Source organism: Pelophylax lessonae (assembly GCF_965119305.1).
Source record: "Pelophylax lessonae genome assembly, chromosome: 4".
NCBI classification, from domain to species: Eukaryota; Metazoa; Chordata; class Amphibia; order Anura; family Ranidae; genus Pelophylax; species Pelophylax lessonae.
In genome coordinates, this window is record NC_138771.1 from 222,745,049 (window position 1) to 222,817,137 (window position 72,089).

General features: G+C 42.5%; 1 protein-coding gene across 1 annotated transcript; it reads right to left on the reverse strand.

The window, feature by feature from the left end:
• Positions 1-8,319: 8,319 nt before the first annotated feature.
• WNT16 (Wnt family member 16) lies at positions 8,320-47,879 on the reverse strand. The gene is made up of 4 exons (XM_082256836.1): positions 47,588-47,879; positions 29,065-29,351; positions 21,643-21,923; positions 8,320-9,004 (listed from the first exon to the last, which is right to left on the reverse strand). Exons 1-4 carry the CDS (start codon positions 47,677-47,679, stop codon positions 8,540-8,542), a joined length of 1,125 nt encoding a protein of 374 aa, XP_082112962.1. The 5' UTR covers positions 47,680-47,879; the 3' UTR covers positions 8,320-8,539.
• Positions 47,880-72,089: the final 24,210 nt, after the last annotated feature.

A 72,089-nucleotide genomic window follows, 5' to 3' on the forward strand; every position in this document is an offset into this window, starting at 1 on the left:
AATGTGCACAAGTGAATCCAGGACAGTGATGACTTATGGAGCTGGGTGTAAACAAACACCAAAAGCTGTTGGATTGAAGTAAGCGTGCATCTGTAGAGGGAAAGGATGGGTTAGGGTAGGTCATGAAAAGGGGCAAAAAGGACAAGTGCACTTTGTTTTAAAATGCCCTTTACTTTGATTGCTCTGATTTTTACAGTGTTCAATAACTGAAGCTCAAGCTTACACAATATACTTCATGAGTCAGTAGTAAATAAAGATAGAAAACAAAAACACATTTCAACTAGTGTATAGAGTGCACCCTTTTTAAATATTTACTCCTTTGGTAAAGATTGTATTCAAAATTGGCAAAAATTGGTTTAAACAGTTAATGAAAAAAATTCTTAAACCATTACAGTTTCCCTTTCAGCACTGTGATTCCTTTACCTAATTCCCAGCCACTCTGTTTTGTATGTTGTTTTGTTCCATAATCTATATTCATTCCTGTCTAGACAGTAATTTTCTGAGGTTTGTATGGTTATGCTGCATAACTGCATACAAATTTGTATCATTTATTCTTTATAATGCATTTAAAGTTTTCTTTTTTCTTAGCTGCTCTTTCTCTAATTCAAAACTGAAATTTGCATGTATTTACTGCACTGAAAGGTTTTACTGCTAAATCAAAGGTAGTTACGGCAGCAGGGCAGTACTATGGGATGTCCAGGCAACAGATCTCAGTGATGTAAACTCATGAATGTTAAATTTCTTCTTCAATATAGCTTGTGGAGGGCCGTCTCCAACAGCTGGGAGCCTGTCCACAATTTAAGCCCATCAAACCTACATAAATGATGAAACTAGTTGCAGTCCTTGAAGCGGATCTTCACTGTAGACCCCATGTGTTTTAAAAAATGAGCAGCTATGTATGTTACGCTTGTGTTACCATTTTGGTTTCATTTTCATTTACGCATTTCTAAATGCAACCAGCACAGAAAACACGTACCGTATATACTCGAGTATAAGCCGAGGCCCCTACTTTTACCACAAAAAGATGGGAAAAATGATTGACTCGAGTATAAGCCTAGGTTGAGAATGCAGGATGGTGGGCATGGTACAGGAGAATGCAGGGTGGCTGGCATGGTACAGGAGAATGCAGTGTGGCTGGCATGGTACAGGAGAATTCAGGGTGGCAAGCATGGTACAGGAGAATGCAGTGTGGCTGGCATGTACAGGAGAATTCAGGGTGGCAAGCATGATACAAGAGGATGCGGGGTTGCGGGCATACTAGTGCGGCTGTGTTTCACTTACCTGTTCCAGAGGCGCCTTCATTTTAAAAATGGCGCCGCCCGGCGCCGACTCGTCATTGCGCACACGCCGCCGCCGCTCGGGAAAGCTGGTATGCGTTTGGCTATTCCCGGCCTGTCCCGAGCGGTGGTGGCGCATGCGCGGTGACATGTATACGCCGGACGGCGCCATTTTTAAATCTTAAACACGTCGGAGTGGCCGGGAACTTTTTTTTTGTGGACTCGAGTATAAGCCAAGGGGGACGTTGTCAGCACAAAAAAATGTGCTGAAAAACTCGGCTTATACTCGAGTATATACGGTACTTTGTTGTGCATTTCAAAAACTCAGAGCAACGCATGCACAGCAACCTGCACAAAAACATACACTTTGCCGCACATTTTGAAAACATGCAGCAACACGCATCATACCATTTGTTTGCATCTGCGCGTTTCCAAAGGGAGGCAACCTGCAGAAAAACGTATGCTTTGGTGAGCGCTTTGAAAACGTGTGACAATGTATGGCTCGCTTGCATTACCATTTGTTTGCACCTGCGTGTTTCTAAGCACACAGCAACCTGCATTAAAAAATGCACGCTTTGACATGCATATCAATAATGCGCAGCAACCAGCGAAGCAAAAAATGTGCTTGGTCATGCGTTTAAAACAAATGGCAATATGTGTCGCATTTTTGTTACCATTCATTCACATCTGCGTATTTCCAAATGCACAGAAACCCATAAGAAAACGCACAGCAAACTTGCATTACTTTTCTTTTGCATCTGCGCGTTTCTGAATGCATGGCAACCTACAAGAAAATGCACAACATGCTTTTCAAAAACGCATGGCAACGCTAATCATAGATGCATTACAATTCGTTCGCATTTTCATGCCCATTTCCAAATGCACCGCAATCTGAAGTAAAATGTATGCTTTTCTGTGCGTTTATAAAATGCGCAGTGCGCTTGCATAACAATTCGTTCACAACATCTGCACGTTTCCAAATGCACAGAAAGCTGCAAGAAGACGCATGCTTTGCCATGTCTTTTGGAAACGTGTAGCAATGTGTGTCATGCTTGTGTTACCATTTAGGCTGCATTGACATCTGCTGTGCATTTCAAACACCTGGCAACGCACGGTATGCTTGGGTTACCGATCTTTCACATCTTCGAGTTTCCGAATGCAGGGCAATCTGCAAGAAAAAGCACGCATTTTCTGTGTGGAGCTGGAAGTCACATGACTTTCATGTGGTGCTGTGTTTACCAGGCCTGTCTATTCATCCCTCCCAGCAGGCTGTGTACTGTATATTATATGGAGGGCTTTCCTTTATTTGAATAATGCTGTGATCTGTGAGGCGGGACTTGGGAGCAGGGGCGTACCTAGAGAATTTGGCACCCGGGGCGGATCCTATATCTGGCACCCCCGGCATGCAGGCAATGAACCGCACATTGACCCGGCGACCAGGCCCCTCCTCCTCTGCAAAAACGGCTCCGATTGACTTGAGGCGCCAGACAGAAATACATGTAACTGGCAGTGGCATACTGCCAGTGGTGTCACTAGGGTTGGTGTCACCTGGTGCAGTAAACCATGGTGTCGCTCCCCCCCAAAAAATTATTTTCCTGTTTTCTGAAAGCGCGCCAAAGATGCAGCATGCAAGACTTTTGGTGCACTTTCAGAAAATGCAGAAAAAAAATCTATAGGACTGCAGTAATAACTGCGAGTAAAATGTAGGAAGACCCCTTTTACATTACACAGCCCCCGTACCCCTGGACCCCTTTACATTACACAGCCCCCTTACCCCTGGACCCCTTTACATTACACAGCCCCCCTATTGGAACCCTTTACATTACACAGCCCCCGTACCCCTGGACCCCTTTACATTACACAGCCCCCCCCCATTGGAACCCTTTACATTACACAGCCCCCCTATTGGAACCCTTTACATTACACAGCCCCGTACCCCTGGACCCCTTTACATTACACAGCCCACACCCCCCTCATGGAAACCTTTATGTTACACAGCTCCCGCCCCCCATAGAACCTTTTCCATTATACAGCCCCGTCCCCCAATAGAACCCCTTACATTACACAGCCCCCATCCCCCATGGAACCCTTCACATTACACAGTCCCTGCCCCCCAAAAGAACCCCTTACATTACACAGCCCCCACCCCCCACCCCCCCATAGAACCCTTTACATTACACAGTTTCCGCACCCCCCCCCAATAGAACCCTTTACATGACATAGCCCTCGCCCCCCCCCCCCCTCAATAGAACCCTTTAAATTATACAGCCCCCCAATAGAACCCCTTTACAATACAAACCCCCCCAATAGAACCCCTCTACAATGCAAACCCCCCAATAGAACCCCTTTACATAAAAACACCCCCAATAGTACCCCTTTACAATGCAGACCCCCAATAGAACCCCTTTACAATACAAACCCCCCAATAGTACCCCTTTACAATACAAACCCCCCCAATAGAACCCTTTACAATACAAACCCCCCCATAGAACCCCTCTAAAATGCAGACCCCCCCAATAGAACCACTTTACAATACAGACCCCCCCCAATAAAACCCCTCTACAATGCAGACCCCCCAATAAAACCCCTCTACAATGCAGACCCCCCAATAAAACCCCTTTAAGATGCAGACCCCCCCAATAAAACCCCTCTACAATGCAGACCCCCCCCCAATAAAACCCCTTTACAATGCAGACCCCCCCCCAATAAAACCCCTCTACAATGCAGACCCCCCCAATAAAACCCCTTTAAGATGCAGACCCCCCCCCCCAATAAAACCCCTCTACAATGCAGACCCCCCATTAAAACCCCTCTACAATGCAGACCCCCCCCAATAAAACCCCTCTACAATGCAGACACCCCCCCCCCCAATAAAATCCCTCTACAATGCAGACACCCCCCCCCCCCAATAAAACCCCTTTACAGTGCAGACAACCCCTCCCCCCCTTCCAATAAAACCCCTCTACAATGCAGACCCCCCCCAATAAAACCCCTCTACAATGCAGACACCCCCCCCCCCCAATAAAATCCCTCTACAATGCAGACACCCCCCCCCCCAATAAAACCCCTTTACAGTGCAGACAACCCCTCCCCCCTTCCAATAAAACCCCTATACAATGCAGACCCCCTCCCCCCCGACTGTCTTTACAATACAATTGTCCCCCCCCCTCGCCCCCTTACCTTATGAGGAGGAGAGCAGAGAGGGAGGAACTGTTCAAAGCAGAGAATGGGAGAGAGGCTCACGAGCCCTGCATACACAGCGGTCAGCGGGAAATGCCGAAGTTTACAGTGCTAGTTAATGAGCCGTGATTGGTTGCTAGGCGGTCCTAGCAACCAATCGCCTTCTCATTATCTAGCAGAGTTAACTTCGGCATTTCCCGCTGTGTATGCAGGGCTCGTGAGCGAAGTGAGTCTCTCTCCCATTCTCTGCTATACAGCTTCTCCTCCTCTGCGCTCCTGTATAAGCGAGCGGCGGAGGCAGTCCGGCGGCCGGCCCCGGGTGTCACCCTGGTGCTCGCTGACACCCCCCTAATGTGTGGCACCCGGGGCGGACCGCCCCCCCCGCCCCCCCTATTGGTACGCCACTGCTTGGGAGGTTTGGACTCTTCCTGTAGGTGTGACTGGGCGGGACTGAATGCTAATTAGGGTGTATTCTATCCCACCCACCATCAGAGCTATGAAGGAAGTTACATCATGTGCAGACTACAGAGGGGTGTGTTCTAGGCTAGAGATGAAGCAGGAAGTGTCTGGAAGGCCCTCAGTCTACATTCAAGAGGTTGTAAACCCATAACATTTTTTTTTTTTGCAACCTGAAAGAGAAACCCATAATGAGCTAGTATGCATTGCATACTAGCTCATTCTGAAATACTTACCTTAGAACGAGCCCCTGCCGTGCCGCCCGCTTACCTCTATGACGGGCGACATGTCCAGTCGCCCATCTTCCGGGATCGCGGCATCCGGCCATCTGATTGGCCGGAGCCGCAGTGACATCACTCCCGCGCACACGCAACGGGCACGGCACGGGGCTCTGAAGGAGCGGCACCAGCGGCCGTTCCTTCAGAGCGCATGCGCCAGTGACGTCACTGGCTGCATGTAAGGTAAATATCTCCTAAATGGTACATGTTTAGGAGATATTTACAGTACCTATAGGTAAGCCTCATCATAGGCTTAACTATAGGTAAAAGTTGCAGAGGAGGGTTTACTTCCTCATTCAGACTATACAGAGTGTCACATGGTACAAAGCCAACACTAAGCCCAGAATAACAGAGGATCTGCAGACAACAGAGCAACATGGTACAGAGGTATAAAATATGCTGGGGGACTGATCACTCCATTCAGTTTAGCTTTAACTTTTTCACAAACTCTTTAATATTTGGAAAAGTTTAAAAAATACACACCATTTTCTATGAAATGATAGTAGACTAAAATGCACTTTATAACACAAAATATTTGTAGATTTGTTAAACAGTTTGAGTGCTATTTGGGCTGAAACGAAAACTGTAGCGCTTTACAAACTCATACTTTCAAAATACAAATAAGTACCATACAAGCTTTTTGGATTCACATCCAGTGCGAAAACTGCATAACTTAAGTATTTACAAAATGTACATATAAAACTAGTAGAAAAGGCATTTTAATACAAATATTCACAATTTACTTAAGAGCTTTTACAGACTGTACAAATATTCATATGAAAATAGAAAATTTAATGTGTAAATACAAAAATGGCTTTGATTGTGGTTTCATGTGTTTCCCGATTGTAATTGCTTTCAATATTTTGCACTTTGGGTAAAGAATTTGAAGTCAACCATAAGGAGACTCTGTCATCAAAGTCTCAATCAAAGATTGCTCTTTTGAAGTAAGTAAATACTCCTCCTGTGTTGGCCATGCTATGGGACATCACTCCATGGTGGAGAAATCGCCTGCTGAAGTTTCTTCATAAACTGCACAAAGGTTCTTCCCACCCACTTGCATTACCACTATGTCTTGTAGGAGTCAGTAGGAGGAAACTCCAACCAGTGATTTCTCATCAATGTATCCTATGCTGACTGTGCAATTGACAGGAGAGGTGAGTATTCGCTTCCTTCTTTACAGGGACAGCTTTGCCTTTGGCGACCATTACTTTAAGCATTAAAGGAAGCTTCAATAAAATATAGTAAGTCATTTGCTGCAATATTGTGAGTGTCTCTGCACACTGCAATAGCGCTTGTACTCTATATGTAGCCATACTGTTGTACTTTTCCATATCAAACTTTGACGAAATCGACCGATATTGACATACAGTAGCACTAAAGGCGCTTTTTCACTGCATGGAACCGAACAGTTCGACTCGCTTTTGTGCTTTTCCACTGTTGGTACCGCATGGTACGGTGTAGGAACGGTTCGGTACGGTACGGCCGCGCTTTTACACTGCATAGAACCGAACCGTTACGGCTCTCAAAAACAGTACCACCTCGATTGTGGTTCCAAGAGGTACCATACCCGGTACCATATCCCACAATCCTTTGCATGCAGTCACTACTAGCCACTGATTGGTCAGAGAATCGTTGTTATCCCACCCATTTAACTTTAGTACTACTTTAGTGGAAAAGCAAACCATACCGTACCGTACCAAACCGTTCCAACACCGTACCATGCGGTACCAGCAGTGGAAAAGCAAACCAGGCCAAGCAGGGCCAAGTAGAGCCGAGCCGGTACTTGCAGTGGAAAAGTGCCATAAGCTGTACTTCTTGATTGACATGAATGGTTATATCCTAAATGCATAATACAGATATGGTCACCATGCTGTGTTCTATCATTGCATAGCCTGAGTAGTGTTTTCGCCTTGTGTATGCAGTAGTTATGGAATAATAGATCTAATACATAACAGGTTCATTAAAAATTAAAAAATCTATTTGTACCATATGTATTAAACAATTTAGGGTATATCTATTCTGCTGTGATTTTCTCATTGTAACAGCTAGCTTTTTGGTCAAACAAATTATGCAATTGAGATACATATTTTTTTAACTTTTGAGCATGGCCAAAATGAAATTGTGGAATCTGATTACTGAATCATGTATGCACACAAATTAGGGCTGGTCCAGTTCTGAATGTTGAAAAACTGTTACAAAGGTAGTGGTAAGGAGTTCTGAAAGGACATCTTTTGCTGCACTACATGGAAGGCGTTAGGGAGTGTACTTTCAAAGCTCACCACATACAACCTCATGACCTGTTTACCTAATCAATCCAATATTCTCCTATTTAGTTATGCACTGATGCTTAGATGGAGTTCTCTCTACATGTATGATGGCACTTTTAGACAAATAAACCTGAGCAAATACTCTATTTTGACCATTTCAGAATTCCACTGGAAAATGGTTCACTGATGCTAGCAATGGATTGGAAGAGTTGAAACCAGCATTTCTGGATAATAAATTGGTAATACCAGCATCAGTGGTGGCAAAACTATAACAATGTGGCAGTTTTTATTACATTTTAATTAGGGCACGATTCATTTAACCATTAGCTGATTTGCTGTGCTCTTAATGTACGCAGATATGGCTTTGTTGTAGGCTGAATCAAGTTTTAGACTTTATGTTTAGACACCTAAAATATGTGTGTGGTGAAGTCCCCAATCAAGGCCAAAAGACTAGTTAGTGCAGTCACTAATGGCCAAAATAGTCAATGAAGTTGTAGGATGAAACCTCTGCTAATGGCCATGATTTTTGATTACTTCTTTTGATCCCTGCTCAAACCAGCTGTGGTTTACAATGTCTTGATTGGCCAGATTTTACCGATCCTTGTCTATGGGCACACTTGGCCACATATAGGGCTATACCTGGAAACTGGGAATTATTACAACCTTGTAGGAAACCAGTTATTTTTTTCTATCTACCAAAATATAAATTGGCTAATGTTACCCACCTGCCAAAACTTCATATCATAGATTTGATGGGATCTTTTCTCTTAACATACATATATCCAATTCCAGGGATATTTAAAAGCCTATGCATATGCATTGCACAACTTACCTGAGCTAAAAACAAAGGGGATTGCAGCAGATCATCTATTGCTACAGTTTTTGCTCCATTAAATTAGACTATTTTCCACTGACCCAAAAGTGCTCAAATTATAGGCCCATTCTATGCTATAATGATTATTTTCAGCTGTGACCAACAAAAGGCAAAGTCACATGGCTGAACTATCTGTCTTTATAGCACATGGGTTTTGTCATTGTATAGCAGATTCTTAAGGCTTTCTCTGAGTTTGTCTCATAATTCTTATTTGCAGGTATGGACATCTGTCATACTCTCACATCGCCTACAGCGCACATAGCAGCACCACACAAATTTACATTCACATCTTTCTACATGTCTAACTACATGTGTGTTATATCCTCTCCCACAGCAGAGTAAATTACAGCCATCCGCTCCCTCAGAAGTACGATTACATTCCCTCCCATGAGTGCCTGAAATGCCCAGTTTCCGGTCTTCCACGCAGTAGTTTGGGGAACGATTGGTATACACAAGGTCCTCTTTTCTAATGGGAATCTTTCGATGGTTCTTCTCTTTCCTTCGAACCTTTCGTTTCAGTCTGTCGGATATCTGGATACTGTTCTCATATTTATCCTTCAAGTAACTGCCAATCTTTTCAAATGAAGACATGGATTTCCAGCATGTTTTTACAGCACAGGACCCAGAGACTCCATGACAGCGACAATCCACTGTCATAAGCTTAGCCACTGCCTAGGAAAGAGATATATGTCTACAATAAGCAGAGTATAATTAAAGGAATATAATAATGTTACAGCAAGATTCCTAATAAGTATACAATGCACATTCTATAGATTTTTTTTATATTGCATACATACATTACTAGATCACAGTTGGGGGATTTACTAAAACTGGAGGGGGCAGCTCTGCACAGAAACCAATCAGCTTCCAGACTTTATTATCAATGCTGAACTGAACAAACTGAAGTGAGAAGCTGATTGGCCACAGTGCACAGCTGCACCAGATTCTGAGTGCTCCAGTTTTCGTAAATCTCCTCCATTGTGTTGTTTATACAACAGTTTGTCAGAAGATATGTTTCGCCCTGAAACATAGTCCCCTTCCACTATAAGTGGGCCGTTTCTCCTGATAGTTATATGGATGATGCACATATGACTTGTATCAGGTAGAGCATTACCCCAGATTATATTAAGAAATTTTGTGTCATTTTATTTGTCAATGTACAATTTGTAAAAACAACACAAGAAATTCCGGCCCTACAAAGTGCTCCTGAATTACCATAAAAGGATGAATCTTTAAATAGAAAAAAAAACTTCTTTGGCTGCTGCTATATTTAGCTCAGGGGATTGATAACATAAAGTCAAATATACATACACATAAGCAGCACTCTTAATAACATAATAATAACAAAAATCTTTTTGCATACAGTATCTGAGGCCCCGTTCACATTGCAGCGACACTACTTCCCGGGGCGACCTCCGAGGTCGCGGCGCGCTGCTTGCCCCACGACCTCGGAGCGGCCGGCACGGACTTCATAACATTGAAGTCTATGCAGGTCGCTCCGGGTCGCCCCAAAGAAGCTCCGGACCCTTTTTCTAAGTCGAAGCGACTTGTGTCGCTCCTATTAGAACGGGTCCGCAGCTTCTCTATGGAAGGCGACCTACGGCGACCTGTCAGGCGACCAGGTCGCCTGACAAGTCGCCTCAGTGTGAACGTGGGCTCACAGAAGTGAGTACACCTCTCACATTTTTGTAAATATTTTATTATATCTTTTCATGTAAAAACACTGAAGAAATGACACTTTGCTACAATGTAAAGTAGGGAGTGAACAGCTTGTAATACAGTGTAAATTTCCTGTTCCCTCAAAATAACTGGCAACAAAAGTGAGTACACCCCCAAATGAAAATGTCCATCGAGTTGACTCGTTAGTGTTACAAGGTCTCAGGTGTGAATGGGGAGCAGGTGTGTTAAATTTGGTGTTATCACTTTCACCCTCTTATACTAGTCACTGGAAGTTCAACATGGCACCTCATGGCAAAGAATTCTCTGAGGATCTGAAAAAAAAGAATTGTTGCTCTACATAAAGATGGCCTTGGCTTTAAGAAGATTGCCAAGACCCTGAAACTGAGCTGCAGCATGGTAGCCAAGACCATACAGTGGTTTAACAGGACAGGTTCCACTCAGAACAAGCCTCATCATGGTCAACCAAAGATATCAACCATTGTATCCAAAGGTCATCTTTTTTTATGGAGAGGCAGAAAGGATATGGAAGCCATCAAGGGAATCCATCATGCAGGGGGAGACCACGGGGCCCACCCCACTTGTACTCCACTCCATGGAACCACGGAGGTTGGAGAGCACCAGCCGGAACCAGACACAGCCAAACCCAAGGCGTGCCTGGGAGAAGGGAAGGAGAGGATGTAGGGCAGTATGTAGGATCCAACAAAAAAAAGTTCTGTAGAGTTCTGTAAAAAATGTTTTACTGTTCTGTAAAAATTTGTCTAAATATTGTCCTAATCTAGATGTCACAGATAACACGGAATAACAATCTAAGTAAAATGGAACTAACCCACAAAGAAATTATTATCTTAAACTCAGGCTTGAAATTTGCAATAAAAAAACTGATTAGTAAATTTGATATATACATAGATGTACAAAAATATATGTAGTGGGTGCTTCACGTCTCCCGCACCAAACCAAGCTGACTGAGGCTCTCATTGAGGGAGTGTCAGTATCTGTGGGGGATTTTTCCCCCTTCTTTCTCCTCATATGACACTGACTCTGTGTTGTTCTGCTCTCTCCCACTGCATCCCCATCCGCAGGGAGTAGGGATCCACTCAGCAGCAATGTACAAAGAATTCTGGGACATGCAGTCCCCACCTGCAGTGGCTCCATAGACTTCTATCAGAACAAAATTACACATCCCAGAATTCTCTTCCAAGAGGAGGAGAAGAGGCATCCATCTTAGCTGGAAGGAGATCAGTCCACATGAGGAAAGGGAAGGGACTGGATGCAAGAACAGGAGAGAGCTGAAATCTTTCAGTCAACCCACCGCTGTGCTTCAGACGGCCAGACTGAATAAAGGGGGATCCCGGGTGCATGTCGAGACACACCTGCATTAGCTGAGTGAAGTGCTCCAGGGTGAGGTGACCAGTCGGGTCATCTGAAGAGACTGTTTGTTCTAGAACATTCGCTCAGGACTTCCATATAGCGTTGGTTAGAGGGCACCTGCCCAAATTCCCCTTAACCACTTAAGCCCCGGAGGATTTGGCTGCTCAAAGACCAGGGCCTATTTTGCGATTCGGCACTGCGTGACTTTAACGGACAATTGCGCGGTCATGCGACGCTGTACCCAAATTAACTTGACGTCCTTTTTTTCCCACAAACAGCTTTCTTTTGGTGGTATTTGATCACCTGTGCGATTTTTACTTTTTGCGCTATAAACAAAAAAAAAACGATAATTTTGAAAAAATAACAATATATTTCACATTTTTTTATATAAAATTCTCAAACAAAAGAGATTAGAGATCCAGGGGTTAAGTGTGTCCCTAGGGGCGTGATTCTAACTGTCAAGGGGCATGGCTTTTGATGTAACCACAGAGACATGCAGTCCTACATAGCAGGATCGTATAGTCTCTGCTGTTACACCAGGGAGAATGACAGGCGGCTTTGTTTACAAAGCCTGTCTTTCTCCCTCTCCAGCGGGAGACCGCGAGTGATGGGCGGACATCGGAGCCACCGGTCACTCGCACGGGGATGTAAGCGAACGAGCGGGGGGCGGAAGCGCGCCTCCGGCGGCGTGAGCTCGCCCCCTATTGGCTCGTGGGCGAGTGACGTACCGGTACATCACTTTGCCCAGGAGGGGCTGACCGCCGCAGTATATGTACTTGCAGCAGTCGGCAAGTGGTTAAGACAGAAAACTAAACCGCTGCTGTTATTCTGCAACACTTGATCAGGGGAACCTGTATTGCTGATACATTCAACTCAACAGTAATAATGCTTGCCTGATTTAAATGAAAATCCCTCACACAATTCAAGATCTCCTTTCATCAAGGAAGATCAGCAAGTGCACCACCTTAAAGCCAGTTAACATCTGAAGGACCCTGTCTACACTTGGGACTCTAGTTACTATATGTGTGGGTTAATTCAGTGCACTGGATAGGGTACTGTTTTCAGGCTGGTTATTTGGGACTGTGATGCTGGGGTGAAGAAGGGAGAGTGCTGACTTAGGAATAAGGTCATTCTTCTGCCCTCCTCCTGCCTGGAACCCATTCTAAGTGGGTTATTATTCACTATTTAAAGTTGTTTGCATATGTGAGTTTATCTCTGCTTTTGGGGTGTTTTTACATAAAGGTGTCCTCCAAAAGCAGACAAAGTTGATTTGAAGTGTCTTTTTTTTTTTCTTAAAAATTACTTTTTCATATTGTGTTGTTATCATATATTCTCATCTTTATAACTCCTTTTTCTCCTCTTTAGGAGACTTTCAGTAAAAGTAATTTTTGTGTTCACTACAACCTGTGTCCATTTTCTTCTGTTTCTACACTCACATTTTCCCAGGCATTTTCAGGGGGTTTTGAGTCTGTTCTTGGGGTTGAGAAGGCAGAGTGAGGTACCAACAATATTCAAGGGGCTCCTGCGGGGGTAGTGCTACAAATATAAGGAAATTTAACCTGAAAAAATATTTTTTGGGACACAGCACTGTAGCATCCATTAGAACTAATGGGAGCATGGAAGGGATCGATAGTGGTTTGTGAAATAAATCTTTTTTCAATCTGGTAAATTTGGCTAACCAACATGTGGAGGTGCTTAAAAATCTGGTGTTAAGGGATTTGGAACAAATAGTCTCTAAGGAAAATGTCAACCCTAGATATATTCAAGAGGGAGTATAACAATTAGAAGAGAGGAGGAATATTATTATTCGCCCAGCAGACAACGGAGTGTGGGGGGGGGGGGGTTTGGTTTAGTGATTTTGGATAAATTATTTTTTCATTCCCAATTAATCAATATTGGAAAGATTTATTGGAACTTGTTAAATATGGTTATAAAAATAGGGTTATAAATAAAAAAGAGATGAAGGGTCTTTTACCCAGTTTTTGTTTCCCGACCATTTATACATTACCAAAAATTCATAAAGGTCCACTTAATCCACCGGCACAACTATTTGTGAACAGTATAGGATCAGTGACAGCAAGATTAGGACAATATTTAGACAATTTTTTGGAGAACAGTGTCATTCGCACTAAAGCGTTCTTGAAGGACACTAAGAATTTTTTGCAGCTGATCAGTAGAGTAGATCTATCTAATAAATTGGACGTGTTTTTGGTAACGGCGGATGTATCGTCCTTATACACTATCATACGGCATGATGATGCATTACTCGCCATCAATTGGATGTTAAGCCAAAGAGATGACATCCTCTTTAATCAAAAAGTTTTTTTGAGGATAGTGTTAGACTTCTGTCTCTAATTATTTTTGGTATAACAGTGATTTTTATTCTCAAAAAAGGGGGATGGCAATGGATGCTAAATTTGCACCCAGTCTAGCTAATTTATTTATGGGAGAGTTGGAGGACAAGACTGTGTTTGGCAAGAAAAGAGATGGCTTATTGTTTTATAAAATGTTCAATAATGATTTATTCTTTATTTGGGAGGGCATGGAAGCATCCTTACAAATTTTTTTTTTATTGAATTAAACACCAATACTAATAACATCAAACTGGATTTTTCTTGGAGTAAGGAACAAATCCACTATTTGGATGTAAGTGTATTCAGACAGGATGATCACCTGGCTACTAAATTTATTTTAAACCCACAGATTGGCATAGCTACCTCTCTCTGCAAAGTGGACATCATCCTTTGTGGCTGCGAAATATTCCCAAAGGCCAATTTATGAGGGTGAGGAGGAATTGTTCATCAGAGACTGATTTCTCCTCACAATCCCAAATAATTAAAGACCGTTTTGTACAAAAGGAGTATGATCCTAAGCAACTTGTTGGGATTATACAGGAAATTAGGGAAACAACACGGGATCTATGTCTGCTAGACAAGGAGAGAACGAATAACACTAATCAGGAGTATGGGTAATTTCTAATTTCCATTCCCAGTATAAGGAGGTAGAAAAGATTTTCAAGAGGCATTGGCATGAACTATGCCTAAATAAAACATTAAATACATCTCTCCTGGAGAAGCCGTCATTTATATATAGGAAAGCCCCATGTTTAGATATAATAGTAGAATAGAATAGAATAGTAAAGAAAGTCCTAGACCCTCCCTCAAGACCCCACATTTTTTGGGATAAGGTGGGCTTTTTTTGCCTGTTGAAGATGTAGGGCTTGTAGACAGGTAAGGAACCCTATTAGAGGCCTGGATAAATTTGTATCTACAGCTAACAATAAGGGATTTGAAATGACTGAGCTTATAGCATGTAACACTACTCAAGTGGTCTATGCCCTGGAGTGCCCTTGTGGTCTAATGTATATTGCCCGCACAAAAAGGCCACTAAGGGTACAGATTGTGAAGCATAGGTTTCCAATACCATAGTGTCTCTTTACATTTTAGAGATCATCATAATCAAGATCATTCTGGTTTGAAATTCTGGGGGGGGGGGGGGGAGGGGGGTGAATAAATTGTACCCTTCGTGGAGGGTGAAAATAGAGTCAGAGAATTATCTAAGAGGGAAACTAAATAGATTTTCTTAACTAATACACTGACTCCCAAAGGAATGAATGTAGAGTTGGATATTAATTGTTTTATCAGTAACTATTATCGATTATACTCCAACTCTACCCCTTAGTACCCCTAGGATTTTAAATGCAGGGTTGAGAGATTAAGGTACAGGGCGGGACTACACAGCGACCAGTGACATCAGCATGCCTCTCTGAGGTAGCGGGGAGAGGAGTATTAGATACAGAATGGCACGGGTGAGCCATTGATCCATCCAAGGGCAATCTGACAGATTTGTGACGGTTATGTGACATCTTTATGCTCATTTTTGATTTGATTAATGTGAGTGTCATTTTTTGGGGGGTGATTTTGATCAATAAATGTTATACAGAGATACACTGTGGTTTGTGTTTTATTTTAACCAGAGTACCATGTGAGCCATTATTGCCTAACGGAGGACAGATCTAGTGAGTGAGCAAGGGAAGGTACCTTATTTGAGGATGCCCTGTTTATTATGAGTGACGACGAGTGTTGAATTCAGAGGGAGTGGGACACGCACATGTGGTGTGTTTGGTTTCCTTTGGAGAGGATCATGGCTGGTTTGAGTCTAGGGAGGGACACCTTTCTCCTCTAGTTACCTGCTGAATTCATCACATGCAGTGGACTTCTGCTCATTGGTCACTGGAAAGCCTTTTATGTATTAACAAATCTGACCTCTCTTGTAGCACACCATATATATATATATGCAAAAAGATTTTTTATTATTAGGTTATTAAGAGCGCTGCTTATGTGTATGCATATTTGACTTAATGTACAGTATGTACTTCAGTCCCATTGAGTTACCAAAGGCAAATAGGCTGCTCACTTTGCAATGGAAATTTCTCTTAGCTTAGTGAATGCAGTGAAAATTCACTTTGCAAAGAACAACCAATCATGTGTAAGGGGGAAAAAAAAAAGATACTCAATAATCACATGTAAAAATCCAACATGCTGGTTGTACCCAAGTCAATGACTTGGGTACAATCAGCCTGCCCATAGATGGTTCGAATCTCGGCCGGTCCCTACTGAACTGACCAAGATTCAAACCATCTATGGCCGGCCATAACTCTAATATTACAGTTATTTATAATAATATTACAATATACAGGACTAGGAATAACCTTTTGAAGTACTTATCAAGTTGTCTTGTGCATACTTATAGTCACTAAAATCTTTTCTATCATCCACATAATTTTTAATATGACATATTTTATCCCATTTATCAAAGTTAGCAGGTCTCTACGAGAGACACATCTGTTGATTTCAAGTGTACTGTAAACTGTTTCTTCCAATGTTCTGGCTAGGGTTTATAAAACACACGCTGAGATGATGGTGTGCACCTGGAGAACACACACAGTGTAATGTACACACATCACAACACAATAGATGCAATCATTCCTTTCCATTATATAAAACATTTTTCACGGACTGCCTGCATCGGTGTAAAACTTTGTAGCTGGCATGATATAACCTTGGAGCTGTTCACTGCATGCCCCAACTGACATAACACAATACAGTCATGTTTAGAATTAAATGTCAGCTCTTGAGCCACTACAGCCCTCACTAGTCCACCAGCGCCAACTCTACTGGTCAGGGTTATAAAACATCAGAAAAGCAAGCTTGTATATTTTCCCGTCAAAGGGTTTAGACCTTGGTTTATCAGCTAGTTGCCGTTAAGTTTACCTTTAAGCCAAATCTTCTTCTTTCGTTTTGAATAGTTGGAAAAGTTAGACCAGCCTTTCTCAACCTTTCCAGCACAGTGGAACTCCTTGAAATAACTTTTCGGTATCAGGGACCCCCGGCTAAAAATGACTATATCTACACTTTAAGGTACAGTGATTGGTGTGATGGTCAGTGGAAAGAATGTTCCTAACATGAGTGGTCTTTGGGAAGAATTTCCTCCTTACAGATAGCTAAAAAGTTGCATCAGTGGGAACTTACTTGACAGGCAGAAATTGCTCATTGCTCAAGAAACCCCTAGCAACCTCTAGAGGAACCATAGGTGAGAAATCCTGAGTTAGACACTCTGCCAGGTTTTTATTGCTATATGTGTCCCAGATGGAGAGATTCACCCTCCATATTTGTACTGGTCACCACTGTAACTAAGAATAAAGGGAGAGAAAATCCATAAATGTACAGTTGATAATAGGAAATCCTTCAATGGGGACACCTTTTTCAGGAAGGTTTTCTCTAACTTCTTGTTGCAAATAATTTTCCCAATGGAACCACACAGCAAAACAATTGCCTGGGTTTTACCCCTTCACTATTTTATTCAAAATGTAAAAAACATGGCTATACAGACACTTTGAAAACTCTATGTTTTTGAAGGGTCCATTTTTTTAAAGCAAATCTTTTCTAATATAAATATGTGAGCTTTTATTGTGTGCCTTTATCTGAAATGCTACTTGCCTGGCTGATATACTCATCCTCTGGCTTCAATGCTTTATACGTCATTGATCCAAAAAAACATGCATGTGAGGAAAATCAGAAGTGTCTGGGTCAATAACCTAAAATATTAAAGCCATGGTGCCAGAATGACAGCTGGACAATTAGCATTTATATGATATGAAGTTACCAAAATTAGTCTCTGTGTTTTTCTGAATTCTCTCTAAATGATTTAAATGAATTTCATTCGACTTAAATTGTTCTGTAATGTTGAAGGCTTTCACTCCTGTTAACTGTGTGGCTATAAATGCTGCTGTATGTTCCTGACACTCATTAGTGCTAAACAGCTCCAATAAATCCTGTTGAATGTTAATTATTACTGCTACTAACTTTGCCAAGTCCTAATAAATAAAAGTCTTCTTTGATGTTTTCCTTTAAAGCTAAACTCCAGTTTATTTGTCACCTTAACCACTTAAGCCCCGGAAGATTTTACCCCCATTCCGACCAGGGGGTATTTTGCGATTCGGCACTGCGTGACTTTAACGGAGAATTGCGCGGTCGTGCGACGCTGTACCTAAACGAATTTGGCGTCCTTTTTTTCCCACAAACAGAGCTTTCTTTTGGCGGTATTTGATCACCTGTGTGATTTTTTGATCACGCGCTATAAACAAAAAAAGAGCGTCCATTTTGCAAAAATAGCAATATTTTTCCCTTTTTTTTATATGAAATTCCCCCCAAAAAAAATGTAAAAATCAAAATTTTTTAAAATTTTCGGCCAATTTGTTTTATGCTACATATGTTTGGTAAAAAAAATCGCAAAAAGCGTATTTTGATTGGTTTGCGCAAAAGTTATTGCGTTTACTAACTAAGGGAAAGATTTTTGTCATTTTTGTTGTTTTTTTTTTTTAACGCGTAATGGCGGCGATCTGCGATTTTTTTTGCGGTACTGCGACATTGCGGCGGACAGATCGGACCCTTGACTGACATTTTTGACACTTTTGGGGTTACCAGTGACATTTCTACAGTAATCAGTGCTATACATATGCACTGTTACTGTAAAAATACACTGGTAGTGAAGGGGTTAACTTTATTTGAGAGGGAGGGGCTGTGTGTGTCCCTAGGGGCGTGATTCTAACTGTGATTGGCTGGGGCTTCAGCTGTATGCAGAGTGATCAACGGATCTACATAGTAGATCCAGATGATCAGCTCTCATACAGCGAGGAGAATGACAGGCAGCTTGTTTACACAAGCTGCCTGACTTTCTCCCTCTCCCCCGCCGATCGCAGAGTGGCCGGCGGACATCGGGTACGTCACTTTGCCTGTGAGGGGCTGACCGCCGACGTAGATAGTCGTGCGGCGGTCGGCAAGTGGTTAAAATAGTTCCTTTGGACCAAAATGGTCCAAATGAACTATAACCTACACTGTCAGATGTGTCCGCTGTCAGTGCTATATAAATTATATGTAGCATCAGCTTGGTCCAAGCAAACAATTTTAACTAGATCCCACCTACACTATAGCCAAAAGATTGCTACAGCGTAGATTTCCAGTTCTGGGAGGGCGTCCATTCATGTCCTTCCAGAACACTGCCTGCCGCGTGCCCCCTGGGGTGTGCATCTGGCGTTCTCTGTGACTGCTGTGTCCTTAGGACACAGCTAATCACAGATAGGCGTAAAGGACCAATCACAGTGCCCCTTTACCATGTAATCAGTTGTGTCCAATCACAGCTGATCACATGTAAACAGACTTGCTGGTTATCTGCAGTATTTTCCTCACTCACTGTGTCTGTGTGAGAAAAGGATTGTCGATAACTGGCAAACTTGTCAGCACTTTGTTTAGACTGATAATCAGTGCCCTAATTATCAATGCAGCCCCATCAGTGCTGCCTATCAGTGCCGTCTATCAGTGTCGCCTATCAGTACAGTCTATCAGTGCCTCCTCATCAGTGCAGCCTCCTCAGTGCACATCAGCGAAGAAGAAAAATTACTTATTTGCAAAATTTTATTATAAAAACTAAGAAAAACTTTGTTCAAAATTTGTGGATTATTTTCATTTGTTTAGCAAAAAATAAAAAACCCAGTAGTAATTAGATACCACCAAAAGAAGGCTCCATTTATGTGAAAAAAAAATGATAAAAATTTTGTTTGGGTACAGTGTTGCATGACCACGCAATTGTCATTCAAAGTGTGACAGCGGTGAAAGCTGAAAATTGGCCTGGGCAAGAAGGGGGGGGGGGGGAGAGGTTAAAGTGCCCAAAGTGACTTTGGCTTTAATATATATGTATATCAAAAATATTTGAAAACCTTTCAGGATAGAGTAGGAAAGGAATAAGACCCTTGTGAGACCAAAAGTGATGGGAAACCCAATATTTTACAGCTATCACCAAAACAGGAGGTGACGGGTAAATCTTCCAACTTATACACCTTTTCCAGTGACTGTCTTAGAGAGAAATTCCCATCCTGTTGCAGCTCCAGGAAAGGAAGTGAAGGGAAATCTCCCCAATAAGATACAGGCAGATAAAATAAACTAAAAACTGTTTTAACCCTTTCCTACCCTATAAAAAAATATTAACCACTTAAGCCCCGGAGGATTTGGCTGCTAAAAGACCAGGGGTTTTTTTGCGATTTTTTACTGCGTGACTTTGATGGACAATTGCGCGGTCGTGCAACGCTGTACCTAAACGAATTTGACGTCCTTTTTTTCCCACAAACAGAGCTTTCTTTTGGTGGTATTTGATCACCTGTGCGATTTTTTGATCATGCGCTATAAACAAAAAAAGAGCGTAATTTTTGCAAAAATAACAATATTTTTCACATTTTTTTATATGAAATCCCCCCCCAAAAAAATGTAAAAATCAAAATCTTTTAACATTTTCGGCCAAATTGTTTTACGCTACATATGTTTGGTAAAAAAAATCGCAAAAAGCGTATTTTGATTGGTTTGCGCAAAAGTTATCGCGTTTACTAACAAAGGGAAAGATTTTTGTCATTTTTGGTGTTTTTTTTTTAACGAGTAATGGCGGCGATCTGCGATTTTTTTTGCGGTACTGCGACATTGCGGCGGACAGATCGGACCCTTGACTGACATTTTTGACACTTTTGGGGGTACCAGTGACATTACTGCAGTAATCAGTGCTATACATATGCACTGTTACTGCAAAAATGACACTGGCAGGGAAGGGGTTAACTTTATTGGACAGGGAGGGGTTAAGTGTGTCCTAGGGGCGTGTTTCTAACTGTGCAGGGACATTGCTATTGGTGTAAAAACAAAGATCAACAGTTCTACGTAGTAGAACTGTCTGATCTTCATTTTTACACCAGGGAGAATGACGGGCGGCTTGTTTACATAAGCCGCTCCGCCTTTCTCCCTTCACAGGAGCGATCGTAGTGTGACCGGCGGACATCGAGTCCACCGGACACACGCACTGACTTGTCTGTGAACGAGCCGCGGCTCGCAAGTCACTGTCACAAGTCAATAGGCTCGCAAGTCACTGACCGCCGCAGTACATAGTCGTGCGGCGGTCGGCAACCGGTTAAAATGATACATCCAAAACTATAAAAGTATATCTAAAGTCAACATTTTGTTTTAGTTTTGGATAGAGGGGAGAGGGATTAGAAAACCTGTCAGGCCCGTTAGGAAGGCTCCTCCTGTGTATTTGTCCTATTTACCATTATTAGCAAAATTTTAAGAATTCTCAAATTTTGGGTTGTCATTTAGAAAACAATAGAAGGGAACTCTTCCCATGGGTACACTTGTTCTTGTGACAACCAGGAAATATCTTACTTTAGATGGATTTCCTCTAGTTTCCTATTTTAGGTATGTGACAGGAAGTGAAGGGAAATCTCCCCAATGGGACACAGATGGCAAAATAATCCAACAGGGGTTATTACCCTCCCTTACTCTCTCCAAAATGAAAAAAGGTTTTGCATTTAGTTCTACGTTAAGTTGGATCTTTGAATAAATGGTATACAGTATAGGATCTTATAAAAAAAAACTTTCATCTTGACATGAATGACTGAATTTTCAAGCCTGACAAAAAAGAAGGAAAATAAACATTTTCTAGTTTTACAAGCAAATTTAAAGCACAGTGGGGGAGAATCTGGTGCAGCTTTGCATGGTAGCCAATCAGCTTCTCATTTCAGCTTGTTCAATTAAGCTTTGGCAATAAAACCTTGAAGCTTATTGGTTTCTATGCACAGCTGCACTAGATTTTGCAGACTACAGTTTGAGTAAATCAACCCCACAGTGTACATGTCTTATCCTGCAATGTATTTAGACAGTAATACATACCAGTCTTCCAGCTTCATTATTATGTAGGTGCATTGCACTAAGTATATCGGACTCAGAAGAGTTTTTATAAGGGGCATCCAGGAATTTCCTGCTGAACCACATTCCATAATGCAGATCATCTGAGCATCCTCCCCAGTGCCAACCTTCACTGGCTGAGCCACCATTCTGAAGACTTGTGTCACACGAGCATTCTGTCATATTGCCAGCACTGCACGACCGTGTCACAGAATGCACCAGACCTGCCGCTGTCACTGCTGAGATAAATGCTGTTTCCTTGGTACCTGAAATAAGGTTAAGTTAAGATCAATTTATATTGTAAATAATGAAGCTTAGTCATTTGTTCATTTTGTATTAACAAATATGGTTATGGTCTATGGAGAACATAACCATCTTCATGCTACAACCATATGTATTCCCATCATTGCATAGATCTCAGTCTCTGCTCCCCCCACCTTATTTATTGAGTTCATAAACAGCTGATGATAAGGTCCTGTTCACACTAGCTTTGACATAAGGGCTCATTCACACATGCATCCAAAATGTTGCATTTAGATGCATACATATATAGGATTTAATGAAGCGATACACACAGCTGTGTCTAAAAACAAAAATGTCTGCTGTGTTTAGTGGGGTACAAAAAGGTAGGACATAGCTGCATCCAGGGCTGTACGTATCTGCAGATTTGATGCATTTTTATTGTATGAAAAGCCAGGTACTCACTGCCGAATGTCGGGAGACAACGGCTGGTTTAAAAAAAAAAACTTATGTTGCATGTGTATGTTGGTCTGACCAACAGCAGCCAGTCAAACGGACATGTATGCTGGAAAACCTGCATCTGACCGACTACCAATCAGTGCTCTCAGCCAATGGCATAGATCACTGATCGAGGTGTTCTGACGGGGGACCATTCCTCTGTCAGAACACAACAGGGGAGATCGCTGTACTAACCTCGCATGGTTAGTACAGCAGCTCTGACCGGAGCTGACAGTTTTAGCAAAAATCAAATAATGTGTACCCCAATATTGATTGGACCCTGGGCAAACATTTTTTTTGGCCCTCCCGAATCCACTTATCAACTATTTGCGGGCAGTGCAGGCTCAAGAAGCAGCTGCTTTGGGCCCCACAACAATGACTGGGCCCAAGACAGCTGCCCTTTTCCCCTTTGTTAAAGAAGAAGGCCCTGGTGTACCCGGCTTTAGTGTGTGCACACATATAGCCATTAGAAAAATTGACATGAGTACTTTGGGCGCATATTTTCCGCATGATCCTCTGTTAAGAAGAATCTGCATTCTGTAAAGAAAATACACATATGCCCATGTGAAAGCCTTCACATTGGCGCAGTTGGCGTGTGTCTATATGGCTGGGAGGCACTCAAAAGAGACAAGTGGACAGGCTTTGACTGTACTCATATACGCATGCAAACGTTTGTAAGTTTGATGACAAGGATGTGTGGCCCTACACGCAGACAACTTCTGTCCAGGGTCATTCATCTGTCCCTGTACACATTCAACAGCTCAGATATGAAGTGACACATGTACAGCAGCAGCCTGTCATTGATATATACAGGCAGCTGTACGAAAACACCTGTCATTCCCAAGTACCTCCCAGCCCCATAAAAGCATACCTTTTCACACGGTGTGGCCCCCTGTGTCTATATAAATAAGCCTACTCTGCACAGCATCTCTAAAGCATTCAACTATGCTGAAGACAGATTTTTTTAATACTCCTCTGGGTGGCCATACACATTGGGGTTGATTTACTAAAACTAGAGAGTGCAAAATCTGGTGCAGTTCTGCATAGAGGGATCAGCTTCCTGTTTTTGCTGTCAAAGCTTAAAGCGGAGTTCCGGCCTCAAATACCTTTTTAACGAAAAATACCCCTATAATACTAATCCATCGCCCTTTACAGAACCGCTATTCTCATACTTACAAGGTGTACAGTATTGGATTTTAGTCAAAATCTTACTTTTAAAAATGCTGTCTGGGCGCGGCCATCTTAGACGTGGGCATCTGAAGCCGCAGTGTAATCTGCTGTGTCCTTCTTCCTGTGAGTGTTCTGGGAGTTCTTCCTGATTCCATCCTCCTGGGAGTGATGACAAACAGCTCCCAGGATGCAATGCAAAGGCGGAAGTGATGTCGGTGGCCGTGGCCACAGAGGGGGGAGAAGGAGGAAGTACAATCAAAAATGCCCTAAAAATAAGGTAAGGGGCCCCTGAAATAAATTGAAAATGCCCAATTGTTGATCAGCGTAGTGAGCACTCCAGGAATTACTAAAGTTTCAAAATAGGCCGGAACTCCACTTTAATTGAACAAGATGAAGTTAGACGCTGATTGTCTACCATGCAGAGCTGCACCAGATTTAGCACTCTCCAGTTTTAGTAAATCAAACCCATAGTGATTTGTTCATTTTGACGCAAATAATTTCAAACAAGTGATTCCTCATCAATTAAAATATCAAACACACATGGATCTATTCTGCATTTTGCGATTGACTAAATTATTGAAAGCATGATTTATCAGTTATAAATGTAAATGATCTCTCAAAACGATAATTTAATTATTCTGAATTATAATTCATTTCCCAACAACACACATGCAGATATTTGTCCTATCAATCAGAAACAATCAACACAATTCCACAACAGCCAACTGACTTATCGAGATCACCTACTTGATCAAAGGAAAGGTCTTAAGTTTTGTATTTCTATTCAATTCGATCAGTTTAGTCTGACCGTATTGTATAATCATATAGGTACATCTGTGGTTACTCTAAAGCCCCGTACACACGTACAGATCGTCGGCCGAACGATCGGCCGTCTTTTGTCCGAGGGCTGTCTTGTCTGTTGAAAAGTGCATAAGACTGCACACGAATTTTGTCGGCCAACAACAGCCGACTGCAGAAGTGATGTCATGTGATGGTTAACTTTCCTTTTGTCTTTTTTCTTTTCTGAGCATGCCCAGTCTTGCAAATCTGCTGTCTGTCGGCCGAAATCTGTACTGACTGGCGAACAATCGGCCGTTCTGGTGTTGGCAAACAAAAATTTTAATGCTTGCACGACAGATTCTTTTTGGCCGAAAGTGCGCTGTCGGCTGTCGGAAGCATCATACTAACAAGCCTACAATCGTCCGATCGGTCGTCGGCCGAATCTTTACGGCCGACAATCGGTACGTGTGTACGGGCCTTTAGAGAGTATATAACTTATATATGAAGATCTGCTAATGCAAAGCTCTCTAACTTCTAAAGCATTCTAATAATGAGTGTCAGAGAACCAGGTGAGCATATTTGTAAATGCTGATGGAACTAAACACAGGCATGATTCAAAGTGTATCTACAGCGAAGACGCTTTTTGATCTACTTTAAAAGGACGTTTTATTGTATCTTATCTTAGCTTATTACACAGTTTGAAATAAGTACAGTCACTTACAATTATGGCATCCATACACAGTCATGTGTGCTGTCTCTTTGCATATCTGTAGTCAGTGCTTGTCAAGCAGTGTTATAATGTCCATATGCAAACACTATTTTTACATACGGTCTCACCATAGCTATATCAAGCATGTAATCACAGTAAGTCAGAGTTGGTCTCCTTATAACTATCAGATCTATTAATCTTACATAATTATGATTAGGAACAAAAATTATACAACACATACAATAGTATTCTGCCCCGAACACACACACCAGTCAAAAAAATGACACGCTCTTTTATTTGTTCTCCACTTTTTTTGCTTTTTCTGCCCCAATCATTGCAAACTAAGACAGAGCCCACAGTCTTTGGGATGGGACATTTTCAGATGCATTATCCTGCACACTAGAGTGCTTTTCTCCTACAGCTGGGAGACAGGTAGAAAGCTATGGTTGGGAGCCCTTCAGGATACCGGTTGGAAGTATAGCTACAATATATTAAATGAACTATCCTGGCACTGGCTATGGCTCAGAGATTAAAGTGTTACTAAACTCAGTAATGTAAAAAATGTTCATCAGTCCCCCTGCACTGCTCACGGCCTATAAATATTCTTTTTATATTAAAATACTGCAGCTATATACCTTGTTAGCTGATCTGTATAATGTGGTCACATGATACTCTGTAGGGTCCGCCTGAGTCCAGAGTGTTCATGTAGGAGGAAAATTCACTGCCTCTTGAAACCCACTATAGCCTGTGTCCTCATGCTTTTATGGGAGGCGGATCATCCATCAATCAAGATGTGACATCCCACCCACTGTGCTCTTTTTTAGTTGCTGGGCACGGAGGAGGAGGGAGGGACTGGGCTGTCATTTAGGATCTATATACACGCCCACATGTGTGATGTTAATACCATGTGACCTAAAAAGCTCAGCTAAAATCAGGAAGTGTTCTATCCAGCAATAGAGACCAAACTGAGCATGTGCAGCTGAACTACACTTACTGTGGCTTATCTGGACTAGTCAAGAGTGAACATGCAGGAGGGGGAGAATCTGTGCATACAGGATCGCACAGTCTTTTTACACAATGCAGAGGATTAATCACTTAAGTTACACAGTGAGTATAACAAGCATGCTATTCTGCATCTATAGACAGATTTTACTGTTGTGGGTTTAGTTACACTTTAAGCCAAGTATTTTCAATTTTTTGCCTGTTTGACACAATTAGGAAACATGGCGACTAAAAAACTTCAGTACAGACTGTTGGGTCCTAGATGCCCTAATTCAAGCTATTGCACAAATACCAAACAGTAAGAGTAGCATTCAATGGCTTCTGTAGGGGGTGACTTTGCATGGACACCAGCAGGCTGCAGCACACTCCAACTTTAGAACAAAGCATTTTACCGGGACAAAGGAACAGGAAAGCACCTTACACAGGGCATCAAAGACTGGATCATACATTTTCCATTGGAGGGCTCCCAAGCCAAACCCTTAGCTGTAAATGTAATGGACAATTTGGCTGTTCACTTTGCAAGGGAATTTTCTCTTAGGTTAGTGAATGGGGTAAAGTTCTCTTTGCGAAGAATACCCAATGAAGTGCAAGGAAAATAGAGAAAAAAAAACATATTTGTGATTAGTCATGATTTGATTATGGAAGTCAGCAAAGCTTCACCTTATTCACTAAGCTAAGGGAAAATTCCCTTGCAAAGTGAACAGCCTATGACCCCATTAAATTGGAGTCACACTACCAACTTAACCTTCTTTACAAATGTATATAATTAACATAGCATGGTTAGGGGTAAAACTTTACAATCAAGATCATTTACATGGCTCATCTGTAGATCTTTTATACGTCTATGTAATGAACAGATTTCAAGCTACCAATTATCATGGCTTTGGTTTCTACAAAGACAAACAGAGATTATTGTTGGCACAGCTTGTTTCCCTTCAAACAGATGTGTGTAAATAATCAGTCAATCAGACTGACCTTTTTATTTGATATTAAATGAGGCTAGGACCGGGGTGCATTTATTTAAGAGGCAAGAAATATTTTCTTTCGTTATGAATTTCGTTTAAAGGTTTTACATTGCTAACATGTGTATTAAGAAACCTGCTGAGTTCTGCAGTATACAACATTTCAGTAAATGAAAGTTTCTGTTTTCCCATGAGTTTCTAATGTTTGCTTTTATGTTGCAATTAGATCTCACCGTGGTTTCCTTGTGCTAAGTGATATTTTTATTGGAAAAAATATATTCGTTTAACCACATGCAGAAGTCTTCAAAACACTTCACAGCGAGGCCACAGCAGTTGAGTGTTGTCTTAGTAAAGATGAATAACAGTAGATTTTCCAGTATAAAAGTGGACTTATCACCACTAATTCAAAGCAATATAAATTAATATAATTTAACTTCCTAAAAACACTTCTGTTTGGGGGCCGATAACAATGTTTTATGTTATATCAAAAAAGGGAGACAGCATGGTATGTACATGAAACAGCCCCAACTGAGATTCAATACAGGCTTCTATGCCAATACCCAGACATGTTGAATTCTGGATACAAAGGATGGCCGAGAGACAGAAGAACTCCTATTTCTTATTAGGCACATTTTGCTCTCTTTGTTGGGGATTTATAATTCATAGTAGATAACAACACAATAAAATAGTGTTTTTTTTTTAAAGGGGGATTGACACATCTGCTTGCAAAGAGCGCCATGTGCGATAGTAAAAAAAAACCTTCCATTTCTAACTAGCGACTAGGTCATGTAAATGGCTGACAATTCCCAGTCTGACAGTGTTCCTATTTTTTTTTTTTAATAAATTCTATTGAAAGTTTTGCAGTACAAAAATATATAACTTTGACAACAGTCGAGATGTACAATTTTTTAACAAGAACAGTAACAATAACATTGGAAAGAGCAGAGTATCCAGCATGTCAATAAGCTGAATGAATGAATCGGCATGGTGTGATACAAAGTTCTAGAAATGGCAGCTATACCGATAACAAATATTAATGCCAAAAATTTGTGGAAAGGAGAAAAGAAGAGAGAGGGTGTTCCTGGTTTTATATGTGAATGGATAAAGACTGAGTGTTGGTGTGGTCCACAAACCAGCAAGACCCTTCATATGTCATAATATATCTGCCTGGTTCTTTAATTTCCATCTCTGGTTTTAGGGTTAAAATGAAACTACTTGCTAAAATCCTTTCCGCTACTCACATTATTCAACTAATTTGTTCTCAAATACACCCTGACCAAACAGGATTTATGTCTGTAAAAGGCGCAATCAATAAAATCAGATGTATAATTAAGAATATTTGATACTGAAACAATGGAAAGAGTATCCCATAAACCTGTCAATGTCTAAAAAGTATTCCTCTGTTAAGTGACTATATTTTCATACAGCCCTTATTGGATTTATATTTGGAACCTACTTTGCTAATTGGGTCTGCCATTTATGCCATCTCTGTGTGCAATGGCCCATGGATCTCGGATGTCTTTGCGCTCAGCCGATTCCCTAGACAAGGATGACTTGGCCAAATATGGGAGAAATCTTATTAGTTAATGCATTAGTTAAAAGTTGGTTCTTGAGTGCTTATGACATATTCTACTTCTCATATAATTGCTTTCAAAACAAGTTTTTCCCATGAAATGGCTAGTAGCAATTTAAATATAATTCCGATTTTTACAGTGTTGTGGTTTTGAGCCAGATAATGTCAACCATATGAAGGCTCTAATTTGTAACTGAGTGGTGTGGATATGCAGGATGGTGAAATTATTAGGAGAAATGTAGCAATTTTAAGAACAGTTCTCCACTGCAACGTTTAATAAACCTGAAAAGGCACGCAAAATAGAGTGAAAGTGTATAGAAAAAAAAAAAAGCTGCCATTTTTAGAAAAAGCTATTTATGGTAAAATTTCAGTTGTCATCTTGAAGATGGGTTTAAACTATACAATGTGACTAATTAAGCGGTTACCTAAAACATACCCAATATGTATGTATAAAGGATGAACAAGAAACTTACCACTGTTTAACTCATAGCCAAAGATTGAATGAGCGGATGCTAATGATGATGATAGAAAAGAAAGGGACATGGAAGAACTAGAAGTATATAAAGCTGGTGAAATAGAGCAGTTCCATCTTTCATGCTTGAATTGGTTCCTACACTCTTGAATTCCTAGTCTGGCTCCCTCCCGGATGGATGATAACAAGTATGGCTTCTTCTTACACATGTCTTTCTGTCGGGCACTTAGAGGAAGGTTGGAACAACCCAGCTTCTCTGGAACACCAAAAGATGTAACACCAAGCCACCTACAAGGAAAAATAACCACAAGTGAATTAGAAAATGATTAACCTGATAAAGTCCTTATCTGATAATCAAGGAGCCTGGTAAAAGATGAATATTTTTTCAAATACATCAAGGTAATCTGTTGTGACGTGCAATGAGTCTAATGCTGGCCATACACTAGCCGAAACGTTCGAAAATCTGTCATTTGTTCTGATCATTTGTTTTTCGTCCAGTTAATGGGCACAAATAGAAAATCGGTTTTAACTTTTCAGAGCCGAAAAATCAAAGGGACAGTTTGGAAAATTCTGCCGAACGAACAATGAAAGGTTAATGTGTTTCTCGCCTGAACTGTTTGCACTAGGCATATGTGACAAACTGAACCAAAAACTGATTCATTTATGTCCATTGAACGATTTATCGTTCAAAATTCAGTCTTTACATGATGGCACTATCGTCCGCTCTCACGGCTGAATGTTTGTTTTTTGAAAATAAGTTTGAATTATTTTTCGTATAGTGTATGGCCAGCTTAAGAGAGTCAAACACAGAATAAACAGAACAAAGGTTATGGGATGGCAAGCATCTCTTGTCTACCTTTAAATAATTTACACCAGACAGCTTTTGTTGGATAATAATTTGGCCACGGCCTTTATTTATTGGTTTTTCCAATATTTTATTAACTCATTAAACCATGAATAAACCATTATTAACTTTAAACATTACCATAATTTCACACCACATAACACGACAACCCAGCTTAGCCGCTCGGGTTATTACTAACCACAGAATAAACCTCCACATAAACGTCCCCCTTTCTTCAAAGGTGACCCAACCACATAAATTTTTTAAGGCCGTGACTTTAACACCTTTTTTTTTTTTTTTTTTTTATATATTTTTTTTTTATATAGGGGGGGGCGGGCGGGAAGCTCCGCTCTGGCTGCTCTCCTGAGGCGACTGACCACGCGCTCCCGCTCACACTCATATTTATAGCCTACCTCGGTTCCAGAAACTTCTGTCACCTGACCTTCCGCAGGCAGCTATTTTGACCAATCCGCTTCTTCTTCCCCTACACTACCTGCCTCTCTCCCCAGTCAGGGGAGGGGAACTAGAAACTGCCTATTCCGCAGCCCTCCCATGAGGAAAAAGGAAGAAAATGGGTTTCTTGAAACCCCTTTCCCTTTTTCCATTCATTCTCTTCCTTCCTCTTGCACGACTGTTTCTTCCTTAAAGCATTTGTTACCCCAACACTTCATATTCTTGATATGTACTTGCTGTACCATGTACTTGTATGAGAAAATATCCTTATCCTGTTCTTTTTGTATTGCTTCCTTTATGTGAAATCCCTGGTGTTCCTGCCAGTCCCCTGCTTTCCTTTTAAAAACTGACCACACTGAGCAGGAGCGCGCAACATAGTCAGTTCTCTAGCTATGCTGGGAACTCCATGTGCTCTCCTCCAATGATAAAACTTATGTTTTGTGTTCAACAGCTAAATGGGTAATAGCTACCAGGGGAGGACTGGGTCAAGGGGCAGGGGGGGGGCAATTGCCCTCTGGGCCACTCTGATGACCTGTTAAAAGGCTGCACTGCTTCTGCCACAGACATGCCTAAAGGATTCCTGGTGAGGAGAAGTAAAAAAAGTCCCCACTGCTGACCTACTGAGTGTGGGTTGAAGACAAGGACAGAGCGCAGGACTCCCTCTGCAGCATGGATGGTGTAAACTGTGTCTGACCAGAGGCCAGGTTCCATCCCCCACTGGAGACTCTCCTCCCCTGGCCATCCCCAGCCGAGCTATCCCAGCTCCCCGAAACCCTTCAGCCTGGAATTGGGTTCAGGAGGAGGACGGGAAGAGGGAGAGTGGGAGGGGGGCCGAGTCGCTGCACCATGGGCCTCTGGTTTGTATGTGCCCCCTGGGCCCAAAGTTGCCAGTCAGCCCCTGAAAGGTACTGTACATTCTTCCACTCCAGCCTTTTTCTCTGTTTTACCACAAACATTAAGGTATTTTATGAAAATGACACAGGATGTCCTTCACTGCCATTTTCCCTCAATTTTCACAGTGTTTATTTACTGACATATTCACTATCTACAAAACAGAGATGGTTAAACTCGAACTCCTGGCAAACAGTTAAATACACAGATGAATTACATATAAGGGATCCATTTTACCTGCTAAAGGATTTGTATTTACACAGCTTTGCCACACAGCACAGCCCTGCCTGGAAGGGCAGGAAACCTGATTGTAATCTTATAGGTCTCCTCCCCAGCCCCAGCTTGTGAATGGACAGTGAAAGAAGAAGCAGCAGGCTGATGAACTTATCGTTCTGTCAGTCTGTTCTCTCCTTCTCTTAGCATATTCCTTACACTGATTGGTTCCTTGTGTTGCTTCTCCCTCCTCTAGTCAAAACTCTGCCCTACAGGGATTACAAGAGGCTGATACCAGTTCTAATTCTGGTACTTGCTTTAAAAATGACATTTAAAAATGTATTAATGATTACAGAGCTGCACTAATTTGTGTCTTTTATATCTGCCTGGGGTTCAGGTGAAAAGATGCTTGGGCCCAGCAGCTGTAATACTCGGCATATTATAAATATGACGAGTATATGTGAGACCTGGATTTCTAATTTAGTGTACTCTGCCTAGTAAACAGTGCGCCAATTACAGTATGTAGCGTATCTCAAGATGTTATTATGTCAAGACAGGCATGTGTGTCTTTTATCTGTACTTTAACCACTTCAGCTCCGGAAGGTTTTACCCTCTTGAGCAGGCCATTTTTTGACATACACCACTGCGTTGCTTTAACTAACAATTGCACGGTTGTGCGACGCTGTACCCAAATAAACTTGATGTCCTTTTTTTCCCACAAATAGAGCTTTCTTTTGGTAGTATTTGATCACCTCTGCAGTTTTAATTTTTTGCGTTATAAACAAAAAAGAACCACAATTTTGACAAAAAAAAGCAAAACAATATTTTTTTACTTTCTGCTATAAAACATACCCAAAAAAAATAATTAAAAAAATCTATTTTTTTCATCAATTTAGGCCAATATGTATTCTGCTATATGTTTTTGATAAAAAAAAATCCTAATAAGTGTATATTGATTGGTTTGCGCAAAAACTATAGCGTCTATAAACTATGGGATAGATTTATGAGCTTTTTAATTTTTTTAAATTGTTTTTACTAGTAATGGCGGCGATTAGCGATTTTTAGCGGGACTGTGACATTGGGGTGGAAAAATCTGACACTTAAGCTGGATACACACTATACAACTTTTGTGGTTAGATTTCCTTCAGATTTACCTTTTTCTATGTAGTGCAAGGGCCTGCCAGATTGCATACAAATTGAAAGTGTTTAGGTTTGACCTCATATTATATGGTTTTGGTAAGTCTAAGGAAAAAGTCTTCAGAAAATCTTATAGTGTGTATGGCCCATAAGTGATACTTTTTGGGGACCAGTGACACCAATACAGCGATCAGTGCTAAAAAAAAGTGCACTGTTACTGTATAAATGATACAAGCAGGAAAATGGTTAACATTAGGGGTGATGAAGGGGTTAAGTGTGCTCCTAGGGAGTTTTTTTTAACTGTGGGGGGAGTGGATGCACTAGAGGAAAAAGAGATCTGTGGTTTAGCTTAGCTAAAACACAAGATATCTCTCTTCCTTTGTGACAGAATGGCCTTGTTTACTTAGGCAGACCACCATTCTATCATTCCACCAAGCGATCAGCGGGTGCCAGACCCACTGATTGGCTCCCACCGTGTCCAATCACAGTGGCTCTCTGGCGGTGTGCACATGCCCCTGACCTCTCCTGCACAAAATCATGTACATGAATGGGATTTTGTGCAGCCGGACCACCCTGCCTCAGTATATATGCGGCAGGCGGTCCAGAAGTGGTTAATGACGGTGTTTCATGCTGTTATTGTGTTACAGTACTATCTTTTACCTACACCTGTCACCATAGGTTCACTTTTATCTATAAAAGAAGGTTGAATATATGTAACTTTCTGATGGGACATGTATTGGAAGGCCATCTTTTTTCTGCTCCCCAGCCATTGGAAATATTTTATTAGAATACTTACTCCCCTGTATGCTACAGTGGCTCCTCCAGTCTCCTCTACATCACTACAACAGCCAGCAGAGGGTGGGGGGAAAGTAATTGACTCATCTGATTGCTGAATACTTGCAGCAGCTGGGGAGCAGAGATGCATAGGCTTTTCAATACATAGACCACTAGAAAGGTAAGTTTATTTATGTGGCAGCACAGTGGCAAGGTGGTTAGCACTTCCAGCAGGCAGCAATGGGGTTGTTTGTTCGAATCCCAACCAAGCCACAACTTGCATGGAGTTTATGTGTTCACCCTGAGCCTGCATGGGTTTCCTCCAATACTCCAAGGACATGCTGGTAGGGTAATTGGATCCTGTCTAAAATGGCCCTAGAAAGTGTATGTGGGATTGTGAGTTAGGGACCTTAGATTGTAAGCTTCTTGGGGGCAGGGGCTGATGTGAATATTAAATGCAAATTGACAGAGCTATATAAGTACCTGAAAAAGTATATAAATGTGTCTGTGTGTGTAGGTTGCCTATTGGTGACAAGGTCAGGCTATGATTGGTTATTATGATGCAATACACATTTGTGTCTTTTATTAGATTTGAATAAACGACTTCAAAAACACAGAGGTTTGTTGGTCAATCCACCATATTTAAAGAAAACTCATGCTGAGAACATTTACAGAGGACAATTATCTTTAAAGTGAACCCATTATGACAGCAATGTTGGGGCTGTCATTGCTGAACCCATTATGACAACAATGTTGGGGCTGCCGTTGCTGAACCCATTATGACAGCAATGTTGGCACTGCCATTGCTGAACCCATTATGACAGCAATGTTGGGGCTGCCATTGCTGAACCCATTATGACAGCAATGTTGGCACTGCCATTGCTGAACCCATTATGACAGCAATGTTGGCACTGCCATTGCTGAACCCATTATGACAGGGCTGCCACTGCTGATTTTATCTGGAAGTTACTGGTTTCCCGGATGTTGTGATTATCCTACAGCACCACTACCTATTGACCTAAATAGGTCAATAGGTAGTGAAGCTGTAGGATAATCACAACAACCTTTTGAGGGTATGCACCCAATAAAGTCAAAAATCTTAACATGCATGTTTGATCCAGCTCATTTAATTGCTAAGACATAAAGTAATAGAATGAGCAAAAAAGTCAGCGGCAGTTCTGTTTTATAAAGAGAGAATACTCCTCCCACACATAATCAGGTGTATGAGTTAAACAATGTATTATATTATATTCTGTGAGGACAGGTATAATGGTTTATAGCCTCACATAAGATGTCAACAAGTTACCCTTTACAGTCATAGTAGTTTTTTAAGAAATGACTGACAAATTTAATATGCCATTAACCGGTTGTCGACCGCCGCACGACTATATACTGCGGCGGTCAGCCCCGGCCAGGCAGAGTGACGTATGGGTACGTCACTCGCCTGTCACTGACTTGAGAGCCAATTGCGGGCGGGCGCGCGCCCGCCGCGGCTCGTTCACTGACAAGTCAGTGCGTGTGACCGACGGACCCGATGTCCCCCGGTCACACTACGATATCTCCGGTGAAGGGAGAAAGGCGGAGCGGCTTATGTAAACAAGCCGTCTGTCATTCTCCCTGGTGTAAAAATGAAGATCAGACGGTTCTACTATGTAGGACCGTTGATCTTTGTTTTTACACCAATAGCCATGTCCCTATACAGTTAGAATCATGCCCCTAGGACACACTTAACCCCTCCCTCTCCAATACAGTTAACCCCTTCCCTGCCAGTGTCATTTTTGCAGTAACAGTGCATATGTATAGCACTGATTACTGCAGTAATGTCACTGGTAACCCCAAAAGTGTCAAAAATGTCAGTCAAGGGTCCGATCTGTCCGCTGCAATGTTGCAGTACCGGAAAAAAAATCGCAGATCGCCGCCATTACGCGTTAAAAAAAAAAACACCAAAAATGACAAAAATCTTTCCCTTTGTTAGTAAACGCGATAACTTTTGCGCAAACCAATCAAAATACGCTTTTTGCGATTTTTTTTACCAAACATATGTAGCATAAAACAAATTGGCCGAAAATGTTAAACAATTTTGATTTTTACATTTTTTTTTGGGGAATTTCATATAAAAAATGTGAAAAATATTGTTATTTTTGCAAAATTGACGCTCTTTTTTTGTTTATAGCGCATGATCAAAAAATCGCACAGGTGATCAAATACCACCAAAAGAAAGCTCTGTTTGTGGGAAAAAAAGGACGTCAAATTCGTTTAGGTACAGCGTCGCATGACCGCGCAATTGTCCGTTAAAGTCACGCATTAAAAATCGCGAAAAACCCCCTGGTCTTTTAGCAGCCAAATCCTCCAGGGCTTAAGTGGTTAAGCCTTACATTATTAATAACAAATATAGCAGCTGGTATTTGTATACTTACCTTCTCTGCTGCTGCTTCTTCTTCTTTAAAAATGTTCCTTTCTGCTTGATTGAGTTGGTCCAAAGAGTGCTGTTGCAGGTGTCTTCTGCTTGGGTGGCTCCATTCCCCTGCAGGATTTTATGGAGCCACCCTTATGTGTGTGATCTCAGAGGGACCTCAAGCTCACATTTTGATGCTGTCTGTGCTGTTAGCCAGGAAGGACCAGGTAGTCCCAAAGAGGGGCTCGGGGGAATTTGTATGTCCTTATAATGGTCTGCTTCCCAACCAGATGTTTAGGGAAGGGAAGCAGCACAGAGTAACCTGGGGTCTGTGCTTGTAAATAAAGCAAAATGTACTTTTCTTATTCTAAGCAGTTTGTATTCTCTGCTCCACTGGCATATATAGATTATATACTGTGAACACATTTGAGGCTTTAATAACTACTATAAGATAAACAGAACCAACTTCATAAAAAATGCCCAGCTAAGACAATCTATAAGAAAAATGACAGGATCTACCTTTCTCTTCCGTTTCCTAAAGCAGAGTTCCAGCCCCCCCCCCTCCCCAACAAAAAATTAAAAGTCAGCAGCTACAAATACTGTAGCTGCTGACTTTTAATATAAGGACACTTACCTGTCCAGGGATCCCACGATATTGGCAACCCAGCTGATTTTTCAGTCAGCCTTATGGCTTCACAGCCGGTTCCGTACTGCAAATGAAGTTTGCTGCACTTTGTAAATGGCCTGGCGACTGGGGGGAAGGACAATGGGGGCTAAACTTCCTGGGGACCTCGCTGCGACGAGGTCTCCCGGAAGTGGGGATGGGTACCTGAAAGCTGAAAAATGTGGCAGCGGGGGGGGGGGGGAAGCAAACAAGGGGAGCCTCCTCTTTTGGGTGGAGCTCCACTTTAAGTTTGAGTTGATAACTGGGACATCCTGAATCCAGTGTTTTACATAAACGGAGAAGCAAGTCTGAAAGATTTAGAGATTATACAGTGCTAACACCAAAAAAATAAAAAATATGGGAGATGTTATTTGTCAGTCATAGGGGTTGTTTATTTTCCATACATAGAGCATATACTGAAAACGTTGGTTCAAAAATTATATCTGACATGATAATTGCCCTCCCTATGGTCACGTTTACCTCAGCATTTACACCCAAGCGTTGCCCTGAAAAAGTAACTGTGAAAGATGGTGGTGGCAGTATCATGGTGTGGGGATGCTTTTCTTCCACAGGGACAGGGAAGCTGTTTAGAGTTGATGGGAAGATGGATGGAAATCTTAGAAGAAGACCTGTTTGCAAAGTTTTTGCAAAAGACTTGAGACTGGGACGGAGGTTCACCTTCCAGCAGGACAATGACCCTAAACATACAGCCAGAGCTACAATGGATCCATTTAGATCAAAGCATATTCATGTGTGAGAATGGCCCAATCAAAGTCCAGACCTAAATCAAATTGAGAATCTGTGGCAAGACTTGACAATTGCTGTTCACAGATGCTGTCCATCCAATCTAACAGAGCTTGAGATATTTTGCATAGATGAATGGGCAACAATTTCACTCTCTAGATGTGCAAAGCTGGTACAGACATACCCAAAAAGACTTGCAGTTGTAATTGGAGCGAAAGGTGGTTCTACAAAGTATTGACTTACAAATGCATGCCACACTTTTCACATTTTTATTTGTAAGTAATTTTGAAAACCATTTATCATTTTCCTTTCACTTCATAATTATGTGCCACTTTGTGTTGGGCTATCACATAAAATCATAATAAAATTAATTTACGTTTTTAGTTGTAGCATGACAAAATGTGGAAAATTTCAAGGGGTATGAATACTTTTTGAAAGCAATGTAGGGGCTTCTCAGATTCCTTGTGATAGTTATGAAGTTAAGTGGGGAAACAAAATAAAAGGCTTTTAAAATATGTAAAAAAAAAAAAAAAAAACATTTTTAAAGGACCCCTGCCCCACCATTGAAGTTTGAACATAAATAGCGGGCAGGTAAAACATATTCGATTTTGACCTAAATCCTTTCTTGTTACTGGAAAGTACTAAGAGTAAAGCTTGTTAGGTAAAATAGTAAAGGTACTTCTCACACGTTCTCAGTCAACAAAACTGCATTTGCCCAAAAATTCACTTTTGTGTTCAAAAAAACGTCATTTAATTGGAGGTCACTGACCTCCTGGTCTACTTTATATGTAAACAACCATTGGACCAACATGGAGAATCTGTGAATAACACCTGTACCCAAACTCCACATTACGGGGTAGCAATGTGGACATAGAATCATCAAAACTGCTTAGGTCCAGGGCATTTTTTAGAAATATATGGCAACGCACGACATGCCAATACTCTTTGATGACAGACGTCCCTATTGACATCCTTCTTATTTAATTTGTCAGTTACAGATAGCCTAACCTCACATGTATCTCAATCCTGGATGTCTAAGGCCTTATTTCACTTAGGACACCTGCTGGATGTCAGAACTACAAAATGATGTTTCTTTACAGAACTTCAAGAGAAATGAAATTAGCCAAAACAAGTGTTTTATGGATACTTACAATCTGTCACTATGCCCAGACATTACGAAACTCAATACTTTTTTCTAAATTGACCCCATTTGAGGAAACTTTTCTAACTGGTCCCTCTCATAATGAATTCATATCTGATATTTATAAATTTATAATATAATTCATAATAAATATATTTATACATTTTTCTTTCAATAGTTTTTATTGAGATAACAATATTACAAGATGATTCATTTTCAGAACAACGTTTGCAGTAACAAGAATTGAATATGAACAAACGGTAACTGTTACATTACAACAAGCCCATAGTGTATCAACTGAATGGGATATAGTGGGAATACATAGCAAAAGATACCCAAACGTAATAATTGTAGAAGAGAATATTTAACCTCCGCCAAGGCGAGACCAACCCGCGCACCCCTATTGGGAACCAGCTGTGCGCAGGGAGTTAAACCCCCAGGCTGGAGGCCAAGATAGGGATAAGGTTATGTAGAATCCTGATATTTCTACATTTTTAAATATACTGCCTGTACAAACCTCATATAAAAATAGTTATATGAAAAAAAATGGGCGAAGATTCTGCAGGATGAGTTGCCTCTGGAAATCTGGCAAACAATATGGTCTAAAGCATCTAAAAACTCATTTTCTCTTACGTCCTCCGACAGTCGCCGCCCCTCACATAGTCTTCACCAATGGGGTATTGACTTCCGCTCTGCAGGAGTAGCTAGGCTACTATGTGAGGGGGCGACGACTGTCGGAGGACTCAGAGAAAGGAATTTTACGGTAAGATTTTACAAAAATTCCGTTATGCACTAATAAAGAAAAAGCAATATAAACTACTTTTGCACTGGTACCAGACCCCAGAGCTTCTCCATACCATATATCCATCAGCCAATGACAGATGTTAGCGTTGTAAAAAAATATCTTGGGCCCCTCTAACATGATACTGCCAGTTTATTAAACCATACTGGGAGACTGTCTGTATTGTAGTACAGTGGTCTCCAAACTATGGCCCAGGGGTCAGATGCTGGCCTTTGCTTGCCGTCATCTGGCCCTTGGAGCGCTATTCCTCTCATTGCTACAAGACACTATTCTGACCCACTAACATCAACAGCAGGGCACCATTTCTCCCACTGACACCAACAATGGGGAACTATTCCACCAATGGCGGGGCACTATTTCTTCCCCTAATACAAAATGTGGTGATGTTTATTGCCATTGATGCCAGGAAAATTTCCATTTCTGCTGGCCACAGTTCGGCCCCCTCTAAAGTTTGAAGGACAATAAACTGGCCCTTTGTTTAGAAAGTTTGGAGACCCTGTTCTAGTACATGGATCTAGTACAAGAATGCCTGTCTCTGTCCCTCCCTACCTTCCTAACATCTGGGTTTACCCCGAAGGGATTTCCTAAATCAGCCAAAAAAATTGCTTTCACAAATAATTATTATGGCTAGATGCCTGGGAGCTCTTAGATGGAAAAACACTACTGAGCCTTCTTCTCTCATTGAGCTTCACACAAGGATCTGAGATGTCAAACTCATGAAAAATCTCACTGCTCGTCTTCATAATTTTCTTGAACTTATCAGTAAGTCTGATAAGTAAGTAAGTAATTACAGAAAACACTACATAGATTGCTCTGCTTTTTTTTTTTTTTTTTTTTTAACTTTCTCTACGCTGTGTTCCAGTTTCCCACTGAGAAATGGCTGTACATGGTCATTAGGGTCAGCATAGCATTCTTTTACTCTCCCTCCACACTTCTATTCTTCTTTTTTTTATTTCTTCTCTATTCTTTTGCTATTGTCAAGCAATGTTTTGACTAAAACCATATCATATGGTCCATATTGCTCAGTATTTTATGTTGGGTGGTAATGCACCTGCTGTTATGAACCTGCCAGGCAGGCTGGAGATATAATAAGTGGTACTCCATACTATAGTAACAGTTTGAGGTTCCAAGATGCTGTCTTAGATATGTCAGCATTTCCAAGATACTGTCTTATATATGTCAGCATTTAAATCATGTATTGTAAACCTAACTGCTGATTAGTTTGCAACCATTTAGTATTCTTTGGTATTGTGAAAAAAATGAGGTTGAAGGATTATAAGAGGTTCATGAAAGTCAGCCAGCTCCCAGTCTGATGTACTCACCCTCCAGTCTGTCACCAACCAAGTAGACCTGTCTCTTGATACAAAGAACAGGGGTTTAGTTGACACACATTTGCAAACGCATGTGAAAGCTGCAGAGCCACTTCACGGCACCCTGTTAAATCTACAGTCCTAATACTCCTAATTTAGTGTCTCCACACTGGAAGCACATGGCTGCTAATGGATGGATGGGGGAACAGGTGAGAGGGAGACAGCCCAACCTCCCCCAACCCACCCCCATCCATGACTGGTCTGTTGTCTCAAAACTCAAATAACTAAGTTGTGACGATGGTACAAACTGGAAAGGACCAGCTGAGAAGCATTACACCTCCATCCCCTTGGTGGATGCAGTATAAAGAAATTAGGCATTGAAAGGCATTGTGCTTTACAGGCCATGCCCTTGTTATAGGGATGGAGACGCCGGGCACTACCTGCTGGGGTCTCACTTAAAGTCCCACCTAGCCTATTGTGTTCTTTGGTATTGCAACTTTCTCATACAGCCTATCCACATCTTGGACCAGATGTCCAAGGATTTTGACTACATACCTTTCCGTATTGGGACTGTACTTTTTTCCAAAAATCAAAAAACCAGTTATAAGGAAAAAAAGTCATTCATTTGGTGCTTACTACATTTAGAGAATGTAAGTGGCTAATTGAAAAAGGTAAATCTGTAAAGGTAAATTTGTGCAGAGATGTCAACCAGTGACACTATTTTCCGATTATAACTTTGCAAAATGAAAAAATAATCTATATTTACTTGTAAAAAAAGTTATGATTGGAGCAGTTTCTTGGATGTCTACAGCCTCATTCTTTTCAGTGCCCCAAACTAGTCCCTGTCCCTTATGATAGCACTAATTATACCTACTTGTCCTAATCAACTACTACTTGTCTACCCCACATAAAAACCATACACACACACACTCATTTAAAAAGACATTGCAATAACAAATCTAAATAGGATAATACAGTACCCCCAAAATAACCAGATTCAAGGTTTAGCAAAGCCAGGTGATAAAAAAAATGAAATCTGGATGAATGCTGGGGGTTCTTGCACTTTGCCTTGTTAATTTATGAGGATCTGTTAATTGCAAAAACATTTCTGAACAATTAAAATAAGTTGAGTTGAGGAAATGTCTGCAGCTGAATACAGTAGTAATATAAAGTGTGCATATTAAAGAGAACGGGCGACATAGCAAAGTTTTTTTTTTTTTTGTACTAGTCCACCCCCAATTAATTTATACTTACCTTCATTATGCTTTCCTGTTGCTTGGTTGCTCAGGTCACTGCTGTCTCATACACCAAGCATTTTTGGTTATGAGCGGGCATGTAACCTCCTCTCAGGATGCAGTCTTTGAGTCTGGGTGGTAATTGCTGAGATAAACACTGTTACCTGACAAAGAAGACAATATCATCAACTTTGTATAAACTCCAACAGAGAGCTTACACAGGGTTTGACTTCCATAGCAAAGCAACAGGAAAGGTAAGTAAAACAGGGGTGGGGGTAAAGTAAGCTGTCATTTTGCCTTGAATGAGAAAACTGATGGGGGTCTATTTAATAGCAGTCACTTAGATGGCTGAAACAACTTTTATGTACAATTTAGATATTCTCAAACCACCCAGATAAGTACCAAATGGTTAACTTTGGAATATCGGACAAAGAGATTGCTTGGGCCGTGGATGACAATGTTAGACCTGTTTCAAACGAGAACAAAGTGCAGCAATGTATACAGTGATGTATGGCTGTAGATTGACAGCAATGGTGTACAGATATCTGCCGATTTCCACATGACTGGTACAGGAGGCAGAACCCACTGCAATACACATCCTAAGGCCTCATGCACATAGGTGCCAATGCACCAATATTTTGCTTGAAGTTGGCAGACAAAATGCCACTAATGCCTTTTTTTATGTGCATTTATGAACATTTACAGGCATATGGTGTTTAGAAGCATTTAAGTGTAAACTCATTCTATTGGCAAGAATATTAATTTATTCTAGTCACTAGAATAAATGTAAGCATATACCTTAGATTGTAAGCTCCTTGAGGGCAGGGACTGATGTGAATGTGTAATGTATATGTAAAGCGCTGCGTAAATTGACAGCGCTGTATAAGTATCTGAAATAAATAAATAAAAATAAATATAAGTACCTGTTTATGTGCATAAATTATGTTTACGCTCATACTCCTCTACAAATGCAGTTTTGGGGCATTTTTTATGCCTCTAAACACAGCTTTTAAAATATGGACCTAAGCTCCTAATGTGCATGGTCACATAGGCTAAAACTGAACTGAGGCCTAAGAAAAAATATGCTAGATGCCTGTAAAAGCGGCGTTTTTTTTACTCCTGTGTGCTTAAGGCCTTAGAGTGGTGTTCTCCATAGACTAGGGAATCGGTCCCATAGTTTAGTGAATTCAGTGAAGTTTGCATACTATAGTAACAGTAACAGTTTGGCAAACAGTTGGCAAAGAATACCCAATCACGTGTAAGGAAAAAAAAAAAAAAAACACAGAATTTTTGCTTGCGTAGCATAGGATGATGGAAATCAGCAGAGCTTTACGTCACTCACTAAGCTCTGGGGCAAATACCCTTGCAAAGTGCTTTTAGTAGGTCAGCCCCTTTAGACTTGCTCCATATATCTTCCTGTGTAACAGGTGGTGCCCCTGACTGCATGAAACCATCATTATCACCCTCTAGCACTAAATGTCCAAATATCAGAAGTGAAGCTCAACATTTAGGAACATCACATGCCTTTACTGAACTAGCTGGGGCCAGCTAAACACATAGAGGTTGATTTACTAAAGGATAATGACTGTTCATCTTGTAAAGTACATTTTTACTAAGATTTGGAAATAATTGTACAACTGTGTTCACTTTAAACAGGTAATGACAAAAAACAGGAGCTTTTCTTGCAAATGACTAGAGTAACACCTTCACCTTATTTAGTGACAATGTGAAATTCACTTTGCTAAGAGCAATGTATACTCTTTTAGTAAATTAATTCCGTAGTAGCCCCTATAGCTCAAAGAATCCATTCTCAAACTAGGTTCCTCGAAAGTTTGCTAGGGGTTTCTTGAGCTGTGGCTAACTGACTTTGCATTTAATGGTGCCTGCAATGTTCCTGGTTCAACACCACTTGGCTGTGCCAACTGTATAAAACCAATGATCTTTTATGGCTTCTGTAAGGGAGGCATTCTGACCACCACTGTAAGCAGGGCAATTGCCTACTGGCCACCAGTATATGGGGCATTTTGCCCACTGACTTCCATTGATGTGGGTAGCATGGGTTCCCTGAGGGTTCCTCTGGGGTAAAGAGGTTTAAAAGAGTCAGTTTAGAGCAGGGGTCTTCAAACTATGGCCCTCCAGTTGTTCAGGAACTACAATTCCCATCATGCCTAGCCATGTCTGTGAATGTCAGAGTTTTACAATGCCTCATGGGATATGTAGTTCCGCAACAGCTGGAGGGCCGTAGTTTGAGGATCCCTGGTTTAGAGCAATAAAACATTCACAACTGATCTCTTTTTCTTTTTTAACGTCTGTATACACCACAAAGAAAGTACTGCAAATAATAAATGGTATTTAAACCTGCATGCCTTGACACCTTACAGCTATTGCTTCATCCCCATGTTTTGATTAGAGAAGCCATTATAATTTATCGCAGCAAACTGTAAAATAGTTATTGGACCTACAAAATGCTACTGGATACTAACTTGAACAAATAATCTATTCGCTGCGAGCTAAGGTCCCTATTGTAAGAGCACCAGAAATGTATAGAATTCCAGTATTTGTGGCTTAATGCTGCTTAGTAAATAAAGCCCTGAATTCTTCAGACCCAAGTGTTAACATGTGGGCAATTTTCTAACAAGCAACTAGACTGACTGGCGATATTTATGGCTATTTTGGCCAGAGACTCCTAACAAGAGAGCAAGAAAAAAAAAAAAAAAAAAAATGTCATGCAATAGGAAAATATATATAGCTCTTATCTGAAGTGCATTTTATGTCACCAGCATCAAACAGAAGAACAAAGAAACCCACATGGAAAACAGTACACAGGGTTTAAACTATGCTACAGGAATCCAGAGGATTAGCACATCCATAAAAGATCTGATCCAGATAAGGTATCACAACATCACACAGTAATCTAGTTAATCCAGAATCAAAAGAGATGCAGCAAATGACTAGAAGACAGCTGTGCAATGTAACTAATACTTGCTGTTCTGTCAAGGCTACCAATTTTAACAATGAGGGTGCAATGTGTGAAAGCATATTCCAGATCAAAAAAACTGGCATTCCAACTAGGCAGAACTGAAAGAGTGTTTGCAACAATTTTCATCTAAAACTAAAAATATATATACAGTATATAGCTGAGAAAATCTGGAAAATAATTCTGCAGGAGTTGCAACATATTACTTTGATTAAAAAAAAGTTTGTATGGATTTGGAACATTGAGGTTGATTTAGTAAAACTGGAGAGTGCAAAATCTGGTGCAGCTCTGCAAAGAATCCAATCAGCTTCCAGTTTATTTGTCAAAGCTTAATTGAAGGAGCTGAAGTTAGAAGCTGATTGGCTCCCATGCACAGCTGCACCAGATTTTGCACTCTATAGTAAATCAACTCCAATGTTACCAATAACAAACAGAAAAAATGAAAAAAAAAAAAAAAACTTGCATGACATCATTTTATTTTTTTAGATAAAAAAAAACGTTGAGGTCTGCTTCACATCACAATTTCTGCGTTATGAATGCGCTTCTGCATGTGTGGTTTTTCATGCATTCCGGTGCATTTTTTATCAGTTTTTGATGCATTCCAGTGTGTTTTTTCCCCTCTTTTTTTTCTTCATCTCAATTGAGGACATGTGCATTCCTGTGCATTTTTTTTAATGCATTTTGCAGCATTCCAGATTCATTCCATACAGAAAAATTGGAACATGTTTTATTTTTGTTGACTGCACTAGAATGCACTGCACTGGTGTGAACTAGGTACATTGTAAAGAGCTGTGCAAACTGTTGGCGCTATATAAATCCTGTATAATAATAATAATAATAATAATAATAATAATATTGGAATCCATGTTAAAAACTGTCCATGCGTTTTGATGCATAATAAAAAGACACTGGACTGCATTTGGTGTGAACCAACCCTGAATGGATTTGGAACAATGTTGCCATTTGCAAACAGAAAATAAAAATAAAAAACCTACAGTAAAAAATGTTTTTACATCCAATAGTTGGTTTATTTTTTAGACTTGGTTTGCATGGGTTTCGAATAATATTCCCAACAGGAAAAACATAAGCTAAATGTGCATTAAATCGTTTTCCACATGCAATAGTTTTATTTCTAATAAAAAAAAAATATTGCATGGATTTGGAACAATGTTGCCAATTTCAAACAGAAAAAACTAAACCTACATGAAAAAGGTTTCTTTATTTCTTGGAATGAAAAAAAAAAGACCTTTACATGGTTTCGGAACAATGAAAAAAGCTAAACCTACATTACATAATCACTACACTATATAATGTAATTTATATAGATAGATAGATAGATAGATAGATAGATAGATAGATAGATAGATAGATAGATAGATAGATAGATAGATAGATAGATAGATAGATAGATAGATAGATAGATAGATAGATAGATAGATAGATAGATAGATAGATAGATATATAGATATATGTAGATAGATAGATAGATAGATAGATAGATAGATAGATAGATAGATAGATAGATAGATAGATAGATAGATAGATAGATAGATAGATAGATAGATAGATAGATAGATAGAAACCTTTGCATGGATTTGGAACAATGTTGCCAATTGCAAACAGAAAAAAACGAAACCTACATGAAACAGGTTTCTTTATTTCTTGGAATTAAAAAAAAAAAAGACCTTTACATGGTTTTGGATCAATGGAAAAAGCTAAACCTACATTAAAAAATCACTACACTATATAATTTAATTAATTTTGATAGATAGATAGATAGATAGATAGATAGATAGATAGATAGATAGATAGATAGATAGATAGATAGATAGATAGATAGATAGATAGATAGATAGATAGATAGATAGATAGATAAATAGATTAGATAGATAGATAGATAGATAGATAGATTAGATAGATAGATAGATAGATAGATAGATAGATAGATAGATAGATAGATAGATAGATAGATAGATAGATAGATAGATAGATAGATAAATAGATTAGATAGATAGATAGATAGATAGATAGATAGATAGATAGATAGATAGATAGATAGATAGATAGATAGATAGATAGATAGATAGATAGATAGATAGATAGATAGATAGAAAACTTTGCATGGATTTGGAACAATTTTGCCAATTGCAAACAGAAAAACATGAAACAATTTTCTATATTTCTTAGGAGAAAAAAACAAAAAAACTTGACATGGATTTGGAACAATGTTGCAACAATGTTGCCAATTTCAAACAGGAAAAACAAAAGCTAAATGTACATGAAATAATATTATTTATTTTTTAGAGAAAAAAAAAACAGTTGCATGAATTTGAAACAATGTTGTCAATTGCAAACAGAAAAAAAAGAACTGCCCTTCAAGAAATAGTTTTCTCTTGGGGCAAAGAGCAGACTTAACACATAATGTTTTAATCCATCTAATAAAATATGCCTCTTTGGAACATGCCAAATCCTCAAGTCCCTGAAAGAAACAAAGGAGGTCGGCTTGGAATATTTTGACAAACCAGAACTGAACTTGCAATGGGGATGGAATGAAATATGTTTAACATATTTTAGAGCTGCATGTAAACATGTTTGAGATCTGTCATTTTCTTTGTTTGGAGACTCCAGATGTGCTTTGGGGAAAAGGTTTTGCTGTTTAGGAAGAGAGTGCTGATACTGGAACATTACAATTCTTCAGTGCTAGTCTGCTATAGATCTGAACAAATGACCGCAAATTGGGCACTGGGGTTACAATGACAATTGTGTGGACCCAGCAGTGAGAAGATGAAGCGCTTGGATAAGAACACACATCATTGGTTCTGCTTTCAGTAAATACAGGATAAACGTATAAAATCACTTTTTTTTTGCAAAGAAAAAAACAAAATCTGCAATGTGGATCATCTATGGACATTTGAAGATAATGAAAGAAATGAAAGGTACCTACATCCAGTTTCCATGTGAGCAGGGGAAGATCACCATGAATAGGGTCAGGAGGACACACAAATGACAAAGTCCCAAAGAAGTCCCCTTCTCCATCTCCAGAACATTTATTTTTTCCTGTAGCCTCACTGGATCTTATTTTTTTTTTTTTTTGGCCTTCCAAACAGGTACTTATTAATTCAGGCAGTCCTTTACTTCTGATTCTTCAATCATTTCCCTAGTAAAGAATGAATGGATGATGCTGCTGTGATGGAAGGTGCAGTCGGTCCAGTCCTTGTACCCTAGGTAAGATCCTTCTCTTTGATTGTAAGTCCTCTCTCCAGGCTCTTCAACTTAGCCTGTTTGGTTACAATGGAATTCCATCTGTGATTGGCCGGTGTTCTGATGAATAACAATGCATGCATCAAGGCAGATCTTATTGGCCAGCCTGTCCATGTAGGGTGGGAGGTGCAGAGGTCTAGTGCAGGGTGACAGCTCTTGTATGCGACATCAGAGTCCTGTGCTGCCAGTCTGCAGTCATTACCTGAGTTAACTATTAATAACTTAATGGATCACACAGCCTCACAAGCATGCATATCAGAGAAAAGTGGAAAACTTTGCAGTTCTAGGGTTGTGCATAATATAATAAAAGCAAAAGAATTTCGATTTGACTGCATGACATTTGATTAGCATGCATGGCATAGACACCCAGAAAGCAAGCAGCAATAATCTATAGTGATCCCTACAGATCCCCCTTTTGCAGTGTGACCTGTGATAATAATAAAGCTGTGCACTGTCACAAAGTCAGATTATACTGCTCTCCAGGGCCTATGTGCTGTTACCAGTGAGCTGATCTCTGTACAGGGAGGATATCCATCCGGACAGGAGAGATTGATTGCAAGCTCTATGTGAGATCCTAAGGAGACTGATCCCCTCTAATCTCCTGCAGACCATTTGAAGTAGTGAAGGCAGTCACCAGCCTCCCGTCACTTTATACAATTAGCTGGTGGAATAAGATGCAGAGCCCACTGAAGGGTTGGGATAAGCGAAAACAGATGTGCAGCATTCTCATAAGACTCGCTAATGTCTCCTGGCTGTTCACTAAATGATTTTTAATTCTCAGCCTTCCTAGAGCTGCTGCTGAAGGCAAGTGGCAGCGGTTATTACTGTGCGAGGAGGACCAGACAATTGTCTGCAGCCGGGATGAGGTGACAGGTGACAACAGGTGACAGGAGCAATCTGATCGGCAGACCACTCATCTCATCCACAGTGCTCAGCCACACAAGGCTGGCAGGATCATACAACATACGTATTACTGCCAGTGTTAACCAATTGTCAGTATTCTAAGTCTGATCACCATATCACTACAAGTGCCAACTATTTGTATGTTCTTCTGAGTCTGATCATATAATCATACTACTGTCAGTGCCAACCATTTGTGTGTTCTGAGTCTGATCATATAATCATACTACTGTCAGAGCCAACCAATAGTCTGTTCTATGACTGATCATAGAACCATACTACTGTCAGTGCCAACCATTTGTGTGTTCTGAGTCTGATCATATAATCATACTACTGTCAGAGCCAACTAATAGTCTGTTCTATGACTGATCATAGAACCATACTACTGTCAGTGCCAACCATTTGTGTGTTCTGAGTCTGATCATATAATCATACTACTGTCAGTGCCAACCATTTGTGTGTTCTGAGTCAGATCATATAATCATACTACTGTCAGTGCCAACCAATAGTCTGTTCTATGACTGATCATAGAACCATACTACTGTCAGTGCCAACCATTTGTGTGTTCTGAGTTTTGATCATATAATCATACTACTGTCAGTGCCAACCAATAGTCTGTTCTATGACTGATCATAGAACCATACTACTGTCAGTGCCAACCATCTGTGTGTTCTGAGTCTGATCATATAATCATACTACTGTCAGTGCCAACCATTTGTGTGTTCTGAGTCTGATCATATAATCATACTACTGTCAGTGCCAACAACCAATAATTAGGGTTGAGCAAACACAGACTGTATTATTCGTGTTCGTACCGAATAATTGGATTTTTTTTACCTGAACACGGACACTTTACTGTATATTCGGGTAAAAATCTGTGTTCGGTCGTTTTATTTCCAGGTTTTGCATGCTTTGGCACGCTTTTCATGGCGGGCTTTCAACAGCCAATCAACAAGCGTTTAACTGGTGTGCCTTAAGCCATCCCAGCCATGCCTACAAATGTATCAGTAGCTGTGATTGGCCGTCTGAAGCATGTGACCAAGTCTTTATAAGTTCGAGGCAGCGCCGCTACGGCGTCATTCTGCTGCTTAGATCAGGGAGAGAGCACACATCAACGAACTGGCTGCTGATTAGGGACAGACAGGAAAAAAAAAACATTTGTGTCCGGATAGAATTAAGGGGCAGGTCGGAGTGTGTTAGGCAGGGCGAGTTGTAGGCATTTTAGGGAGAGAGTCTGCTGATTTTTAGGGAAAGTGTGTTCTACAAACTACAATCGACATTGCTGTGTGGGGTGGGGTTTGCAGTCACCCGATCTACGATCTCTTATCAATCCTGTTAGGGATAGAGTCTGCTGATTTTTAGGGAAAGTGTGTTCTACAAACTACAATCGATATTGCTGTGTGGGGTAGGGTTTGCAGTCAACCGATCTATGATCTCTTATCAATCCTGTTAGGGATAGAGTCTGCTGATTTTTAGGGTCAGTGTGTTCTACAAACTACAATCGATATTGCTGTGTGGGGTGGGGTCTGCACTCAGTCCAGATCTACGATCTTATCAATCCTGTTAGGGATAGAGTCTGCTGATTTTTAGGCAAAGTGTGTTCTACAAACTACAATCGATATTGCTATGTGGGGTGGGGTCTGCACTCAGTCCCGATCTACGATCTTATAAATCCTGTTAGGGATAGAGTCTGCTGATTTTTAGGGAAAGTGTGTTCTACAAACTACAATCGATATTGCTGTGTGGGGTGGGGTGCAGTCCCGATCTACGATCTTATAAATCCTGTTAGGGATATAGTCTGCCGATTTTTAGGGAAAGTGTGTTCTACAAACTACAATCGATATTGCTGTGTGGTGTGGGATAGGAGATAGGCAGGTGTTAGTGATCCACATCCATTTTGCTGTGTGTGGGTTGCAGTGAACACAATCTTTTTGGGGTGCAGTGAACACAATCTTTTTGGGGTACAGTGAACACAATCTTTTTGGGGTGCAGTGAACACAATCTTTGTGGGGTACAGTGAACACAATCTTTGTGGGGTGCAGTGAACACAATCTTGGTGCAGTGAACACAATCTTTTTGGGGTGCAGTGAACGAAATCCTTTTGGGGTGCAGTGAACACAATCTTTGTGGGGTGCAGTGAACACAATCTTTTTGGGGTGCAGTGAACACAATCTTTGTGGGGTGCAGTGAACACAATCTTTGTGGGGTACAGTGAACACAATCTTTGTGGGGTGCAGTGAACACAATCTTTTTGGGGTGCAGTGAACACAATCTTTGTGGGGTACAGTGAACACAATCTCATACTTCTGAAGATTTGAGGGTGCTGCCTGTTCCATACTCCCCCTACTCCTCATCCATCCTTTTAGGGGTACAAACAATAGTAATTGGGGCCTAGTGTGGTTGTGTACGTGTGAGATACATACACATTTTTTGATCATATTTTCTATTCCGCTATTTAATCAAAAACCTTTGGGGATCAGTTAAATTGAGGGATAGTCTGTGTTGGTACGTGTGAGATCCACCTTTCCAAGTTTTTGGGGTTCATCTCATACTTCTGAAGATTTGAGGGTGCTGCCTGTTCCATACTCCTCCTACTCCTCATCCATCCTTTTAGGGGTATAAACAATAGTAATTGGGGCCTAGTGTGCTTCTGTACGTGTGAGATACATACACTTTTTTTGATCATATTTCCTATTCCGCTATTCAATAAAAACCTTTGGGGATCAATTAAATTGCGGGATAGTCTGTGTTGGTACGTGTGAGATCCACCTTTCCAAGTTTTTGGGGTTCATCTCATACTTCTGAAGATTTGAGGGTGCTGCCTGTTCCATACTCCTCCTACTCCTCATCCATCCTTTTAGGGGTACAAACAATAGTAATTGGGGCCTAGTGTGGTTGTGTACGTGTGATATACATACACTTTTTTGGATCATATTTTCTATTCCGCTATTTAATCAAAAACCTTTGGGGATCAGTTAAATTGGAGGATAGTCTGTGTTGGTACGTGTGAGATCCACCTTTCCAAGTTTTTGGGGTTCATCTTATACTTCTGAAGATTTGAGGGTGCTGCCTGTTCCATACTCCTCCTACTCCTCATCCGTCCTTTTAGGGGTATAAACAATAGTAATTGGGGCCTAGTGTGCTTCTGTACGTGTGAGATACATACACTTTTTTTGATCATATTTCCTATTCCGCTATTCAATAAAAACCTTTGGGGATCAATTAAATTGCGGGATAGTCTGTGTTGGTACGTGTGAGATCCACCTTTCCAAGTTTTTGGAGTTCATCTCATACTTCTGAAGATTTGAGGGTGCTGCCTGTTCCATACTCCTCCTACTCCTCATCCATCCTTTTAGGGGTACAAACAATAGTAATTGGAGCCTAGTGTGGTTGTGTACGTGTGAGATACATACACTTTTTTTGATCATATTTCCTATTCCGCTATTCAATGAAAACCTTTGGGGATCAATTAAATTGCGGGATAGTCTGTGTTGGTACGTGTGAGATCCACCTTTCCAAGTTTTTGGGGTTCATCTCATACTTCTGAAGATTTGAGGGTGGTGCCTGTTCCATACTCCTCCTACTCCTCATCCTGCCTTTAGGGGTACAAACAATAGTAATTGGGGCCTAGTGTGCTTCTGTACGTGTGAGATACATACACTTTTTTTGATCATATTTCCTATTCCGCTATTCAATAAAAACCTTTGGTGATCAATTAAATTGCGGGATAGTCTGTGTTGGTACGTGTGAGATCCACCTTTCCAAGTTTTTGGGGTTCATCTCATACTTCTGAAGATTTGAGGGTGCTGCCTGTTCCATACTCCTCCTACTCCTCATCCATCCTTTTAGGGGTACAAACAATAGTAATTGGGGCCTAGTGTGGTTGTGTACGTGTGAGATACATACACTTTTTTGGATCATATTTTCTATTCCGCTATTTAATCAAAAACCTTTGGGGATCAGTTAAATTGGGGGATAGTCTGTGTTGGTACGTGTGAGATCCACCTTTCCAAGTTTTTGGGGTTAATCTCATACTTCTGAAGATTTGAGGGTGCTGCCTGTTCCATACTCCTCCTAATCCTCATCCATCCTTTTAGGGGTACAAACAATAGTAATTGGGGCCAATGTGGTTGTGTACGTGTGAGATACATACACTTTTTTGGATCATATTTTCTATTCCGCTATTTAATCAAAAACCTTTGGGGATCAGTTAAATTGGGGGATAGTCTGTGTTGGTACGTGTGAAATCCACCTTTCCAAGTTTTTGAGGTTCATCTCATACTTCTGAAGATTTGAGGGTGCTGCCTGTTCCATACTCCTCCTACTCCTCTTCCATCCTTTTAGGGGTACAAACAATAGTAATTGGGGCCTAATGTGGTTGTGTACGTGTGATATACATACACTTTTTTTTTTATCATATTTTCTATTCCGCTATTTAATCAAAACCTTTGGGTATAAACAATTAAATTGCGTGATAGTCTGTGTCGGTACGTGTGAGATACACCTTTCCAATTTTTGGGGCGCATCTCATACTGCCGAGGATTTGAGGGTGCTTCAGTCTGCCTTCTGCCTGCTCCTCCTACTCCTCTTCCTCATCCTGCCTTTAGGGTAGAAAAAATTGTAATCGGCGGGGCCTATTCTGTGTTTGTACGTGTGAGATACACCGTATTATAAAATTTTTCCTATTCCGCTATTCAATATACACCCTTTTGGAGTGTAAAAAATTAAATTATGGCATAGTCTGTATCGGTACGTGTGAGATACACCTTTTAAATTTGTTTGGCGCATCTCCTTCCCCCGCCAAGGATTGCAGGGCGCTTCAGTTTGCCTCCTGTTCCCAACTCCTCCTACTCCTCTTCCTCATCCTGCCTTTAGGGTACAAAAAATTGTAATCGGGGCCTAGTCTGTGTTTGTACGTGTGAGATACACCGTATTATAAAATTTTTCCTATTCCGTTATTCAATATACACCCTTTTGGAGTGTAAAAAATTAAATTACGGCATAGTCTCTATCGGTACGTGTGAGATACACCTTTTAAATTAGTTTGGCGCATCTCCTTCCCCCGCCAAGGATTGCAGGGCGCTTCAGTTTGCCTCCTGTTCCCAACTCCTCCTACTCCTCTTCCTCATCCTCCCTTTAGGGTACAAAAAAATTCTGTGTTTGTACGTGTGAGATACACAGTTTTTTATCCTATTCCGCTATTCAATATACACCCTTTTGGTGTAAAAAACATTAAATTGCGGCATAGTTTGCATATTTGACTGTGAGATACACCCGTGCAATACTGTTGTTCTTTTGTTCCGCTATTCAATAAACACCTTTCTAGGGCAAGATCTTAAATTACAGAAATATTAGGAGACCGTCAAATAAGGGCCGTGGCCTGGGTCGTGGTGCTGCTGGTAGAGCTCCTGTTGCAAGGAGAGGACGTGGTCGATCTGTGCCAGCTACACGCACAAGTGAAACACCTTCCTCAAGTGTGAGTAGGCGACAGAACCTGCATCAGTATTTGGTAGGGCATCATACGCCTCTAGAAGTGATGAGGCCAGAACAAGTGGAGGCGATAGTAGATTGGTTTGCTGCTGACAGTGCCTCCAGTTCCTTCACATTGTCTCCCACCCAGTCTACTGCAGAAAGGTCAGAGTTGGCACCTGCAGCCGATGTCCAACCATCTTTCACCTCACCCCCTTGCAAATCAGGCAAGCAGTCTGAGCCCCAAGCCATACAGCAGTCTCTTATTCTTTTTGAGGACTCTGTGTCAGCAGGGTTTCCCAGGGCCATCCACCTAGCCCTGCCCCAGAAGTGGAAGAGATTGAGTGCAGCGATGCCCAACCACTTATTTCTCAAGATGAGTACATGCAAGGACCATCGCAGCACGTCTCCGATGATGACGAAACGCAGGTGCCAACTGCTGCGGCGTTCAGCATTGTGGAGACCGACAAGGAGGGCAGGGGTGAAGACTGGGTGGAAGATGATGTGGAGGACGATGAGGTCCTCGACCCCACATGGAATGAACGTCATGCAGGTGACCTGAGTAGTTTGGAGGAAGAGGCGGTGGTTGCACAGAGCCACCAGCACAGCAGAAGAGGGAGCAGGGTGCAGAAGCGGAGCGGCCGTGCCCTAGACACTACGCCTGCTACTGCCCAACGCAGCAAGGGAACGAGCGCACCAAAGTCAGCTCAAAGGAGTTCTCTAGCGCGGAAGTTCTTTAGAAAATGTGCTGATTACAGGACACGAGTGGTTTGCACCCTGTGCAATCAGAGCCTGAAGCGAGGCATAAACCTTCTCAACCTGAGCACAACCTGCATGATCAGGCATCTAAGTGCAAAGCACGAGCTGCAGTGGAGTACACACCTTCAAAACCAAGAAACGTCTCTGGCTCATCCTGCTTCCTCTTCTGTCTCGGCCGCTCCAGCCACATCTGTAGTGATACCGGCACCTGCCACCCCGCAAACAGACGATCTGTCAGCAACACCACCACCTGGGTCACCAACCATCTCCACAATGTCCCGTGGAAGTACCCCCCTACCCACCCGCGATCCCTGGCCCTGAATGCCAGCATTTCAAAATTATTGGCCTTTGAAATGCTGTCATTCCGTCTGGTGGAGACGCACAGTTTTAAAAACCTTATGTCGGTGGCTGTCCCACAGTACGTCGTGCCCAGCCGCCACTACTTTTCCAGGCAAGCCATCCCTTCCCTGCACAACCAAGTGGGGGAAAAAATCAGGTGTGCACTGCGCAACGCCATCTGTGCCAAGGTCCACCTAACTACCGATACGTGGACCAGTAAGCACGGTCAGGGGCGTTATATCTCCCTAACGGCACACTGGGTAAATGCAGTGGCGGATGGGCCTGAGGCGGATAGCAATTTGGCGCATGTCCTTCCACCACCGAAGATTGCAGGGTGCTTCAGTTTGCCTCCTGTTCCTAACTCCTCCTACTCCGCTTCCTCATCCTCTACCGCCTCCTCATCCGCACAGCGTAACACCTTCACCACCAACTTCAGCACGGCCAGGGGTAAACGACAGCAGGCAGTTTTACAACTTGCCTGTTTGGGGGACAAACCACACACCGCGCAGGAGTTGTGGAGGAGCATGGAACAGCAGACAAATGAGTGGTTGCTGCCAGCGAGCCTCAAGCCCGGCCTGGTTGTGTGCGATAACGGGCGAAATCTCATAGCAGCTCTGGGCCTAGCCGGTTTGACGCACATCCCTTGCCTGGCGCATGTGCTGAATTTGGTGGTGCAGCGGTTCCTTAAAAACTACCCCGATATGTCAGAGCTGCTGCAGAAAGTGCGGGCTGTCTGTGCGCACTTTCGGTGTTCTCACCCTGCTGCTGCTCGCCTGTCAGCGCTGCAGCGTAACTTCGGCCTTCCCGCTCACCGCCTCATATGTGACGTGCCCACAAGGTGGAACTCCACCTTGCACATGCTGCAAAGACTGTGCGAGCAGCAGCAGGCCATAGTGGAGTTTCAGCTGCAGCACGCACGCGTGAGTCGCTCTGCGGAACAGCACCACTTCACCACCAATAACTGGGCCTCCATGCGAGACCTGTGTGCCTTGTTGCACTGTTTTGAGTACTCCACCAACATGGCCAGTGGCAATGATGCCGTTCTCAGCTTAACTATCCCACTTCTATGCCTCCTTGAAAAAACAATTCGGGCGATGATGGAAGAGGATGTGGCACAGGATGATGAGGAGGAGGAGGATGAAGAGGTAACATTTCCAAGGCTTTCAGGGCAGTCATTCGCAAGGGGCTCCGAGGGTGGGTTCCTGCACACACAAACGCCAGGGACACAATTGTCCAGCAGGGGCACAGTTCTGGAGGATGAGGAGGATGAGGAGGATGAGGAGGAGGAGCTGGAGGAGGAGATGGAACCATGTTCACAGCAGGGTGGCACCCAGGCCAGCTCATGGCCATCACTGGTGCGTGGCTGGGGGGATACAGAGGACACGGACGATACACCTCCCACAGAGGACAGCCTTTCGTTGCCTCTGGGCAGCCTGGCACACATGAGCGATTACATGCTGCAGTGTCTCCACAACGACCGCCGAGTTGCCCACATTCTAACTTGTGTTGATTACTGGGTGGCCACGCTGCTGGATCCCCGTTACAAGGACAACGTACCGTCCTTAATTCACTCACTGGAGCGCGATCGCAAGATGCGCGAGTACAAGTGCACGCTGGTAGTCGCGATGCTGCTGGCATTCCCACCTGACAGCGGGGCCACAGTGGAAGCACAAGGCAGAGGAGGAGGAGGAGGAGGAAGAGGTCGCCAACGCAACCAGGGCACCGCCAGCACCTCAGAAGGCAGGGTTAGCATGGCCGAAATGTGGAAAAGCTTTGTCAGCACGCCACAACAAACAGCAGCACCAGCAGCTCAGATGGAACGTCTCAACAGGAGGCAACATTTTACCAACATGGTGGAGCAGTATGTGTGCACACGCCTAGACGTACTGAATGACGGGTCTGCCCCCTTCAACTTCTGGGTCTCCAAGTGGGGCACATGGCCTGAGCTTGCCCTTTACGCCTTGGAGGTGCTGGCGTGCCCTGCAGCCATTGTATTATCTGAACGGGTATTTAGCACGGCTGGGGGCGTTATAACAGACAAGCGCAGCCGCCTGTCCAGAGACAATGTGGACAAGCTCACATTCATTAAAATGAACCAGGCATGGATCCCACGGGACTTTTCCATACCTTGTGCAGAATAGCGATGGATACCGACCTTACCCACCCATTGTTCCATTTTTGCTCTTTCTCACTCTTTTGGGGTGTACCCTCATTTAAAATTTGTGAAAAGAAGCAGTGTTGGCTACCTCGTCCTCCTCCTCAGGGCCAGATTAACGTAGGGGCTATTGGAGCTGCAGCTCCAGGCCCCTACCTTTTATATTCACTGTTACCGCTCTTCTGTCACTTGTAAACACAGAAGTCTGGCTTCTATGCTCGCTTCCCCAGGCAGCTCCCTCAGAACCTCCCCACACAGCACGAAGGCCGGACAAGGAGGGACAGTTGCCGATGCATGGATGTGTTTATGGGCTTCAGAGACAGCATCCCATGTTGAATTAGGCATGCATGGCTGCACCCTTCCTCCTCTGGGTGCATGCCAAGGCACGGCCCTTAAGACCCTTCAAAATCCTCAGCACCAAGCCCATGATGCTCTTAATCCGGCCCTGGTCCTCCTCCACTGCCGCTTCCACCTACACCGCCCATAGGTGTGCGCACCCTATTGCATTAGGGTGTGCACCCCAAAGTTGAAATACACATGCATGTGTTTGCCTACATGTACATGGCCCCGATACATTACTCTCCCTGCTGGCAAAGAGAAATAGAGCAGAGCAGGTCCGAGGGAGATCTTTCCCATCTCCTCACTGGCAAACAGAGTGATAATGCTATGTGCCCTAGGTGATTAGGGTGTGCCCAGGCACACCCAGCACACCCTGTGCGCACGCCTATGACACCGCCACATCCACCACCACCTCAACCTCCCTCCTACTCCATACAGGCCTCGTCCTTCAGAGATGAAGAACATTGTTTTATTTTTCTGTTTTTTTTTTTGTTGTTTTAAGTTATTTCCCTATCCACATTTGTTTGCAGAGCACTTGCCATGCTCTTAATTACGTTTTGCTGCCATTTGCAGCACTCTAGCCCTTTCCTTTGGTGTTTTAGAGCCATTTTAGTGCCTGAAAGTTCGGGTCCCCATTGACTTCAATGGGGTTCGGTGTCCGGGAAAAGTTCGGCAAAAGTCCGGGACACGGACCCGGACTTTTTTTTAAAGTTCGGCCGAACCCGCGGAACACGAACATCCAGGTGTCCGCTCAACTCTACCAATAATCTGTTCCAGGGCTTTTTTTCTCATAAAATAGGTGCAGGAACTCAACCATGGCCCCCTTACCCACACACACACACACACACCTTCCAAACCGCATCATATATGGGTGTGGTGAAATTTCACTAACAGTAGGAGGGTCTTTAATGGGCATTGAATACCAGGAGTGCATTAGGTACCAAGTGCAGAGTTCAGGTTGGGACGGCATTGGTGAACACAGAGTTCAGGGGTGTACTATGTACATAGTATAGAGTTCAGGGTGCGCTGCATTCAGAGGGCAGAGTTCAGCCCTCTTCCACAGCTACTTACCCCTGCATCCCCCATCCATGTCGCACTTTCACCCCTCTTTAGATCTGACCTCTGCATGCACTTCCCCCTCCACTGTCCCTATCATCTCCCCCCTCCCCCTCCCTAAAAACTCCACCATCTTCCACATGTCTTACTTTTGTTGCTTTATTAAGCACCCAGCCAGCTCTAGTATATCCCATAAACTGTAGGTGGCTCTGCCTCTCTTACTTGCAGGGAGATCATCCTCTAGGAGTGTAGGCATCCTCACTGCACCCTAGGCACCTGCATCTCCTTTGTCCCCATCCTGCACTCAGAGCTGCTCAGGAGATTAGATCTGTGGGTGTCATTGTGAGATGAGCTGTCACTTGTAAACACAGAAGCCGGACCTCTGTGTTTACTAACGATAGTGGTGAGCCAGAGGTGGTGGAACTGAGTTCCACCAAGTTTCAGCTGAAAAAAAGCCCTGGTCTGTTCTATGTCAAATCATAGATCCATACCACTGTCACTGCCAAACAATAGTCTATTCTATGACTGATCATAGAACCATACTACTGTCAGTGCCAACCAATAATTTGTTCTATACTGTGCTGTATTTAGGTTTGCCCTAAGCCTGACCTAGGCTTGGCTAAACTCGCTCGCTCCCTAATTTAAATATGAGCCACCCCTCCTGTCAAGGCTCTACCCCTTCCTGTTTAAGACCCACCCTGTAATCTGTAAACCACACCCCTTACTCTTTAGGCTCCAACCTTTTCTCTTTGAGCTTCTCCTCTTCCTCTCTGTACATTAAAAGTGCCCATCAGTGCAGCTTATCAGTGTCCATCAGTGTAGCTTATCAGTGCCCATCAGTGCCACATCACTAGTGCTCATCAGTGCAGCCTTATCAGTTCCCATCAGTGCAGCCCCATCAGTGCCCATCACAGCAGCATTATCAGTGCAGACTTATCAGTGCAGCTTATCAGTGCAGCCTTATCATTGCCCCTCAGTGCAGCCTTGTCAGTGCCTATCAGTGCTGCCTCATCAGTGCAGCCTATCAATGCCCATCAGTGCAGCCCATCAATGCCCATCAGTACAGTCCCATCAGTGCCCATCAGTGAAGGCTATCAGTGCTCATCAGTGCAGCCCCATCAGTACCCACCCATCAGAGCAGCCTTATCAGTGCCCATAAGATCAGTCTGATCAGTGCCCATCAGTTCAGTCTGATCAGTACCCATCAGTCCCACCTTATCAGTGCCCATCAGTGCAGCCTTATTAGCGCCCATCAGTGCAGCCTTATCAGTGCCCATCAGTGCAGCCTTGTCAGTGCCCATCAGTGCCGTCTCATCAGTACCCATCAGTGCAGCCTTATCAATGCCCATCAGTGCTGCCTCATCAGTGCCCATCAGTGCCCAACAGTGCCATCCCATCAGTGCCCATCAGTTCCGCCTATCAGTGCCCATCAGTACAGTCCGATTAGTGCAGCCTATCAGAACAGAAACTGAAGTGGTATCGCCTATGAAGTGCCCAAGAATTATAGGAATCGTACCTCTCTTCGGCTGGGGGTTTCCCTCATCCTCCTCTCTCCCAACACAGAGCCTGGGCCGGGAGGCAGGAGGAAGTTGCGATAGGATGTAAGGTTGCTGCCAAGAAGGGTAGGCAGAGCTTTCTGCTCTGTCTCTGCAAGTTGCTTTAAGTGTGGCCAGTCTGGACAGTCACCATCTGCTTTATGGGGGCTCCAGTCCCTGCCACCCCAGCCAAGTACACCCCATAACTGGCACCAGTCCCTGCCCAGTCACAACCAATTACAGCACCACTACAGCAAGCGGCCAGTCACCAGCTGGGGACTGTTTTTGTGCGGGAGGTGTGTGTCGGGAAGGGGGGATTTTTTTTCGTATGGGGGGGCAGCTTTGTTGCCGCCTTCCCTGCAAAGTGCTCCCCTAGGCCTGGGCCTTGTCAGCCTAGGCCAAGATACAGCGCTGGTTCTATGTCTGGTCATAGAACCAGATTACTGTCAGTGCCAACCAATAGTCTGTTCTTTGTCTGATCATAGAACCATACTACTGTCAGTGCCAACCAATAGTCTGTTCTATGTCTGATCATAGAACCATACTACTGTCAGTGCCAACCAATAGTCTGTTCTATGTCTGATCATAGAACCATACTACTGTCAGTGCCAACCAATAGTCTGTTATGTCTGATCATACGACTGAGAGTGCTGATCAGTAGTCTGTTCTATGTCTGATCATATAATCATAGTACTGAGAGTGTCCATCAAAAGTCTGTTCTATGTCTGATCATAGAATCATACCAGTGCCAGTGCCAACCAATTGTCTGTTAGTAGTATGGATCTATAACCAGACTTAGAACAGACAATGGTTGACACTTGCAGTAGGAATAGTTCTATGATCAAAAATAGAACAGTCAATTAATAAGCACTGGCAGTAATATGGTTCTATGATTAAGCATAGAACAGACAATTGATCGGCACTGGCAGTAGTATGGTATTTTGATCAGACTAGAACAGACAATGGTTGGCACTTGCAGTAGTATGGACGTGGCCTAGTGAGGGTCCAGGCTGAGACGGCAGGTCTTGACTTGATGTGCAGCTCCCGAGACACCTAGTCACTCTCTAAATTGATTGAATAGGTTGTACACTATACAGTAGATTGATTATTTCTATCAGTAGAGATTGATCAGAAAAGAAAGTGATTATTTATTAAAACATGTATGGCCACTAAAAAGGAAATTGTATGCCCAGGTTAAGTATTTTTTTTTCTGTACACACACTATACAATCTGATTGTACATTCTTTCTATGATCTCCTTTAGACTTACCCAAAATATGTAATATAAGGACAAGCTTACAAAATTGACCAATTGCCGATTGACCTCCCATCTCATGTTGCCTGTATAGTTCTGGGGTGGAGCCAGTGACATGACACCAATGATCTTTTAGCTGTCTGTACGGGAGGCATTCTGATCATCACTATAGGCCTCTTGCACACATTGTTGCCAACCATCAGTATTTTTACTGGCAGCCAGTAAAAAACGGGCACTTTTTTCCTGCCAGTAAATGCCAGTGACAGGAAGAGGTTGCCAGTTAAAATATGGCTGTGATGCTTGGCTTGGAAATAAACATGCATAAAATTGTAGGTGTAGTCTTCTTTGCGCATATGCATGTATAGCTGCATATATTGCAACACTGGCAACTAGTAGAGGATGAAGAATTTCTTGCATACTGTATATGTATGGAACATTTCACTCAGGATCTTTCTGTCAACAAAATCCTGATTATAAACATTCTATTATATCTGGGTATAAAAGGCCTCAAGGGCATTTTCTTCCTTAATTTTACAAGGGCTCCCTGATAGCGAAAATTATTACAAAGGTTCCTCTGGGGTAAAAAGGCTTAGAAAGGCTGGCTAATACATATATAGGGACGAGCTCAGTGTTTGGTCCAAACATAAGTTCGAACTGAGCACTGGCTGTTTGGATGTCCATCCGAATACCAAACGTTGAGGGTATTTGCCATGGATGAACGTGACAGCTTTCGGCTGTCAGTAGTTGCTAAAGCAGCCCATAGATGACTCAGGTGGAAGGAAAGAAAATTGCTCAGGTGGAAGAAAAGAATGCCTCCCGCATCACTATTGTGTTCTGCCAGTGGGGGAACATGGGAAGTCTTCCCAGGCAGAACACAATGATTACTGCTAGTGGCTATAGCCGCCAGCAGTAATTGAATGTATATAAAATCCGATAGGCTGGCTGTACCCAAGTTGATTGATGAATTTACTTGAGTATAATCAACTTGACCATACATGGATCGAATCTCGGCCAGTCACTGCTGAACCAGCCAAATTTTCATCCATGTATGGCTGGCTTAAGGAAGCAGTGGGTACCTGCACCCGCACATCCTTACCAACTACTGATGTCACCTCACCTGACCTGTTCACTTACATGGTCAGGAGTCCCTAGTCACATGAAGCAGGTGGACTTTGGTTTTCAATAAACGTTCTTTCTGACTTAAAAAAAAAAAAATAGAGGTTCATTCGCCAAACCAGAACCCCATTGAAATTGGGTAATGTTATTGCCCAAATATGGCCATGTGGCAGTTTGACTCATTATTATACATACAGTATACAAAAATTGTTTAAAGTGGAACTCTGGGCAGATACCAAAGACATAAATTAACTGGGCCTTTCTTGAATCCAGGAGGACCTCATATAATGTCCTCCCAGATCGTGCCTTGAAATCACAGTAGATCACATGACAACTGTAAACAATGGATGGCTTTCTTTTATGCCATCTATTGTGTTGAATTGTGTTTCTGCCCTGTCACGCACTTCACACCCAGAGTAATCCATTGTATTTTATCTGCAGCACTGGATCCACTGCATCATCTTCCTTGCCGGCCAAGCTGTGGGAGCTCAGTCTGTACAGGCTCAGGTTCTGTCTGACTTTGGCATTCACAGGATACAGAAGTAAGTGTCGGCCAGTATAGGCCCCAAAAATTAGCCCATATGGGTTTACTTGACAGCTAAGACCATAGTATTTGGTGGCTGGAGGTACATTAGGCATTCACAGGATACAGAAGTAAGTGTGGGCCTGGATAGGCCCCAAAAAATAAGCCAACATGGGTTTACCTGACAGCTAAGAACGTAGTATTCTGTGGCTGAAGGTACATTAGGCATTCACAGGATACAATATAGAATGGGATTGGTGCAGCGCTAACACAATTGAATCCACAGTCCATACAAATGTTCAAATGGATCAAATACAAAAGTGCAGTAAACAAAAGTTCATCAGAGAGTGCTCCAATAAAGAAGGGAAACTGTCCACCACTTCAAACTTGGAAAAAGCCCCGAGTGCAGGAACCGCCACCAAGATAATAAATGGCCTCTTACCAAATTGCAATGACCCCCATTACAAGGATCAAAGACAGCCTGTGTGATCAAATCAGTGCCCAGATCGACATGTATCGATTCCCAGTGTTCCCTCAGCAGCTCCGACCGGAACAAGTGAACATAAGGAAAAGAGGGACAACTCCAATAGTGAAGTACGTTCACAGGTTTATTCAGTAAAAGCAGAGTGGCAACTCATGTTTGCATGAAGAAATCACAGCATGTCTCGGAGCTATACTCTCAGAACCTTTGTTTCCAACCAATAAAATGGCCGCCGTGTCTCCTTGCTGGCCTCAGCACGACGAACCGCAGGCTCCTCCTCCGACCGGTTTCATCAACACGTGACTTCGTCACTTTTGTATTTGATCCATTTGAACATTTGTATGGACTGTGGATTCAATTGTGTTAGCGCTGCACCAATCCCATTCTATATTGCTATTTAGATCTGGTATTTCTGATTCTAGATCAGGTGCTGGCTGCTTTCATTTGGTCTGTTGACTTTTTATTCATGTATGTTTTTATCTTTATATTTTAGCGCAGCAATATCCCCATTTTTATATTCACAGGATACAGAAGTAAGTGTCGGCCAGTATTGGCCCCAATAATTAGCCCACATGGGTTTACCTGACAGCTAAGAATGTAGTATTCTGTGGCTGAAGGTACATTAGACATTCACAGTTTACAGAAGTAAGTGTCGGCCAGTATTGGCCCCAAAAATTAGCCCACATGGGTTTACCTGACAGCAAAGAAAGTTGTATTCTGTGGCTGGAGGTACATTAGGCATTCACAGAAAAAATAATTGTTGGCCCTGAAAGGCCCCAAAAATTTGCCATTCAATGGACATGAAATGCCTTTTATGCCGCTGTATTTAGCGAAGACAAGGACCAGGAATTGTTGTGGGTAAATGGCGGTCTGGCGGATATTTGTGGCCTGGCATGAGGAATTTCAATGAAACATGGTCTACTGGTCACATGTGTTGAATTCCTCAGAGATCCATGCCTCATTCATTTTTAGAAATGTGAGGTAGTCTACACTGTCATGAGCTAGGCGAGTGCGCTTATCGGTCACGATCCCCCCTGCTGCGCTGAACATCCTTTCGGACAGGACACTGGACGGGGGGGCAAGCCAACATTTCCATTGCAAATTGTGCACGCTCTGGCCAGAGGTCAAGCCTGCCCACCCAGTAGTCCAGGGGTTCATCACTCCTCAGAGCGTCCACATCGGCTGTTAACCCGATGTAGTCAGACACCTGTCGGTCTAGGCGTTCCCTGATGCTGGATCCGGAGTACAGCTGTCGATGGTTAGGCTGAAAGAAGGATCTCATATCTGAAGTGACCAAGACATCTTCAAACCGCCCTCTTCTTGCAGGCGCTGTTGGATTGCTACCCACAACTGTCTCTCTGTGACTGGAAATTGGCCTTTATGCTTTTTATATGGGGGTCCCCCTTAAAACACTGGAGCATGAAGGCCCCCATTCTCACTAAACTGGAAGCGGTGTGGTGGCCTGCTTCCAGCTCATCATCCAGGATAATGTCGTCCTCGTTCTCCTCCCCCCATTCACAGATAACACCAGGGATCCCAGAAAGGTTTAAAGCATGCTCTTCTTGCTCCTCCTCATCCCCACTAGCGCCATCCTCTTCTGACTCCTCTTCAGACTCCTGCTGTTGACTTATCTCAGATGGAGTAGCACCCACTGGGAATTCATCCAACATTGCGACTTCCTCATCTTCCTGCTCCTCGACGGCTTGATCAATGACACAACGCAATGCACGTTCCAGAAAGAAGGCATAAGGTACGATGTTACTGATGGCGCCCTGGCCATGACTGACCAGTTTGGTGATCTCATCGAATGGCCGCAGAAGTCTGCATGCGTCCCGCATGAGCAGCCACTGGCGAGGTGAAAAAAACCAAGCTCCCCAGAACCTGTCCTGCTGCAGAGTTTGTACAGGTAGTCGTTAACTGCACGTTTCTGCTGGAGCAGCCTATCAAGCATATACAACGTTGAGTTCCATCATGTCGGGCAGTCACAAATAAGACACCTGACGGCAGGTTGTGTCGCCGCTGAATGTCAGCAAGGCAAGCCATGGCTGTGTAAGATCTTCTGAAATGGCCTGAGATTTTCCTGGCCTGCCGCAAGATGTCCTGGATACCAGGGTATTTGGCAACGAATCGCTGCACCACCAAGTTCAGGACATGTGCCATGCATGGCACGTGTGTTATTTTGCCCTGTTTCAGTGCGCTCAGCAGATTGGCACCGTTGTCGCACACCACTTTACCAACTGTCAAATTGAGCGGTGTCAGCCACTGATCTGCCTGTGAACACAAAGCTCAAAGGAGTGCAGGACCAGTGTGGCTCTTGGCTTCCAGGCACAACAGACGCTGTACAACATGGCAACGTCTCACCTGGCATGTGGAATAGGTTCTGGGGATCTTGGGCGGCGCAGCGAAAGAGGCGGTAGCAGCGGAAATGGAGGAGTCAGCCGAGGAGGAGAGGGAGGATGGAGGAGGAGAAGAAGAGGCAGGCCTGCATGCAATCCGTGGCGGTACAACCAAATCTACACGGGTGCCACGGGTTACATGCTTGACGGCCATCAGAAGGTTCACCCAGTGGCCAGTAAAAGTGATATACCTTCCCTGCCCGTGTTTGCTAGACCATGTGTCTGTGGTCAGATGTATCTTGGCACCAACACTGTGTGCCAGAGATATATTCACTTGTTGCTGAACATGGCCATACAGCTCTGGAATGCCCTTCTACGAGAAATATTTCCTGCCTGGGACCTTCCATTGTGGTGTTCCAATGGCTACAAATTTATGAAAGGCCTCCGAGTCCACCAGTTGATATGGCAGTAGTTGGCGGGCTATCAGTTCCGACAAGCCAGCAGTCAAACGTTGGGCAGGAGGGATATCCGGCGTCATAATTTTTTTCCACTCCAACATTTGGGCCACAGAAGCCTGCCTTTTTCCAGAACAACGTGACGACGGCATCATGAAAGGTGGAGTGGAGGACAAATGTGAGGAGAGAGGAGAAGGAGAAGAGGCTGGACGGTGAGAGCCTGGAGTGTGGCTTTGTGGGTTCTGACGCTGTTGCTCCCACTGGGCTCGGTGATGGGAGTTCAGGTGCCTTCTTAAGGCGGTTGTCCCTAGGTGAGTGTTGGGCTTACTGCGACTTATGCGTTGACTGCAAAGGCTGCAGATGGCAACACTGTTGTCAGCAACCGACACATTAAAAAAAGCCCACACTGCGGAGCCATGTGTCGGCATCCTGGGAGCACCAGATGTGACTGTACATGGTTGATGGCTCGCTCCTGATACATTTGCAGGCTGCTTTGTACCTCTTGCGCAATGCAAGTTCTGCCTGCCTCTCCTCCCTATCTGCCAGTCCGTCTCTCCCTCTGAAAACCCCTCCTCTTCCTCTCTTGTGGGAAACCACATGACGTCCATAGACACGTCATCATCCACGTCGCCTTCCCCACCACTAACAATCGAGATCTCGGCGTAGGCAGCAAGAGCGGGGACCAACCTCCTTGGGCTGATCTGGGTACTGTCGTCAGACTGCTGAGTGGCGGCTGTTGCTACCTCCTCTTCCTGATCCGATGCCAACAATGGCTGTATATCACAAGTGTCATGAGATGGATCGGAAAAAAATTCCAGTTACTCAAGCAGAGGGTATGTGGTGGTGGTGTTTGTGGTTGTGTCTTTGGGGGTGCACACAGCAGAGAGTGAAGAGGGTGCAGATAAAGGATGAGGAGGGTGCAGAAGAGGAAGGCTGAGTGAGCCACTCAACCAAGTCTGGTGCGGCCTTTGACATAATCGAACTCGCCTTCTGAAACTTCACACTTTGGCTCTGGCCTACTGCTCCTGCCCTACCCCTACCACCCCTGCATAAGTGTCTGCCTCTTCTTCTGCCTGTCATGTTTTTAAATTACCCTGTGACAAAAGTCTTTAGAGAATCGCAGTATAGCTGGAAAAAGGTATATAACACCCGCTTCAATCTGTGGTATTGGGGGGCCACAGGTTTATCACATCAGTTCTACAAATGATTGCCCAGTAACTGTTGTCACTGTGTGGAGCACAGTTAACACAGCAAAAGAGGCCACATTTTTTGCAGGACTAAAATAAAATCTTAGAAAAGTATAATGTTAAATAACACCCCACTTCAATATATGGTATTGGGGGGGGGGGGCACTGGTTTATCACACCAGTTGTTCAAAAAATTGGCCAGGGAGTTTGGCACTGTGTGTATCAGACTTAACACAGCAAAAGAGGCAATATTGTTGCAGGACACAAATACACTTGTAAAAGTATACTCAGATAACACCCCACTTCAATATGAGGTATTGGGGGAGCCACTGGTTTACCACACCAGTTGTTCAAAAAATTGGCCAGGGAGTTTGGCACTGTGTATATCAGAGTTAACACAGAAAAAGAGGCAATATTGTTGCAGGACACAAATACACTTATGAAAGTATACTCATATGGCACCCCACTTCAATATGTGGTATTGGGGGGCCACTGGTTTATCACACCAGTTGTTCAAAAAATTGGCCAGGGAGTTTGGCACTGTGTGTATCAGACTTAACACAGCAAAAGAGGCAATATTGTAGCAGGACACAAATAGACTTATGAAAGTATACTTAGATAACACCCCGCTTCAATATGTGGTATTGGGGGGCCACTGGTTTATCACACCAGTTGTTCAAAAAATTGGCCAGGGAGTTTGGCACTGTGTGTATCAGAGTTAACACAGCAAAAGAGGCAATAATGTTGCAGGACACAAATACACTTATGAAAGTATACTCAGATGACACCCCACTTCAATATGTGGTATTGGGGGGCCACTGGTTTATCACACCAGTTGTTCAAAATATTGGCCAGGGAGTTTGGCACGGTGTGTATCAGAGTTAACACAGCAAAAGAGGCAATATTGGTGCAGAACACAAATACACTTATGAAAGTATACTCAGATAACACCTCACTTCAATATGTGGTATTGGGGGGCACTGGTTTATCCCACCAGTTGTTCAAAAATTTGCCAGGGAGTTTTGCACTATGTCTATCAGACTTTACACAGCAAAAGAGGCAATATTGTTGCAGGACACAAATACACTTGTAAAAGTATACTCGGATAACACCCTGCTTCAATCTGTGGTATAAAGGGGCCACAGGTTTATTATACCAGTTCTACAAATAATTGGCCAGTAACTGTTGTCACTGTGTGTAGCAGAGTTAACACAGCAAAAGAGGCCAAATTTTTGCAGGACTAAAATACACTTTTAGAAAAGTATACTGTTAAATAACACCCCACTTCAATATGAGGTATTGGGGGGGGGCACTGGTTTATCACAACAGTTGTTCAAAAATTGGCCAGGGAGTTTGGCACTGTGTATATCAGAGTTAACACAGCAAAAGAGGCAATATTGTTGCAGGATACATATACAGTTGTAAAAGTATACTCGGATAACACCCCGCTTCAATCTGTGGTATTGGGGGGCCACAGGTCTATTACACCAGTTCTACAAATAATTGGACAGTAACTGTTGTCACTGTGTGTAGCAGAGTTAACACAGCAAAAGAGGCCACATTTTTGCAGGACTAAAATACACTTTTAGAAAAGTATACTCAGATAACACCCCACTTCAATATGTGGTATTGGGGGGGGGGGGGGCACTGGTCTATCACACCAGTTGTTAAAAAAATTGGCCAGGGAGTTTGGCACTTTGTGTATCAGACTTAACACAGCAAAAGAGGCAATGTTGTAGCAGGACACAAATACAATTGTAAAAGTATACTCAGATAACACCCCACTTCAATATGTGGTATTGGGGGGCCACTGGTCTATCACACCAGTTGTTAAAAAAATTGGCCAGGGAGTTTGGCACTGTGTGTATCAGACTTAACACAGCAAAAGAGGCAATATTGTTGCAGGACACAAATACACGTGTAAAAGTATACTCAGATAACACCCCACTTCAATATGTGATATTGGGGGGGCACTGGTCTATCACACCAGTTGTTCAAAAAATTGGCCAGGGAGTTTGGCACTGTGTGTATCAGACTTAACACAGCAAAAGAGGCAATATTGTTGCAGGACACAAATACACTTGTAAAAGTATACTCAGCTAACACCCCGCTTCAATCTGTGGTATTGGGGGGCCACAGGTTTATTACACCAGTTTTACAAATAATTGGCCAGTAACTGTTGTCACTGTGTGTAGCAGAGTTAACACAGCAAAGAGGCCAAATTTTTGCAGGACTAAAATACACTTTTAGAAAAGTATACTGTTAAATAACACCCCACTTCAATATGGGGTATTGGGGGGCCACTGGTCTATCACACTAGTTATAATACATTAAAAGTGCTTTTGTCACTGTTTGTAGTATTGCTGCAGCAATGCTCAGTTACCACAGCAGTCACAATGCTGCACAGTGCACAATACAAATCCACTATAATATGCCTTCTATATTACAAAGTATATTATACCGTGGATTACACCCCTATATAGTGCACTGCACACCTATTCCAAAAAAATTCCAGCCCTTTAAATGAATTTTGTGCACATTAACAGAGCGATTTGTGTCACTGCAGATCTGTCCCTAGAGCACACTGGATACCTGTCCCTAAACTGAACAGAAACTGTACACCTATACCAAATAAATTGCAGCCCTTCAAATTACTTTTGTGGACATTAACAGAGCGATTTGTGTCACTGCAGATCTCTAACTGTCCCTAAAGCACAGATTTGATACCTGTCCCTAAACTCAAAAGAGACTATAGTAGACCTATACCGAAATACCAACCCTGAAAAGGACTTTTGTGAATCTTAACAGAGCTATTTGTGTCTGGCAATCTCTCCCTCATGAACACAGCAGACCTTTCCCTATGCTGACAAAAAGCAGAATGCGCAATGGCCGCCTGCTCTGGTCTATTTATAAGGTAGGGGGCATGTCCATGTGCTGAAATGTTTCAATTGGCTGTCCCGTTCCACCTGACGGCTGTGTCATGGGTCAAAGTTCTCCCCAATGTAAACTATTATGGCCGCCGCGAAAAACGCCATGTGTTTGCAAAATTGGCGGGTAGCGAACAACCAAAATTCTCCGTTAACCGACCGCCGGGCGAACTGCAAGGCCATCTCTGAAGAGGATTAAATAAAGCTTCAGTGGTCTCTGTGACCTGGGTAAAACCTCCAGCTGGCCCTCAGATTTGCCTTTCTCACAATGACCCCGAAGGTGATGTGAAAAAGAGGAAAAAAAAATGGAGAACAGACTCCTAATAGTGTAAAAAAACATACTAGTTGCCTTTATTAATAGCCCCTATAGTGGGCTGAGCATAAAAAGTTTAAAAAAGCTTCCACCCTGTTAATAGGAGCAATGGAAGCCAGACCCGATAACGAGTCAAGAGGTCATTTTGCACAAGCAGTTTTTTCTTTATATTTCATACTATTTTATTTAGTTTTGTATGTTAGTTTGTATATACATTTCACAGCAAGTGCTGTTACCTGTGTAGAGTATACTACTCTTGCAGATTATACAACGCTGCTCAACCATTAGGTTTGTAACAGCAGCTGCTAGCTTTACACTACTTTATTCATTTGGTTTATTTGTTGGTGTGAGTGGGTTCACAAAATGTTGCACTTGTTTCTCAACTGCCTAATGCCATTTCTAAATGGGGGAGATATTACTTAAATACAAGCCTGCTAGTAAAATGTACAAGGTGCAAGATACACAGTTAAAAAAAGTCAAGGGGAGTTGTTAGGTTGGCTGTTTCCACCTGATACAAGGGCTGGGCTCTAAATAGGGGGATAAGAGGTGCTGGTCTGTGGGCAGCCAATTAGGGTTCACAAGCACCTCTGGAAGACTACTATGGGTTCTACCGGCCTGTGCTCTAATTTTTGGTGGCTGCCGTTGCTTTATACTACTAGCGCTAGCCACCTCACCAGCTTGTACTGCACTGCTGGTGCTCACCACTTCACCATCAAATGCTGCAGTGCTGGTGTCTAAAAGGCCAGGATTTACTACACCGCTGGTTCTTGCCAGGTCATCAAAAGGTAGTGCAGAGCTAGTACTTGCGCCCTGTTGCATATGAGCATAATTATGCAATTCTAGCACTTTAGTAACATGGGGTCAGGTATGCCTGATTTTAGCAGGGACCTTTTCACCATCATCTGAGTTAGCTGTCAGGGTGCCACTGATTTCTACAGGTTCCTATTCTTAGCCTGATTCTGACAGCGAGGCTTCCCCTTCGCTCTTATCTTTTATACTCAGAATCCTGTAGGTCTTCTCACTAGTGTACCTTTTTTGGGA

What these genes read in the sequence shown, in the direction of transcription:
- WNT16 (XM_082256836.1), bottom strand. Translation starts at nt 47,679, where the DNA reads ATGGAGAAGGGGACTTCTTTGGGACTTTGTCATTTGTGTGTCCTCCTG. An exon ending in TGGCTATGAGTTAAACAGTG is followed by an intron (nt 21,924 to 29,064) that starts GTAAGTTTCTTG and finishes ACCTTATTTCAG; the next exon opens with GTACCAAGGAAACAGCATTT. An exon ending in ATAATGAAGCTGGAAGACTG is followed by an intron (nt 9,005 to 21,642) that starts GTATGTATTACT and finishes TCTCTTTCCTAG; the next exon opens with GCAGTGGCTAAGCTTATGAC.